Source organism: Strigops habroptila, chromosome 2 (assembly GCF_004027225.2).
Source record: "Strigops habroptila isolate Jane chromosome 2, bStrHab1.2.pri, whole genome shotgun sequence".
NCBI classification, from domain to species: domain Eukaryota; kingdom Metazoa; phylum Chordata; class Aves; order Psittaciformes; family Psittacidae; genus Strigops; species Strigops habroptila.
This window is the reverse complement of record NC_044278.2, coordinates 98,112,552-98,184,640: the sequence shown is the minus strand read 5'-3', so window position 1 is coordinate 98,184,640 and position 72,089 is coordinate 98,112,552. Positions and strand designations below refer to the sequence as shown.

The window sequence follows — 72,089 nt, the reverse complement described above, 5'->3', positions numbered from 1 at the left end:
ACAGAGAAGGTATGCAGTCCTAATAAGGCAAGCAAGCTGATAGAAAGCTTAATTTAAAATAATAACGAAGTCTTTCAATTCCTTTAGCATACAGTGAAAAAGCACAAAGTCTTTTCTTTTTTTTCTCATGTTTTTATGTGCTTTTCAGTTTAGTGCTAAGTTGGGTGTAAATTTATTTTGTGTTTCTCAGGCCAGTAAATTCATAATTGGGTACTACATTCGCTTTCTGTTCCTTCTCTTAGGAAATTTTCTCAGATGCTTGGAGGCTTTATGAGGCAACTGCAGCTCAGACTAATGAATATGAGAGGTTAGTCAATAGATGCAAGTGACTGAAAAAATGCTGAGAGTCATAGTGCTGTCTGAGAGAAGAAATGAAGTAAATCCATATAGTTTCAAGATGACGTCAGCTGACAGCAGTTTACTAAAGGAGCAACATCTTGCATAAGATGAAAACTACTAGAGGCTGTGTCTGTAGCGTGGCATTGGAGTCCAGTTCTTACTGTCTGTACAACCCAAGGGGCTGGATTAAGAATAATTTGATAAAAAAAATCCAAATTATTTTTAATCTGGGTCAGCTTCCCGGTCTGAGTCATTGTGCAGCTGCATAGAGAGTTGCAGCAATACAGGAGCAGCTATGGGGCAGACATGAGGGCAGGAAAGGAGGAAAGGGAGAAGCTGAGGTCAATAAAGCAGGCAACTGCTGCTGAGTGGGTTTGTTCTTTTGACTCTGGCCCTTAAGAGGGGAAAGGAATAGCTGTCTGAAGGTGCCTGTTGGGATACACTGCCACCTGACATGGCCTGGTGTAATGGATGGGAACCTAGCTGAGAGCTGATTGCCGCTCATGGCAGAGACATAGCAAAGTGTTTTCGTCAAAGTGTATTTGGTAAAGTATATACATTTATGTTCATTGTGGCTATTTGTTTTACTTTATTACTGATGTACTTTGAAATCTACTATGCACATAGTTCCTTTCATTAAATCAAGAAAATATAGAATGTTAAATATATAAAGGAATAGTGGCCAGATGACCAGAGCAATAGTCTGGAGCTACTAAATGGAAAACATTCTTATTAGATCAAGGCAAATACATACCTTCTAGGCACAGCCCTAAGTCAGGTATTTAGCCATAAAACATCTCCAAGCTCCCCAAAAGACAGGCAGGAAAGAATTCGTATAAACCTTATGAGCTAACACTTGTCTATGGTTGAGAGAGATGTTCCTTCCTCTCTCATTGCGGTAATATAAGGTACAGTACAATTGAGGAAGGTGGGGAACTAATATCTCTATAATTTGGCCTCAAATTCTCTGGCTTCCTCTTCTAATTTATTAGAAACCTTACATAAGGACAAGTTAGACAGATTTTTCATTTATCCCTTTTCCTCCTTCTGTCTTGATTATTTACTGGGTTTGATTATTTTGTTCTACACTTGCATTTGGCTCCCTTGGAGCTATATCAGCAATTTTGAGAAAGCAATGACATAGAAATAACCACTTCATGACATTATTGACTCTAGGTACATTTCATTTACATTGATACACATTTGATTTACATTAAAAACCTAATCTAAATCAAAGCCAAGTCCATATTAAAATATTTAAAACAGATTGTGTGCCTTGGTAAAAACTGGAATATTCAGATATCTTTTCCAACCCCTTTAGAAGTAGCTACTTTAAAATATTTTTCAAAACCACAAATTTTTTTGTGTACCATCTATTAACACAGGTTTATTTTACCACGAGTCACTAAAGAAAAATAATCAAAGACTGCCCTGCCCCACTTGTGAATTACTGAGGGCTGTTCACCCACTGTGTAATGCTTCATTGAAGAGAATGTCATGAGTAACTGAGGCAGCACAGGTTTATACCACTTTAATGATGTAACCGGTTATTTATATATGGTTGCTTTCAGTGAGATGATACATTTAAAATATTACTTCACAAATTAATTTTAAGTTGTAATTCTTGTTTGAGAAAATCAACATCATAGGTGATTCAGTTGTCTTTTGAAATCAACAATTCGTAACCCCCCAACAAACTGTCTATTTAGAAATGTAGATTAGCCTGTCTTCTCTGAAGGTGCACATAATTTCTTTTTCTCTCTTGTGAAGAGAGACATTACTTGTTTCCTCTCTCTTTTCTTCAGAGTTGTTTTTCAGTCCTCTGGACCCTGCACTATATCCTGGTGTTATTCTGCCCTAAAGACAGATTCTGCCTTGACTAAAGTTCAGGAGGTTTTATCATCTGTAAAGTTAACACTAGACTTATAATTATTTTACAGTAGGTATCTATTTATTAGAGGACTACAATTAGACTGTATGAACCTACTCTGAAGGCCATGTCTACACAGCAAATGAAATGTAGTTACAATTTGTGCAAGCTTCAGTCAAATAAGCCCAGGCAAAACATGGCAGTACAGGTTTCAGCACAGACTAGCATCCCAGTGGTCTTGGACTGACTGTGCAAAAATCCCTGGCAACAGGCTATATTAATTCAATCCACATCATCATCTCCATGCATGGTGCAAGGACATCCCTAGACTTGGAGTAATACTACTTGAATAAACTGAAAGAAATACTGTTTGTAGGGAGATGATGATAATTGGTATACACATATAATTTCTTCTAGCTCATTTCCATAGAAGTTTCTCAAAGCCTCACAGTACTGGATGAGACAAGTGATTGAAGCACATGTTAAAGAAAAAAGGAAATCACTTTTACAAATCTCTTTATCAATACTCTTGACTATTCAGTGATAGGCCACTTAAGCAAACTGGTGAATATGAGTTGGTACCTGCTTACTGCCATTAGATGGTTATTTTGTGATTCACCTTCCACCTTTTGAGCTTCAAGCCATTTGCTCCTTTTCACACACCTCAGGTGGAGGTTTCTGCCCCAATATTTAGAAGACAGATATAGAGAGTTCATTCACAGGCATGGTCTGGGAGAGGGTAGGCAGGAATGGACATAAATGGAAACCTCCTTCAGGCACTTCTAAAAACGGAAATATCTTCAGCAGGGGAAGGAAATCTCTCTTCCTCCTTGGCAGTTCATATCCACTCTCTTCTCCAGATGTTTATGTCCCTTGTGCTGAATATTGAACCTACAGTTTGTGAGACTGCACTCAAGAGTGAGCAGAAAAAACCCCAATCCAAACCCAAAAATCAGTTGGAAGAAAGGAAAATCAATCTTTGGTTGGTCTTACAATGAAAAGTAGCCTTGCTCTGAAATGTGGGGATTGAGTATTCTTTCCTGTGGTTATTCTCTGGAGTTTAGTACCTTTGCACCTTTTCACACACCTCAGGTGGAGGTTTCTGCCCCAATATTTAGAAGACAGAGATTTACAGTTCATTTACAGGCACGGTCTGGGAGAGAGTAGGCAGGAGTGGATCTGAATGTAAACCTCTTTCAGGCACTTCTAAAAAGGGAAACTTCTTCAGCAGGGGAAGAAATGCAATTGTGCAATTACCTTACCTAATCCCACCCAATTCTGATCTATTGTGGAAGGCATTTTTTGATTATCAGCTTGAAGATCAAGGGAGATTTGCATGTTACTTCTACGTTTAACATTTAATCAAATCAATGTCTCCATAATTATTTTTCATATAAATCTCCTAATTAAAAAGAACTAGGGCATGCATTTAGTTCATATATATCTAATTAATGTCATATACATTACTTTCACCATGCAAAATAGAAATGAAGTAATTCAATATTTTCCTCAGTGGGATTAATAATTCATTAGGCTACGAATTGAAAATTCTCATGAAGTTTCAGCACAGACAGTGATCAACACTGGCACTGAAAAAGATTTTCTGTTAGTTGTGTTTAAAGATTCAAACAAGAGGAAAAGCCATTGAGAACAATTAAATGAGACAAACTCAAAAGCTGGCATTGTGACAAAAGGCCACTAGCAGCCACACACGCTGGGCGAATTGAAGAGGGCTGGTGTAGAACTGCAACATCACTTCCATGTAAACTGAGTCTTGGTGCTGAATGATCAACTCTGCGGTTACATTCAAAAGGAACGGAAAGTCAGAAGGTAGTTTTACAACCCAGCTTAAACTACATTTCCTGATACTGACTTCATCTTATATGACAGGCTATTGTGGTCCCTGTGGTATAACTCTAGTCCCTTGAGAAAACTCATTGCTCTGGTGCTTTTGTCACCCAAAAGTCTTGCACATAAAGATGCACCAGGCAAAAGGGTGTCAAAGAGGGATAGTGAGGGGAAGAGTATGAGAAGCAGAAGCTTGTATGCTAATGGTATGGCTGAGACAGTAGCATAGTCCCCAGTCTTTGATAGGTAGGCATGGACAGAAAGTCTGATGCTACAATAACCACATATGATCCACGGGGTTTAGAACAATGGCAAATTCAAATTAAAGAATCCTCTTGGCACATCCAAAGCATATGTTTTTTAAAGTGTGTTATTAGCATATTTATCTCATACCTTTTGCTTTTAGGCTACAAAGTTGGAAAATAAAGGAGAAAACAAATCTGTAAATGGATTTGTCTCAGGTGTGCCTGTCATGTGCTAATTAAGAGCCAGGTAAGTCTTTGCTACCTGTCGGAGTGAAATGGATTCCATGATCTCTGCACATAGCCTGTTATAGGACTTTACCTCCCTGAGGATTACAAAGTAATTTCCTAAATCCAACCTATGTCCCTGATTGCCAGTAAACCTGGTTGTCATCTTCTTTTCAATACCATTATTATGTCTTTTCTTTCTCCTTCTCCTTCTAGCTGCCCCCTAGGTTGTCCTTTTCTCTACAGAGAACAAACCTAATTCCTTCTCGATTTTCTCATACATCATATGTAGTATTACTACTCCATACTTTTTAATGAGTCACAGAATTACATCTGCTTTTCTTTCCTAAATATCAGAATCATATTTGTTACTCATTTGTTTTTTAAACCTCAGTGACCTTCTGTATCCTAATCTGCCGCTCGTCTGCCTGGCCACGTATTTTAATTTCTTCAGTGTGTTTGCCAGCCTCCTGGCTTGGTGTAGCCCACCGACTTAATAGATGTATAAAGATTATATAGATATATAGAGATATATATTCTATTCTGTTCCTAGTATTTCAGGAAGGTATTAACCAAACCCAGCACAGATATTTATGGGATCCTAATAGAAATGTTCTGAATACTTCAGGAACAAATCATTGCTAATGGTGCTGAGAATCACTTTTCAAATACATGTGCACCTGGTGATGATTTCCTCTATCCCACATTTCCTTGGCTTGCATATGGAAATTTCACCAAAACAGTGTCAAAAGCCTTGAAGCAAACATTACCATATGTGTTGGCTTTCTGTTACAATCAGCCATGAGAGAGAGGAGAATTATTTCAGAGTGGTTGAAAAGCATAATAGAAAATATGGTAGCACAATGTAATAATTTACATAGCGCTCTTCATGTTTGGTTTTGCCCTGTTATTAGAGGTCTGGGGAAGGAGGTTGTTTGCGTTTCTTAGGCATATGGTTTTATTTAACTATGGTAAACTAGCAATTTCAGCTGGAAGAAATATCTTCCTAATGGAATATATTTACAGATATTACCCAGCATGAAGTAGTCTAATGCTATTTCCTAGCATGTAGGAGAAGTCTTTATTCAGCTAATTCTTGTGAATGGGGGACTGCATATGGTAGGATGTAATTTTGAATAACAAAACTTTTGCAAATGAAATCAGAAAAGGGTTTCCATGCCATGATTGCAAACCTAAGCAAAACTTCACCATGCAGATTACAGTAGGAGAACAACAGTAATGACAGAGCTTTATGAGAGGATGGGAAGGCTGCATTGTTTCATGGTTACATATGACAGCTAAGAAAGGTGGGCCTCCGAAGTGTTTGAAGCTACAGTACTTGTTTACCTAAAAGTAAATGAAAACAAACTAATGTCAAAATTCTATGATAGATAGCTTTTGTTGCCAGGTACTACTAATCTGATAATGATTCCTTCTATTTTCTCATTCATGTTTACAACAACAGTATCCTCTCTTGGCAGAAACCAGGATGTGCTGAAGGTTCTTATCACCAGGAAGACATTAATGCAAAGTACAGATTAGTCAAAAGGAGAGTCATCCTGTGAGGTGTGCAGGCTAAGACTCTCAAAAGGAGAGAGGAATTTTTAGCAACAAAATCTCTTTGCAAAGTATTCTTTCACATACCCATTTTGTAACCAAGTATATAACAGAACAACACAAGTGAAGTTTTCAAATATAAAACTTTGCGTAAGGAAGGGCTGCAGGCAAATTACTGGACTGCTGATTAGGTCCTGACCTGAGGTTAAACGAAATGAGCAAGATGGAGAGAAGTACTTGTCATGACATGAGATGCCTAATACAACAAATAAGAGTGCAAGAAGCAAACAAAAGTTACAGATAGCACCATGAAGGATAGGCAGCTCTCACAGGTGATTAAAGCGTAGTTATGTGAGAAACAACCAAACTCCACAGATAACTGGAGGAAAATATTGGGGACCTTCTGGGGAGTACAGTCTTGCAAGACCAGTAATACCTAGGTAGTACTTTCCACAACAACATACAAGGCTGAAATCACATAGTTCATAGTATGGGAACCACCAAATTCAGGTAAAGATGTAGAAAAACTTTATCCAATATAGAAAAAGTAATTAGAGGCTGTTTTTTTTTATTTGGGATAAGACTAGGATGGACAAAGTGAAGTAAAGGATGGCAAAAAGGATTGCAAAATGAGAAAAGTGATGATAAGGTGTGTAAATTGAGTAGCCCAGGCTCTTGAGGGGGTACCTGCTGGGAAGACCCACACTTGGTTGCTGCCCCTGCGGAGGGCCACAGGATAAACCCACTGTTCTGTCCATGGATTACAGATAGAAATAAATTATGGGTATTGAAAGTATTGGTATAAGAAGAAATTAAGCATTCAATAGTTTTTGTATACTCCATTCAGCATGTGAAATATCAGTATATTCACTTCTTCCAGACCAGTTAGATTTTTCTTAGTAATTTAGTTTTAATATGAACTTACATTTTTTCCATTCTTTTTATCAGTTTCAATGCTTGTCAGTGCAGTTTTACAAGCCTGACTAAAAAACCCCATTTTCAGTAAAAAAAAAAAAAATCATCTTGCTTCAGTAGCAGATGCTATTTTTGATTCCTCCAAATACCTTTCAATTCAGTTTTCCTTTCAAATACCGATTCAGTTTGCACTTTGCTTAGCTTTTCTCTCATCTCACTGTCTTCAACTGAAAAGCATGAAAAATCACAAATGCAAAAGTATTTCAGCAACCCCACAAGCTGGGGACCAACATCTGGTTATAAATTTCACAGTTGAGTGTTTGTTAGTTTACCCAAGTAAAATAACACCTCTTCCCTTATAATTCAAAATTAATTAACATCTGCTGAAAATCCTGTTCTTTGCAACTTTTATGTGTACACAGCCAATGCAGTGGTGTGTCCTACATTATGGAGAAGCTACATTATGGAGAAGACAGCAGATAATTTAATATATTTTAGCTCGTCCCATGACAAATATGACCTATTAAACTGAATTTGCATCCTTCCTTTCAAAAAGACAATCTTAAATTTTACAGACCATTGCTCTTGCTTTTATGGTGTTTTTTATCTACTGAGGCTTTCTGAAATGTATTTTTTATGGGTGTTGTCTGTAAATTGCTACTAATTATGAGAAATGTGTATCTTTTTCCTTATACTCTGAAGGAAAAATTTTCGTTTTGCTATCAAATATACACAGCATATGTTTGTGTCAAACATGCTTGTTCTTTGTCTCTTGGAACGTGCTGCTTGACGTCACTGTTTTCCAAGGCTTTCCTGATTATATGTTCTCAGGGTATGTCTACCATCCTTTTCAGGAAAAAAATTGCCTGCTGCAGACAGGGCCATTGCTGGATATGCTGTTGTTTTTTTCCCATTCAATTAGTTATCCATACAAAACAAGAAAGAAGAATTCCAAGGCTTTCAGTAACATCTTTGAACATAAGTTCATGTTTTCCCATAAGGCTGAAATTCAATCAAGGGATAATCCATCTTCCTGAAAAAAACCCTCCAACTCTAACAAACAAACCAGCAAATGAAAGATGTCTACAGATGTGTTTTTATTTTTGTTGTGATGGAAGGAGGCGTATCAGCACAAAACCTTATATTATTGACTGAGAATTAAGAGTATAGTGAGTCTAAATTGTTTATACCTCTTATAAACACTTATTAGGGGTAGCTATCTTGTTTGTATATTGACTTCAGTGATATTCCCAGACTAAAAAAGGGTTACTTGTGTGATGAAAGGATAGCAGAACCCTTGCTGACAAACCAAACCCTATGACTTTACTGTTCTTCTTTGGCCTGGAAAATAATCCTATTGTTAAAGGCCAAATTTAAATTTGCATAACCACATATGAGAAATTTTATCCTGTAACTCACTGATTGCAACTGACACTGAACCTCTATGTCCATTGTTAAAGGCTTCACAGGGTTAGGTTATAACAAAAAGGTGAAATTTCAGAATTTTTCAAGATATAAAACCTCCTACACCAGATGCCCAAGTGTATCCTTTACAATAAACTCCAGCAGGCAGAAAGCCAGAATATTATTCATGATGATCTAAAGAGATAAAGTGTGGTGGTCATTGGAAACAACATAAAAATTGAATCCAAGGTCACTGGCTAGTACATGGTTACCCCTGAAAATAGAAGGATATTCTCCTTTCTGAAAATTTCCTCACATTTGCAATACACTACATAAGCAACTCAAGAAAGAAATGTTCTCAAATATGGGTTCTGAATGATCAGTCACATAAGTTCATAAATTATCGTCAGCAAAATAAAAATCAAAACAGGTAATAGCTCAAAGCCAGCTCAAAGGAGGTCAGGAAACTCAAAATATTCAAAAATATAGCTGAATAAGATCACATCCGTGTATGAATATCTGTTACTAGTTCCAGAAGTACACTCATACACAGTGATGTATGACAAGATGCAAATTTGGAGGGGAATTTCAGCCTATAAATCACAATAATTCAGCAAAACAATGCTATTTAATCACTATGACTCAAAAATGATGCAAATATAAATGACAGATAGCATTATCATTATGAAAAGTAGCATCATGCTTTACAGGATTTTGCTATGGAGCATGAAATAGAAAACAGGTCTAGAGCAAATGCTCCAGGCGTTTGATCCTCTTCTTCTACATCCTTTGTCTGAGTGCAGGCAAAATGAAAGCCAGTCCTGCTCTGAAACCTGTACGGCATGCAGGGCTGTGGTTGAATCTGCCTTGTATACAAATAGCCACAACTGTGGATCCCACAGGCCACTTTTTTGTCTCAGTAGACACACTTTGAAATAGTTATACCAATAGAATTCAGAAAGCAAACACACTGCAGCTAGATATAAGACTACTAAAAAAATAACACCTGAATATGATTCAGTATCATATCAAGGCCATGAGCCATTCCATCCTTCTGCTTAATGTAAACTGTCTCGATAGTCCTGCGGGTCTTACCCAATTGCAGTGCTTATAGTGAAATAATTCTTCATGATTTTTTCATTTACTCTTAATAATCTTATGAAGAATATTATTCTGAAATGTAATTTCTCCAAGAAACATGCACAGTGTAAGTCTTCTATAAGTTCTTTCATGAGGTGGTTTGGTTTTTATTTTAAGAAAGTTGCTGCTATAAGCTTACTAAGAACAATTCTCTAGTGAAAATTAAGTTGAACATTTCTTAGACTGACTTTATTATGTACAACTTAAAAATTCCAGACTCCCAGACTGCCTCTGGTTTCCCACTGGTACATTGTCCCCAGAGCAATTTAAGTCTTCCAATAGAAAACAAAAAACCCCACAGCTTAACCCAAGTATAGTCTGCAATCAGGTTTGGTTTTTTTTGCTTTGCACAGCAAATATCATGTTTCATTGCATTTTTCTGTCCTTGATATATTCCACTAGTTTATTTGCTTTTAACTGTAACCACAAATTAGATTGTTGTTTCATGTATTTTTTTTACAAAAACATCTATCAGCAAACACACCATTAAAACCTGAGGGCTTCTTCATTTTTTTTCTGCAACTGTTTTTCACTTTTTAGAATCAACTTCTCTAACACTCATTAAAAATATTCAATAGCATTTCATTACCCTACTTTTTCCTAAGTCCTAGACAGTTACCAGGTCACTGTTTTCCATTCCTGTTGTTGGTTTTACTAGGCACTGTTTCAGATGCATTCACCTTTGTTCTCCAGGAGACCTATGAGGTTGATCTTTCTGAGTCTAAAACCAACTGTTTGCAGAGATGGATCCATTTTATATGCTTTTGTACAGTAATAATTTCAAACCTCTAAATGTCCATGTACTGCATCAATAGATTAGGCTGCTGGATGAAGGGAACTGTCATTCTGTATCATGTTCAACACAAGTTGAATTTTCTATCAGGGTTTTGCTTATCTTCCATTTAGCTTAACTGCAGTTAAGCAATGGTAGCGCAGTCTATTTTCTTGCTTGTGACACATAATTATCTAATTTTATTATTTATTAAATATTGTTAAGGATATTTATAGAACAGATTAGCCTACAAACTGTGACATACATCTAAAGAAGTGTGGCATACTTCTTTTTATGTTTTGGTAATCATCAAAGCTTCCATAGATTTGTAAAACCAATATCCTTGTGGGGTATTGTGAAGTGACTTGACATCTCCTAGAGGTTGGATAACATAGTGAAAAAAGCATGATGACAAAATGCTGGCAGGGAAACTGAAGGTGCTTGCCTTCAGCATCTCTGCCTTACAAAGTGCTGAATACCATCAGTTGCAGTGCTGAGAATTACTTACCTGGAGTACAGCAACTACTTTGGGGATCATGGGATAAGGGGGACACAACATACCTCTCTGCTCTGATGTATATGCAAGAAGAGCTGCTTAGCTTCTCTGCAATCTAAGCATGTCTGTTGCAATGGAGCCAGCTAGGCTGCTGAAGAATGGGAAAGCAACAAGGGCGCATTCCTACCACTGAATTCAATACCAGTAAAAGGGAAATCCCTGTGGGTGGGTATGAGAAAACCACATGGGATTAACGAAATTATCATGCTATCTGAATTTTGTATATAAAAGAAGCTGGTTTTCACGTACTTAATTTTTGAAGTTCATTATGTGTGTAACTTTTATATATGCATATTCTACTACCAACTTGGGATTCATGCAGTGGATTCCCAGACCCTTTTAAGTTCATAAATTAACTCACTGGACTGAGTCCAAGCACACGCTTTTTCTGAGTTCAAGCCCAGTGCCTTAGAGAGTACTCATTTGCTTTCTGGCAGGCGTATGTCTGGCCTTGCTACAGTGCTTCCAGGGGTCACCGCTGCAGGGCACATCATGCAAACACACAAACCCATGCTTAGCTTTCTAAGCAGAGGTCTTAAGCACCAGGGTACAGATTATTCTGTGCAATGGCTCATGATTCAGACACATCCCCCCTTCTTAAATCAATATTTGGCAGCAAAGTCTTGGGGAGCTGCTGTGCTAATAATAAGTTTGAGGAGAAGCAAGGCTGTGTAGATCGGCTCCACATTCAGCTGGGAAGACTTTATTTTGTTTAATATTTGCTGAATATATACGAAATACAGATAAAATGGCCTTGATAGCACGGACTGGTGTACAGGACTCCCCTCTTCCAGTGGGTGTTCCTCCCATTGATTGACCCAAGGTCCAATACCGTGTGTGCTTTACTCTGCAGGGGTAAAGCATCAAAAGGAGAAGTGCTTGAGTACCTCACTCTAGCATAGGAAGTCTCATAGTTGAACCTGTATAGAGCTGTTCAGAATGCGACAAAATCCAGGTCTCTCCTTGATGAGAGCAGGTTGCTAGGTAAGAAATGAATGCCACTGTGATAGACTTCTTCGCCTCCTTCTACACTTTTTTAAAGAAAAATGTCACTATTCCACCTTAACATGTTCTAGCCAAAACACACTCATACTTATTAGACCCAACAGTTAAGATCTGTCAGGCAGTTTAGGCAGATGAGCATGTGGATTTCAAATTAGTGATAAGGTAGGTGTCAGTTCACTTAGCTCCTAAGTGTTTCTGGGAATATGAACCCAGATACCTGGAGAACTTCAAAGTAAGAGTACATTACCTACAGAACCTGTATGCTTTTGGCTTTAGGTGATCTGATGGTTGAAATGGGGTTTTCTCAGTTACAGCTTAGGATTTATGAAGCTAAATTCCATTTAAGTGTCATGTCAGAGGCATAAGCCCTTTCCTGGATTTCAGCCAGCCTCCAGGCTAGGAAGCTATTTGGCCTAGTGGTTTAATAGGTATCTTACTGTGTGAAAGTTATCAGCACTCTGTAAAGCAGAATAAGTAAGCCAAGTTCTCTCAGTTCCACAGAAAACTCCCTTAACCTCCTGAAGCCCTTTTACATTTACACTGGTGTGTCTAGGATCAGATTTCCCCCCCAGTAGTTTCTTTTGGCAAGCTTATTTATGACATTTCTTTGGTAAATGTCAAGAGAAGAGCCAATTACTGTATGTTAATGGTGTATATTCATCATATTTAAAGAAAATGTTAGTATATTATATCTCGAGACTATAAAAAAGCTATGTTGGGGAGGAAAAAGGTAGATTGTTACTATCTAAAGGCAGTCTTAGCATGCTGTGTTTACATGGCCTGATGTATGTATATGCTAGTGATCTGCCAGGTACAAACTGTTACCTCTCTGAGTATGCTTTCAGTGATGTACTCCAAGAAATGGTAGCCCTGCACACAGCTTTGTATAGGAACTGCATTTAATTTATTTGATTTCTGAGAAAGCACAGAGCTCCCTTCTATGCAATAGGCTGTCTGGAGATTGTTCTAAAACAAATGCAAGCATGAAAAGCTTCTGACCTCATTCTTACATAGAGTTACAATTAGAACATCTCAAGCTTACTACAATGTAAGTGAAAGAGACCAAAAGTGAAAGGGGAGATCCCCAACTGGTGAATTTGTCAAATGTGACTGAGAGAATTATGGGCAATAGTCAGGAAAAAAGGTAAAAAGCTTGCTGTTTCATTAGCCTGCTGCTTTGCTAGACTTCTTGAAGATTAACAGTGCTTTTGTCTGATGGAAAGATTAAATTAATGTTTTTATCATTCATAAATTTATGCAGCAGTTTACAGTGAGTTACCTTGCCATGACTGAGTTATCTTTTGACCTATTCAGAATTTCACATGCTGTGGGAACCATCAATCTGTAAAGTAAAAAATTACTGTATAGCCTTCAATACTTAGCAGGATCTTAGGATGGAGGTAGGAATAATAACTCTGGATAATAACTGGAGGGCCTCCATAAGTGAACACTTATATAAAACTTGGTTGTTGATCAGGAGCTCAGATACTGCAAACTGTCAGCTCGCGTAGAGATTTCTGAGGTCCATTAATGTTTCAGAATATTAGAAGAAGTCTGGCCAACAATGCCAGTTAATGCAAATGTTGTTCATTACACTGTTACTAGTTTGTTCTCTTTTGCTGGTGTTTGGAAAAGGGTACATGCTATTTTTACCTCTCTTTAAACAGGAAAGGAATTGATTTCCTTTGTATTAAGACATGGGGAATGTCATACTATTTGTAAAAATACTATCTTATGAAAGGTTAGAGCATTTATCTACCCTTGTAACTTTGAATTTTTCCATGTAGACATAGAGTTTTAATTACAAATCTTGGTATATTGGGCTTCTGGAGAATTCAACCACATGACTTTATTAATCATTAGTTAAACATATTTTTGCAGATATAATTTCAAATGAAAAAGGATTATGTCCTTCTTTAGTGAAATGACAATGAAATATCATTATCTTTGCCAACTTTGTAAACTTGGTGAGATATTTAAAAGACATCTGAAACCTCTGGTGCTGAGCTGAGGCCAATGTACTTAAAATGTGTTTACACAGTTCTGTGGCCAAAAATTTGCTCACTCTGTAGGAGAAGTGTCCAATTAGGCTATGATGGGACCACCAATGAATTCTTGGTGTGTGAGTGATTGAGTGACTAAAATACATAAAGCTGTGCTTGCAGTCATTTTATAAGCTAATCTGATTTCCCCCCAAAAAAGTATTAAATAAACAATCATTATAATGTATTACAATAGCAGCCAGGTCCTCTATCAGTTTGTGTAACTGGGTGTCTTTTCACATGGTACTATGAAAATGCGGTTAGGGCTGTGCTAACGGTTAACTAATAAACTGTGCTGAAAAAATATTAATGAACCACTAAAAAATGAAGCTCTTCTTGTTTTCTTTGTCAAATGAAGAATTAAAAATATCATGATGAGGTTCATCAAAAAATATTTGATAAGAAATCATTTTGTTATTTTCAGCTGTTATTTGACCTGAATTTAATTTTAACACCCAAATGGAAAGGTATGAAAATACTGAAATAAACATTTCTTCCATTTTTAATCAAAATTATTGTGTGAGCTTGATATGGATTTGTATAATTTGTATATTTGGATTAATCCAAATAAAATTACAGGTTTCGGTTTACTGTAGTTGTTATTCATCTGAATACATTTCTCCTCCCCTTCACATTAAACACCATTTAGCTTCATTAATTTTGGTTCTTTGAAGTTTTAAGGTCAAATCAGTAATGCGCAGATTAGCTCCTTTGACTACAAATATATGGAGACAAGAGATCCCAAGGTTTGTGACGAATAGCAGCAGGACAAATGACTCATAAAGCTTTTCATATCTTAACACACTCTTGTATGGAATTAATGAGACAGAGCTATTGGTCTGCTGATTAAAATGTATCACCTGAGATTTTTGGTTCTGTTTTTTTAGAAGGAAACCAGCTTTTTCTCAAAGTACTTTTTGCATCCTTACTGCACTCTGTGCTTTCTTTATAATCGCTACGGTTTCAGTAAAGAAAGTTTAGCTTGACTGGCCCCACATGAGCTAGAAAATGTCCAAATTAGTAGCAAAGAAATTCAAGTTACAAATCTATTTGTTTTCTTGCTTTCATTTTCTTCAACAGCACAATCTGGGAGTGTATCACTTACTTAAACTTTATTCTATAATCTGGACATTTAAAACATTTCCCTCCTCTTCATCCAATGAATTATCAAGTGATATAAGAAATGCATTGGTAGATAAAACTGGACAAACTGCCGTTGTACTCAGTGCTGCAATACCTAGAAGTCTGGTTTGACTCTGGGATAAGAAGTTATGATGCTGTCCCCTGTGGGGGAAGACCCTGTCTGGACCAGGAGGATTCAGACTGGTTTCCTGTTTAGCCCATGAGAAACCTTACACAGAACTTGTGTTTTAAGCTGGAATCAGGTTTGCTGGGTGCTGAAACAGCAAGCTGTGCACTCTGGAAGACTTTGCTAGTCCAGTTTATGGATTGGTACCTCCAAAGTTATAAGGCTCAGTGGTAGCAAGCAGCTGAACAATGGAGGCTGGAGGGAGGACTCTGCTGAAGTACTCACCTGCCCTTTATTCACCAAGTCTCATCTGGCTCTGCAAGCTGAAATCTCTTCCTAGTATATGAGAAAATCCAGGCTCTTTGAATGATTTATGGGATTATGTGAAGCTATAAATCTTCTGCTACAGCTAAATGCAACAGTGATACTGTTTGTATAACAATTTGCGTCAGCTTTGCTTGATCACATCTATGTCAATGCTGAATTGCTGAACAACTGAGTAACGGCTGTACTGAGAGCGTGACTAAAATAACACCAGGGTCCCTGGCCACAGAAGGGAACTGACGTAGCTTCAGCTGGTTCCCGAGGAATTACCAGGATTCGTATAAACAGAGAGATGAGAATAAAAGTAAAAGTGCCTGAAAACATGTAAGAAATATTCTACTCAGTAAAATTTACAATCTACTTCTGTAAACTAATATAATATTTGGATGAGCTTTTGTTTTAGAATAAAATATTTGGCCTGTACTAAAGATGTGTATGAACTAATGGGCATGTGCTAAGACTAGCCTTTGACAAAAGGAATATATTTTCAAATGGTCCATAAACTGCCCATAGAATACCTAATTACAGAAGCAAAATAGTAAGTCTCAGGCTGAATCAGTGCAGGTTATTTCAAAGGCATGTCAATAGAAGCTTTTCCTGTGTTTTTTGTACACTACGTATGTAACATAGACAAACAGTTTTAGGAATATTTAGAGAGCTTACAAGACACTAGTGACAATGCTATTTTCAATGTGGTCCTCTCCTTGAATCCAGAAAGTCTGTTACCTAGAAGAAAACTACACTTTTTTTTAACACGAGTTGTAATGGACTGTGCTCTCGGCAATGGTTCTCTTTGTTAATTACTATCTGCTAAAAGATTGCTTCCTCCAGAAATTTTCCAGGATTAAAGTTCTTTTCCAGGATTGGACTGAATTCTATCCAATCAATAAGACTGAAAATTCATATTTTCTGTTTTCTTCCTTTTTAGAAACATATCCTCCCGTGTTCTGGTACTTCATCCTTCTCCAAAAACTCCTCAAGATTCTTTGGCTTCTGAGGTTATGTCTACTTCTTTCATTTCCTAGAGTGAAATCCACCAAGTCCAACAAATTTGAAGACATTAAATTCTCAAAGTATTTCTTTTCATTCCACTCTAGAGAAAGACCTCTACTCTTTGTGGCTGGAGTTAATTTAGACAGCAACTAGTCTGACTTACAAAGGGAGCACTATTGAAAAGGATTACAAAAAGCATCAAGTTGGCTGTCAGTTTTCCCTTTCAATGTGACTGTGGATCAACACTATGTTTGCTGCTTAGGAACTCAGAAATTAATCCTAGTACTTTCATGGTTTAACTCTAATTCGTTTTATTGCATTGTTTTTTCTATATTCACTCTGCATTGTTGGGTTGATTTTCAGTCCTTCTCAGCAGTTTCATCTTGTTTCTACTATCTGTGTGTTAACATCTTGTGCTGAAGTTTTTTTCTTTTTTCTTTTTTCTTTTTTTTTTTTTGAAGCTTAGGCTTAATTTTTACTTGTGTTGTTCCCTTTTTTCCCTCTATGGAATTGCCAGCTCCTTTATCCTATTTTTTCATACTTTTTTATTTCCATTTCTCAGTACTGTAAGTTGTCACGCTCCAAATGATGAAACAAAGACATTTCTGTCCAGTTATTAAACTTAGACCTGAAGTTCACAGGGGCTATTGAAATAAAGTGGATTTTGTCATTGCTTAATTTAAGAAGAGAATAGAAATTCAAGGGGTAAAACAGTGAAAATGAAATTCCTAAACAGGGAGGGATTTTATTGGTATGAAATAAGACATGGCATCCAACAGAGAAAATGAGATGAAATGCAAATAATGGATATTAAAAAAACCCCAACCAAACCAAAATAAACTTTCATCAGTAAGCAATAGTTATGATTTAGTGAATCGTACAACCCAAAATAGGCAGAACAAATACAACAAAGCATTAAATCACACTGTTATTATCTATTATAAGATACTCAGGCCATATCTTTAAACCAGCAAACATACCCACACTGTAAATCTAAAACTGCTGAAAACTGCCAGATTTGGCTGCTCAAGATGCTGAAAGATGATGCTGAAAGTATATGAAGTAATGAGAGATTTTTAAATGACCTGGATGGTGTTTCAATAGCAGCTGAAGGTACCCGTTACACAGCACAGCAGAAGCCTGTGCTTCTGACAAAGATGTGTGCAGATGTGATATATCACTTAGTCCAAAAGTTAAATGTAGAGGTGAAAAAACAGTACCGTGATTGTAACACTTCTCAGTTCTGATGCCTGTGGCTTTCTCCCATGTTCTTTTTATCTATCTGTGTAATGAAGTATTTGAGGAAACACACTGTTTTAGGCCTGCCTGGAGAAGTAAACTGGTTATTTTTAATCATACACTTTTATGGTTAAAATAGTTAAGACACGTTCTCCTGTCACTGAGCTCATATGGTGAGAAGTCTGTCTGAGGAAGACTTAAAGCAAAAGTAAAATCAGAAAACAAGGTTATCAATTTTTCAAAAGTCCCTAGAGGTATTACACAGAGAAGTTCTATCAAAGTGGATGAGTAAAACTGAAAAAGTAAAAATATAGAGTTTCAGTTTCTTTTAGGGAAAAATGGAATAATTCTGCACAAGCACGAAATACGTTGGCTGAGAAACTCCCATGGTGATCTCCCCTGGAAACTGAGCATAGGTACCTCACATGATGGTCCTCCTGAGCCAAAGTGAGGAACATTGCCTCATACTAACCATGAAGCATTGAAGCAAAATCCCTTTCTAGCAGCAATTATTGACCACTGTTTGGTGACTCTTTTACTGTGCAATTTGGTGTTATAGGGAGACTGTGTATAGTCATCTATAATTAATGATTCTGCCTACTGTAGTATTTACTGTCTTCTGCACTGACAAGGAAAAACAACCTTGGAGGACCACCATTTTTCCATCTGGCTGTTATCTTCTCTAAGAGTTTTAAAAATTATTGTTCAGTTTTATTTTGTGATTTTGTAAAGAAATCTTAATTTTGTTATGCTAAATATTTATAGTTTATGAAAGGAAAAAATAATTCAAGAGAACTGATCTCTTCATCATAAATAAACATGTTTAAAGGATATGTTCTGATAAACGAGGTAAAAAATAGCTTGCTTTTTATGTAAACATGATAAGAACTTTCTTGGATGAGAGTAAATACAGGTCCTTTTCCATTACAAAACACTATTTAGGCATTGCAAAATCGCAAAGAGGCCAATTAAGTTTAAAGAGGTGTTTTCTCAGGACAAAGAGGATGGGTGACTATAAATGAGAACTATAAAAGTTAAATGCACAATAGAGGCTAAAGAGCAGACTATTAATATTAAAATATAGGCACAACACTCGTTCAGCACAATTGTGCTGTGTCTTGGAGAAATGACTTCAATGTCATGCAGGAAATGAAATCAGATTTCAACAAAAGCTGCACTTCAAAAAAAAAAAAAAAGAGTATATGGCTGAAGGTGAAAATGTAAGAAAGGGTCACCAGTTATTTAAATGAATAAAACACTTAGCTGAAGCAGAATTTAAAATAACAGCCCTTGTGAAACAAAAACTATCAGACTTATTCTATGAACATATCAGCTTTAATATCCTTATATCTAGTTTTAGTCCAAATGCTTAGAACTTCTACCTGAAGAAAATTTGATACTGATATTTTTATCTTAACTAAATTTAAGCTTGTGTTTTACAGTCAAAATTTCAGAATCTTCCTTTTATATTGACTGCAATCCTGTGATCATGAGGATAATTTAAGAATTATGTTATGAATAGATTTTCCCTCTTTGAAAAATGCAGATATCCATCAACCAAAAAGTACTAATATGGCACATTTCCTAAACTGGTCCATTATGATATCTGCTTTAGACTAAAGTTTCTATATAGAGTCTTGTTTGGTTTTTTTACCCCACATCTTTGTAGAAAATAACATTCCCTATGGCATAGCTTCCAATTAAAAAAAAATAAAAACTTCCTGACCACTCTCTCCAGAGCAACAGAGATATTCCAACCTCCCTTTCTCCTTGCATGTGCCATATACTCTCTTACTCAATACAAAGACCACATAAGTTGTGAAGGATTCAGCACTTCCTTTAACTAAGGAAGCAGAATCTTTTATAGTTTTCTCCTTCAACAAGATAGGATGAGGCATGAATCAGACATGGCCATAATTTTTATACATGTAATGTGTATATAAAGTAGTTGTATCAGTGACCTCTAAATATTTTCTGAGGCAATGAGGCTTTATGATTATTGTTACACTGAAGACAATACTCTTTACCAGAAACAACAGAAACAATGCTTCTTTATTATTGATTATGTGTATAGGATTTGTTGTCTACCTCTCTTCATACAATTCTAAATTATAAACACTCCTTCAAACATTTTTACATTTTTACAGCTAGTTAAAAATTGAGAATGCCTAAATGTTTTGGCAATGATGTCTAAATACGAAAGATTGATTCTGACACTGGATACCTTAAAAGACTTTAGTGAAGATAGCTGAATATTGTGCACTCTGTGCATCAGGCTTATGCTCATTACAATGTCTCTTCCTTTTTTGGGTTTGTTTCACTCACTCAGGCCAAGTGAAACAAAGCAAATTCCCAATTTAGAAACATGAAGTATCGCCTGGGTAGCTCAAGTGTTTTTGTTACTTACGGAAAAGGAGATTGAATTCACTACAAAGAGCTTCACTCTTGAGCAGATCTACGCACAGCAGAAAGCCTTCTTCCCAAAGGTTAGTGTGCCAAAGGCTTTCTTGTTGTCCAGGCTGTCTGTATCTGCAGGCAGAGCACACACAGGGTGATCACACCAGCAGCTGCACTTCCACTGGCTTGTGGAAATAGTCAGAAAGTTTTGGAGGATGCTTACATGAACACATTCATGCTGATCTGCAAATCACTCAAACCAGCCATTTCAGCTAGCACCATGTATGGTGCAAGCTGAGACCAACTTCTGCATTGAGTTTAACCTAACCACTAACAAAAAGATAATGATACAAGCAATCTGACAATATTGGGTTTGAGCTGGATTAGAGGGAACAGAAATCTTTCTCAAGTATAGCTTGGGGAACGAGATACAAGTTTAGTTATGGGGTGACATCTCATAATATAACCTGCCATGAGGGATGGGATCAGGGCCATGGTTTCTGCCTCCTTCTCTTTTTCTGCAGTGTTAAAAATCTATCCTGGGAAAAACTGCTAGGGCAAAATGCTATCCCAGAGTTTTCTGTCAGTATGTTTGAACTACCCCTGCAATTGAAGATTGTACTGGATAATCTGGGATCTTTGGTCTCTGCTACAAAGGTCTTTCTGCCTCAAAGTATGCCTGTAATCAAGCGAGCATCATGTCTTAGAATCATACAATCATAGAATCAACGATGTTGGAAAAGACCTTTAAGATCATCAAGTCCAACCATTACCACAGCACTGTCAAGCTTCTGATAGCTCCTCATCACCCATAAATGAATAAAAAGCCTTTAGGAATAGAAGTCGTATAAAATGTCTGGTTTGCATCTTCAACATTTCTTACTCCTTATGTGGTTATTTTCATCTGCAAAAATATTTTTAATAGCATTCACACAGAAACCACAAAGAGTTAAATGATAAACTCACAATTTGATTAGATGATAGTGTGGAAGCTTGGATAGGGAGAAAACAAAACATCCAAATAAGCTGGGTCTAGGACCTTCGTACTGAAGGTGTCATCATTGTCAGTGGAGTGCGTTTTAATGATTAAAACAGAATCCACCATTGAACTGTCCTTAAGCAGAAGGAGGACAGTTCATGATTAATGGCTTGATTGGGTTCTCTAACATTTCTAAGCCATAGGCACATAGGTAGCATCTGACTCTGGCTGCTTACATGAAATGTAGAGAGGGGTGTTTTTCACTTAGCACTTCAGAGTGGCTGGTTGCTGTCCTAAACTCATTTAAGTCATACTGTAGAACTGGGCTGCAATTTTTGACATTTGCAGTTGCATCCAGTTACAAAATGCACAAAACTATCATGGTATCTTCATGGTGACTGTGTTCACGGTCTTTACGGATAGATGCAGCAGACACAATCTAAAGATTCCCAGTGAACAAAGTGCAGATGCATGTACTTTGCACGTATGGCTTATTTTCTCTCTGTGATCAGCTAATACAGCATGATTTTGTCTTTTTATTTCAGTCAGCTGTGCTCCTACTCACAGGCAATTCTGGCTGTGAACCCAGAAGCCTAGGGTTTTCTGCACTTTGAATCTCAGGGTCTAGATGCCAGGAGCCAAATTGAAATGGTTCGAAATGGTTTTCTGCTGCCTGATTCTTGGGGGCAGTCCTGGTATCTTGGTTGCCAGGAGAAGACTTTCATACCAGTAAGATTTTCAGTGATGAAATTGAAAAGAATCCTGAATTTTATAGTGATTTGCTCTCATACTTCTACTGACATAAATCTACTTGATTCATGAGGAGTGCCAAAAATTACGTGAAACAGTTTATCGTTGCACTGGTGTTAGAAAAATTTGGTTTTGGGACAGCAAGGGAAATACATAGGGGCATTTCCAGCTCAAAAGAAAATTTTCACAAATGCAACTGAGTCTTTTAGTATTTTTTAGAACTCTAGTTGACCCCACTGGAGAAGGGTATTTGGACCAGATGACCTCCAGAGATCCCTTCCAACCTTAAACATTCCATGACTCCGTGATTTCATAAACCACATATCCTGAATTAATATGGCATCATTAAGAAGGAAAAAAATAAAAAAATAAAAAAGTTGGCAGCCTTATGAAGCCATCCACGAAGTAAATCAATGTCAATAGTTTGTTCAAGACCAAAATAGATCTCCAATTGTACAGCTATTTCAAGAAAGTATGAGCTAGTTCATTTCTGTCACGCTGACAGGGTTGTTCATCTTTATAGCTAAACCAGCTGTCTTTTCTGCTGAAGCGCTTGACGGAACATGTCTGTCTAGCCTGATGGCAGCTGAAGCAGAAAGAGGGACAAGATATGGGAAAGCGGCTCTGAGGAGGGTGTGAGAGAATGACGGTTGGAAGGTACCACTTGACTGGGCAAAGCATTATGGACTGTAACAGTGGGGAACAATCCAGCCTTGGCAAGGAGAGTGATAACATGATCTAGTAAGACTTTTCCATCTGTAATGTCTCTGATCTGCAGCTGCAGAAATAATAAGTACACATTTGATGTGCAGCTGGTTTGTTCCAGACTCACTTCTGTTTGGATTGTGACATGACTTCTCCCTGGCATTAGGGCATATTTGGGACACACATGGAGATCCACTATCTTGGAAACACTCCTGAGGCTTCTGCAGACTTGTACAGGACGTGTGTGACTTGCAGTGATCATACGTGCTTTTGCAAAGGTCCTAGCACTATAGAATAATCCTTTCCAAAGACAACTGCATCCATATCCTATTTCATATGAAAATGTAAAAGAAAAAGAAAATAACTATATACATCTTATTTTAAAAAGCTCGTTGCCAGGATTCCTCTTTAAAAATTGTTCTTACATTATTCCCTGTCTCTGATCAACTGGGATCCAGAAATGAGTTATCCTTCTGCCCTCCCTGTAAAGAACAGTCTTTACCAATGAAATCATAGCTGCTTTTTTTTTTTTTTCTGGAGATGGAAAAAGGAGGCTCAGCAGTCTCACCACTCCATCTATATCTCCCACTGCTGAGGGGCACTTTGTAATGAAGGTCTTAGTAAAAGACAGAAACAAGTCCTGCTAAGTCCTCCAGACAAATGGTGTGTAGACAGATGGATCTGTACTTGCCGCTGAGAACTGCCAGGGCCTGGATTTGCTATAGATCATGGCAACTGACTGACTGATGGGCAGGCACCCGAGCTCTGTGAGATTGCAACGGACACTGATGACCTTAAGTGGTTTCTGAGACCTCATTTGCAGTACAGTCAATAGCCTGAAGAGCCTAGGGTAAACTGCAAATCACACCTCAAGTCACTTTTTTCTATGCCACTGAAAATGTTCCTGTCTCTTGCCAGTTGTTTTTGCATTAATATGTTTTTCTCAATTAATAAACATGCTGTTTTAATTCCATTTAATATCGCATTCACATCACATGGCTTCAATGTGGCCCTGACTCAGTCCACATGTTCCATTATAGGAAATACAGCTGTGAAAAAACTTCTAAATATTTTCCTGAGAAAAAAATTAAAAGAGAAGTGGACTAGCAATTAGAGACATAAATGCCTCTGATTCAACACAGACGTGATTAAAACAACTCTAAAAAGTATCAACAGGAATTATAATGTAATGATTGATTTTAAAGCAGGCATGCGGTAAGCAGCACTCCTCATAGCTTAAACATCCAACACACCATGACCAGCAGCATCTTTCATTTCATAATTTTATATCCCAGAGGTTCAGTGCTGGGCCTGCTATTGTAGTATTGTTTAACATCTGTGACAGTGACTTGGGCAATGGGGAGAGCGTACCCACAGCAATTTTGCAGAGACTACAAAATGAGGAGGAGTGATTGATATACCAGAAGGCTGTTCTGCCATTCAGAAGGCAGGCTAGAGAAATTCTCTGACAGGGATCTTGTGAAGTTCAACAAAGGGAAAAGACAAGTCGCTGGAAAGGAATAATCCCGAAAACCAGTACAGGCTATAGGCTAACTGGCTGGAAGGCAGCTCTGCAGTGGAGGATATTTGGTCCTGTTAGACAACACTGATTTTCCTACAAATAACCTAAACAATGTAGTTTGTAGATAAATATGATCAGCTCACATAGGTGAAAGTCACACATTTGTTACGAGAGATAAATTAATTACTGGAAATTAAAAACAAAGGCATCAGGGCAGTCCGTAAAAGAATGTCTGAAACTTGTAATGTTTTATTTTTTATTCCCCCCCACATTTAAGTATGCTAGACCTATGCATATATTACAGCATCTAATTTACACCAGCTCAGATGAAGTTACATGAAGTATAGCATATAAAAAGAGGGAATTCTAACTATCCTAATCCATAGTTATATAGATCCATAGCTACATATACAATAAATAGTATATGGAAATGAGATGAAGCACTGGACACAGTATTCTGCTATGCCCTCCATAGCATGGTTTTGGCCCGTGCCAGCTTGCAGTTTTTGAGACAACCTCATGCATTGATTTGTGAACAACAAATTCCAGGAAGTGTTCCAACAGGCAGCATAGACAAGGCTGCACAGATTTTGCTTTCTCTCTTCTTCCAACTCTGCCCCAGTAGGCAGTTAACTCCTGTACACTTTACCACAGTGCATATATTGCAAAACTTCTGTGTCATGTTAAAACAGCATCCTTAAAAGCACCACATTATTTCACATACACTTTAAAGCAGCGAGAGGAAAAAAAAAGCATTCCTACCAAGCCCCTGCCAAGAAAATTGAACCATATGGGCACCAGCTGGTAAAAGAAGCTGAGGACAAAGTGCTGAGTAGTGTGGATGCAGACTGCATGTGCCACTGGATCTAAATACATGAGCAAAGTCTCCAGTTCTGCTTTATTTAGCAGTATAGATATGGGAATTAGAAGACAAGAAATCTGAGCAGGAAAGAGATGCATCAGATCGGTATGTGAAGCAAGAATGCAAAACCCAGCACATGAGAATGGGTGCGCTTTATGATCCAAAGTATAATTGCTGATTCCATTCCTCTGAGTTGCAAGTTCCATCAAAGAAGTTACTTCTGTTCAACAAGGAAGAAATCTGTAGAAGCAAGCTTGAGCTCTGCGGTGTTTAAAATATGACAGTTAAAGCAGCAAGAAAAGGAGCATTTTAATCTAGTATGACATTAGGAATAAATTTTTTTGGCTGTAAAGGAGACTGAAAAAGTCTTCTGAATAGAAAGTACTGCTACTTTTCAATAAATAATGTGCTGGGCTCCTGATGACATAGTGTCATTCTGAGTTTTTTACTAATTAGTTGTACCAGAAGGAATTATTCTCCTCCCTCTGCAGAATCTGCAGATGGTATTTTCTTTTCTGTGCTAGCAGTTGAACACAAAACTCATATATCACTGAATTTTTAATGTTGGTTAAAAAAAAAGGTAATCTGTTACTGTGAAAATTTTTGTGTATATCAAAGATAGATTATTGCTATACTGAAAAAATCAACTTTTGGCAAATGCTGGCAAGTGTTTATACTTTCATACTTCCATTTTCTTGAAATGCTGTAAAAATACATTTGGAGAAAGGTGACACAAAGGAGAAGGTGAGCTTTTAAAATCTTCATGCTTGTGGTTTATGCAGAAGAGATGCAGAGGAAAACTCTCCTTTAATAATTGAACATGAAGCCGTGTGCCATCATGAATTTCAAAAAAAGACTCTGCATCATACAAGGCCCGATTACAAAGAGGACACCCTATGCATCTCCTGGATCTCATACCAGGAACTTTCTGTAGCTCAGTATTCAAAGGAATTGGGTCTTCTTCTATTTGATCAGTGCCTAGACTGTTATCCCTACTTATATCCTCCGTCTGGGACTGACATTAAGCAATTCTGAGATTCAGATACTAAAACAACAAATCACAATCACATTATTATCTTCACCTTTAAGCGAAAGAATAAACAGAGTTTTGTTTTGGAGAAGTTGATTTTAGTTGTTTTGTCTTTTTCTTTATTGCAGGCAAATTTGGGAATTAGGCTTTATATGTATTAAACTAAGCAGAGTTAACATGACTGCAAAGCTCAGAGGACCAGTTTAGGAATATTTTGACCATATAGATCCATGCCAAAGAAGTGTTCAGGCATCCTTGCTGGTCACTTCATACTGGAGATAAGAGAAAGAGGAAGAGAGGACTGAAGTGACCATTTTATATCCAAAAAGAGCATATTCAGTGATCTAGAATAAATTCTAATTCTGCTATTGCTAGTTCAGGTATTTGCCCACCACCACCTTAAGTCTCCTCCAACAGTAATTATGGTTGTAAGATGCTTCTTAAGTTTTCAGTCTTCTCCTCTGACATATTTTTGTATATGCATTGGTCTGCACCTCAGATTTAACTTTATCTGAAAATATTTCTCTGTTGAAACCTTCACTCATTAATCTCAACCCTGACAATATTTTATTTTTATTTTTTTTAACTCTTTAGTAGTTGCTTTCCACTTATAGTTTTGTGGTTGAATTATTTCAGTGACATTTAAAAAGAGTTTATTGCTGTGACAATTTCAAGTTCCTTTTCCATCAACCCAGCGGATGCTACTATGATTATATCCATTGGCCATAATATCTCCACCTTGCGGCTTCCACTTTTATTCATCTTATCTAATTAATATATGAAAAACATTCACTATAGTCTCCTCTGTTCAATGCTTGTCAAATTGTGATTATTTATGAATATTCACCCTCTTTCAAAGAAAAGCATGTAGATACAATTCCTAGTTTCCAGAAAATCACAAGGTAACGATTAAATGTGTAATCCTAAAATATCCTTATTTTTAGAGAAAACATTAATATTTAGTGGTCTCATAGATCATTCATGTGCCACCTACTGCTGGCAAAACTGACAGATTTGTTTGTTAGCATTTCCAGTTAAATATTCTTTGGCATCAGTTTTTCATACAGGATACCAAAGGATGCAGATAAAGCCCTTTGAGAATTCCATCACCAACTCAGCTGGGCATTCCTACTTATAAATGCACAAGAGATTACAAGGAAACATCAAAAAGAAAAGTGAGCTCTCTATTATTAGTAAGCATTCTGACTTGGTAGTATGCTAATCCTTGTTTAATCACATGACATTAGTTTAAATTACTATGAGGTGTGGAGAAATAGATAATGGGGTAGAAGGAGTCATAGTCGCTCTTTGGTGAAAGACTGTGCTGAGACAGAAATTGCTAACTATATGAAAAGCAATTGAAAGAACATGTTGATTTTCTTTCTACATTGAGTTGTGGAAGGATTCTTGTTCAGATAAACAGAAAAAGTCACACCATCAGTGATGGAGATGTCAGTGTACAGTGCAGCTGGGTGGACACCTTCTGTGGCCAAGGAAGGACTCAGGGGACAGAGTGTATTAGGGAAACAAGTACTGATGGAGGAGTTGTGTTTCGCTTGGATTATATTAATGAAGGGTGAAGTACAGAAAGGTATTTGAGTGACTCAGAGAGGCTCTAAAATATTATCAAATCAGAAAATATGACTAAATTAGTATCTACATATTTACTCCCACTTGAAAAGTTAAAAATGTCCTACCACAAGACAGGTTTTGATCCATCTTCTTGACGCCTTCTGATTCCTCCCCAGTTCCTGTACATACTTAATCTGTCACTTGCACTTCATTTTCTTTCCCATCTCCTATTTATTTTTGGGAGAAGAAAGCACAGGCACATTCTTCGCTGAAGATAATTAAAATCTTACTTGACTGACAGCTCACAGTGGCACAACAGCAAAGAAAGCAGATTAAAGTAAATGATTTAATGACAGTCAAAGGTCCCCAGGGGAAGATGACAGCTTTAGTTTATCCTCTAGGCAGACTTAACAGTTCTCATTCTCACCTAAAAGCTATCTAGCTCTTAACCAGGGTTAAAAGCTCTCTTTCCAACAAAGCACGATGATAGTAGATACTGAGGTCACCTTACTGAGAGAGTCTGACAGCCCAGTAAGACCGTGCAACATATCAATCCAGTGCTCAGATAGCTTTACCATTCAGGGAGTAGTGCTCGTGGTGTGTGATTGTGGAATTAAGGAAGGTTTTTAGTTGTGTTTAAAGAAAGTAATACAGTTTAAGTACATTAGCATGTGCTAGGTGAGAAAGGGAAGCATCAGTTTGCTTCTGTGAAAACATATTTTTTAACTAAAACCACACTAAAAGCTTAAAAATATTTAGAATTTGCCTTACAATTAAAAAAATATATTTACAAAAGAAAGCAAGCATAGTTCAGCCAAATTCTTTATTGAGTATTTGTTTGAAACCAGAAGTATAAAAGCACATTAGATAACTTGTCTGAAACTTTGGTCTGCAGAATTAAGGCACTTTGAACACATTTTTTCTACTCCATGAGTAATTGGTTTCCAACTTTTGTTAATAAAGGCAAACAAGTTTTATGAGTACAAAACTAGAGGTATAAAATTGACATAATTTACAGAAAACTCCACATTAGTACCAGACATTAGCAAAGCATGTTTTGATATAAAAGCTTTCAAGACATAGCCTCATTGTTGTAAAATCTTTTTCCATGCTGAGTTAACTGTTTGCATGCATTTTATTTATCCCTTTTATAATTCACTTTAATAATCAAAATTTATTTAGGGAAAAGTGGGAAAATGCTTAAGAATCTCAGTATATGTATTGATATAGGGAAAGATTTTTCTTAAAGAAGTCAACAGGATCTAAATTACATTTCAAGAAGCTCATAATATTTGCTTTTCTTCTTTTTAAGAGCTTCCGTTATCCATGTTACTAAAAGGCATTTGGATATGCAATGCAGAACAAAAAGAAAAGGATACATTTAATATAAGACATATTGGTTTGTTTAGAAATGGTAACATTACTGGTGTCATTATGACATTAAACACATGATGAAGTTTGACTTAGAAAAAGCATACAATACTACTGAACCAAAAGTGCTATTGTAACACCTCATATTTCCTTAGATTACTCCAGAAGTCACCCGAAGTGATCTTTTTTCTAGAAAAGATCTAATTTCATTTATATTTCTTATTTAGAAGAAATAGCATTAAAAAATAGTATTAAAAAAAAAAAAAGAAAAAAATACATTCCGTATTGTTCCCTGCTCTTTTTGAATTCAATCCTGCAAACACTTAGTAGCCAGCATAAGAAGGAATCCTGGTTCTCCAGGATTCTCTAGAAGTGCCAGGATCTCACCCTGAATAGTGCTTACTATCAAGAGCAGTTAAAGCACCAACCAATGGACTACTCCTTGTAAGCACTGTGCTAGCAAGGAGCATCTGCAGCTTCACATCTTTTTGTGGATTCATGGTTCAGGTTACATTGTTATCAAAACAATGTCATTTTCTAAGGATCTTGTTTGTTTGTTTGTTTTTTGTTTGTTTGGTTTTGTTTTGGGGTTTTTTGGGGTTTTTTTCTTTTTTTTTTTTTTTTTTTTTAACAGTTTGTCTTCCGCTCAAAGACCGTGCTGTTAATTTGTAATTTTGTGGATTCTATCTTGGAAAGCTTTTAGTGATTCGCTAGTCTTGTCCTCCTTCTTGCCGTTCCCCCTGGGAAAAATGGAAAAAAACTGGTAAGTATTACCTATAATTATATATAATATAGTTACACTGTATACTGTATTTACTTGTGAAACAGACATGTGAAGATGAAAGATGAATCTCTATGTTCAAATTTCTTTATTAAAAAAGCATAAATACAACTCTGTCCTTTTGAGCTGTTTTCTTAAGAGTATTTTTTTTTTCCTCCTGACCTTTTAATATAACTGAGAATAATTTTTGATTCACGTTAATATGTTTAAATATATGTTTTGCTTTTACCTTGTGTCCTCCTGGTTGGTTGTGCTTTCCGTACAGGTGCTTCTACAAAACAGAAATGTTGCAGTCAGAAATTATTTGTAAGAGCATTTGAATTAAAACTCATTAGAAATGTTGGAAACCCATTGCTGACTTGCGAAGTTTGTTCTTTTAGGTTTTCAGTAAATTAAGAATTTCATCCCATTAGCATGTTGACCTGATGACCTGAAATATGAATGCTTATAATACAATTCACACGTTTCTGTCATGTGACACTATTGTTGCTACAATTCTGTCATTTCTGTCATGCATCAAATCTTAGCAACATTTCAGAAGTATTTTTACATTTTAATATTATGAATTAATCCATTATTCACACCACTGATCTACAGATGGTTACATGATGTAGGCAGGTGCCAGGATGTTTTGCCCATGCTCTTCATTCAGCAAACACCATCTAACGCTGTCAGCAACGTACAAGCTCAGTTCAATGTACAGCCCAGGACTCAGTTGCAGCTTTTGGCAGAGAATGCCCAGGTCTGCTGTAGAGACATTACTTCAGGAATTATTTATGCTTGACACTCAACCCTCACAAGGTGGTGGCCACATTTCCAGCTGTGTTCGGGTCTTGATGTGTATCTGCATTTTGAGTCCACGTTTAGAGTTCAGTTTATTTTCTCAGAGACTTCTGTTTTAAAAGGTAGAGTTGAATACATACCACTCTCATTAGCAGATATATGTGTTTTACAAAATACTGATTCAATGAAACTATGGGCACTTTTTCCTCTTTCTTATCAAAACTTGAGACACTTTTTAAACCAGATGCCTCCTCACTGAGAGGAAAAATATTTCACAAGCATAAGAGAGAATTTTTCTGTAACTGTCACAGAAATGTTACTGCAGTATTTTTAATTCTTTACAACCATTAAGTATTGCATCTTTGCTTAGCCAGCTGCAGTCAGTAGGCTTTTCATCCTGAAGCACAGGGTATATAAATGCATAATCCTGAAATACTGGCTTCACCTCATTACAGCTAAGGCTAAATACTGGGTATCTGCACCAACACGATAAAACTATTCAAGCTCTGCACTGCCCTGACAAGAACAGAACATGGTCCATCCAAAGTATGATTTTCCTACTTATATGCTGTCCCTACAATTATGCTTTCACATAAACTTCATGGTTGAAGATCACGCCTGCCTGTTATTTTCTGGCAACAGTCGACTTCACTGTATGCTTTGTACTACTCATCATTGAAGTCATACAAACATTATGGTGTAACTTCAGTATTTAGCATAGACATCAAAATTATGAAATATATTTATTTAACTTCATTCTGCACACTGTGTTCAGCTCTGGGGCCCCCAACAAAACAGGACATGGACCTGCTGGAGTGTCCAGAAGAAGGCCATGAAGACGATCAGAAGGCTGGAGCACCTTCCTTACTAAGACAGGCTGAGAGAACTGGGGTTGTTCAGCCTGGAGAAGAGAAGGCTCTGAGAAGACCTTATAACAGGCTTCCAGTACCTAAAGGGGTTCTACAGGAAATTTGGAGAAGGACTTTTTGCAAGGGCATGTAGGGATAGGACAAGGGGAATGGCTTTAAGCTGAAAGGGGATAGATTTAGATTGGATATAAGGAAGAAGTTCTTTTCTGTGAGGGTTGTGAGGCACTGGCACAGGTTGCCCAGAGAAGCTGTGGCAGCCCCATCCCTGGCAGTGTTCAAGGCCAACCTGGTCTAGTGGAAGGTGTCCCCAGCCCATGGCAGGATGGTTGGAACTAGCTGATCTTTAAGGTCCCTTCCAACCCAAACCATTCTATGATTTAGTTCAAAGGCTGACAGCATAATTTATTCTGCCTTATTAGAATCAGAGTTGGAAAAAGACATGCATACAAATATGAAAGGAACCCTAAAGAAGCTACTTTTTAACTTTGAATGAAGATCTTAAAAATACAATTGTCAAACTTGAAGAACAAATTCCTGGTATAAAATCAGGATGAATTGTATTTGGTGCCTTTAAGAGATTCATTGACACCATTCAGCTTTTTCAAACCCAAGAGCTTCTCTTATTTAATGACAGGATAAAGGCAGAGAAATTCCAAGATCCTGTGAGATATTTACTCAACTCTAGAGGTTACATTCCCTCCACCCTACACCCCATTCACCAGGTTGAGAACCCCTCACATGAACAGATCACATTAACTGACAAGAAATAACTCAAGTTAAAAACAACTCACGTGGTCTTCTTCTGGATGTGCTGCTTAGAGAAAAGGCAATTCTTATGGTGTTTGTTCCTTCAAATGTTTTACCTAAGCTTTGTAGTTAGACACTTCCTTTTGTCTACTACACTTGCCAAATGTTTTAGTTACTTTTAGCCACAAGATAAGCCTCAACATTTTTCTCTGCAACATCAGTGAAAGAATTCTTTTCCAAAACAATCATAAAACTCTTCTTGCTAAACTACTGGCTTCAGACCTAAGTAATTTTTATGAATAGATATTATAAAACCCCACCTGGAATGATCACTTCAGACAAAGCAGGTCTTGGTGATACTGTATTTTTAGACAAACTAACCTTCCAGATGGACTTTCTTGATTTCTCTCTCGATAATCTGTGGCTCTCTCTCAATTACTTTAGTAACCTTGGTGTACTCAGTTCCAGCTATGGTAAGCATCAAAAACAAATGAGTTAAATCTGACATAGCATTTTCCATATGCAAGGAGCCTTCAGTGGAAACAGTGTTACTTTGGGGGTGTAGGAGTATGCAGGCCACTATGTTATTCAATTGTAAGGAACCTCTCATTTGCTTGGCCCTGCCACATGTGGTTCCTTCAATAGGGCTGAGTGTCATCCATTGCAATCTTGGCTTGAAGCTTTGTTTCAGCAAAGACTGCCGATTGTAATAAGCAGTGCTGGATATTGTATAAGTAGTGTTACAGCCCATATGAAATCATTCTTTTACTTTAGACAGCAGCAATACATTTTTTTGTGACTGGAGTCAGATTTAAACGCTTAGGGCATTTTCAGTAAAACAGAAGTATTTTGGTGTAGACAAGAGGTCCATAAAGCGTTATCACCAACAGCCATAAAGCAGCATGTGTATCTGCTTTTATTGGCTAAAAGTATGGTAAGGTATTATCATGGCAGCCAAGTGTAGCTGATTGAATAAATAATGGAAAAGATAGAGAAAAATCAAATTAAAACAAGAGACAAATCTGCGTATTTGGTCCATTTTATAAAGCAGGACGCTTATGCAAACTAACATATAATAGCAAGGAAAAATAGTAAGAATTCAAGAGACAATATTGTCTTTTCCAAATTTTCTACGAAGAAACTACTTATCTCTTTTCTATACACCTATAGGATCCCTGTAAGATGTGTTTCTACAGATTATGTCTATTTAGTTGTGTATCTCTCTAATTGGAGATGTTTACAATTACAATTAGAATCATTAGATTCTAACATAAGATCTGTTAGGAGAATTTTGAACAGTTCTACAGATAACGTTTGATCCTGCTCTTCATTGGTTGGTTGACATTTATAGAACATGGTCTGCTATATGGAGGATTTTCTTGCTATAATTTCTTTCATTTTCAACTTTCCTTTTAATTAGTGAACACTTAAAATAAGCGTGTCCAGAGAGTAGCTCTTTTCACATAGCTGGAAAACTTAAGATAGGATAAAATAAAACCCCCTCTGGAAGTTCCTATTTCTCTCCAACAATTATAGGCAAATCCTAGCTTACTAAGGCAAATTATAGGCAAATTTGTAAAACTAAGGTTTAGATGTTTAAAACAAAAGAAAGAAATAGAGTCAACAATATTCATAGCAGTATCTTGGCTTTTGTCTAAGACTAGCTCTATTACCAACTAGCATGGATTTTTTTTTTGGTGGAGAGCTGATCAGTTGTTCAGCATCACTGTATTTTTTATCTAACTGAAGACATCTATAAAATAGTGCTTTTGAAGGACTACATGATCTAGTTCATTGAACACATAGCTGGCTGTGAACTATTTCACTAGTAGTCAAGTTTGTAACTTACTAAAAATTGAACATAAAATGAAATGGGTTCAATTCATTTATGCCAAGAGAAACATCCATACATATTTTTGAGCTTCTGGCTCAGGTTTACACTAACATTTACTAAAAACACATCACTTGAATTCTCTTTTTTCATTCCCCATTGCTATTATATACAGTTTTTCTAACCTACATTAAGCAAAGAACATTCCAAATTCATAGATAAAGATTAATTCCATAAGCACAAGTTCTTTTACTAGTTTTCTACAGCTATTGGTTATGTATTGCCAAAACTGTTAGAAGAGAGCAAGAAGGAAAAAAAAAACATTCCTTGGAATGCTATATGTGAAGAGAATTATAGTTAATGCCTTGATATTCATCACCTGTAAGCATTGAAAGAAGGATGTTAAACATGCCTTGAATTATTAACTTGAGGGCAATGAATATTCATTTCTGAAGAACTGATAAATAAGATGAATTTGGCCTATTACAATACTTTCCACTTCATAAGTGCTTTTCACAGATTTAAATTTGTTGGGACAAAAAAAAAAAAAAAAAAAAAAAAAAAAAAGGGGAAGAGTTCACAGTTAGAGGAATAAATCTTCATTGCTCCCCTGAGTTTTAATTAGATAACTTTTTAAAGACTGAAAATCACCAAATATATTTTTTTCATGATCAATATAATAAAAAGAAAAATTAATCAAATTTTGGTACTTATTTCCATTTCACAGACATCTGACACTTCATATATGCCATTCTATTTTTTATGCCATTAAAATTACACTTCCACTAGGTCAGTCTTTAAAATGTTGAGATCATATATCTGAGAGGCATTTCAGTTATCATAACCTGTTGCAAAAAGGTTAGTTATAATACACTGAATTACCTCCCTGCAGAAGTCTTTTGATTTCTTCATCTTCAAGTAAATGACCATCACCTTCAATAAATTTGGTCACCTTGGTAACCTCTGATAGGATACAGGTTATGGCAAGAAGTTGATTTACAGAAAACATTTGACAATTCTGTAACAGCATATTACTGAATTGGTCCTGTCATAGATTTTGCTGAATTACAAAATTAATCTATTATGATATTAAATTCCATATAAACACTAAACCCACCATATTTTATGAGAAACATAGCATGCTGCTGTGCTATGACACAGGCAGCCTCAACTCTGGAGATGACTGAAATGTGAAGATCAGAGACTCAAACCAGAACACTAGGTTTTGACATTTCTCAGGTTCTGAGGTTTAATCTCTGGGTATGATTTTGCAGTATGAGCACCTTTGCTGAAAACATGAAGCATCTATTCAGTAATTACTTAAGTAATATAATTTTTAATATTGATTTTTTAAAGGAAGGGAAGAAAATAAGGATACTAACCTTCTTCAAGCAATTTCTTTAACTTTTCTTCATTGTCTGAACCACCTGCAGTAATTCTGGTATATTTTATTTCAGGACCTGAAGAAAAGATATGTGAGACAATTCTTTTTTCCGATGTAATAGGGTTGCCTTTTAAGTTCATTTTTCCTATTTAACACTTAGGATGGTTCTATGGTTAAGATTCTTTAATCTGCTTTTATATCATTTACTTTCCAAATCAAAGTGCAAGACGGTTACTAATAGTATTTAGAACTATTCATGAAAGTACTTAGACAAATTTAACATACTTACAATCAATATCTTCTCTCATACTTAAGACACAGTTTTAAACATTTTGTTGCATTAGGTCCTAGATCACACATTTCTTCAGTGCAAAAAGTGTCTGGATCCACTGTTGTAAATAGATGTTTGTCGTGGTTTAAGCCCAGCCAGTAACTCAGAACCAGGCAGCCACCCGCCCACTCCGCCCACCACTACTTCTTCCTCCCTCCGCTCCTGGAGGGATGGGGAGGAGAATCGAAAGAATGTAACTCTCACGGGATAAGAACAGTCCGGTAACTAAGGTATAATACAAAACCACTACTGCTACCACTAATAATAATAATGATAAGGGAAATAACAAGGGGAGACAATACAATTGCTTGCCACCCACCAACCGATACCCAGCCCAACCTGAGCAGTGATCTGGGCCTTCTGGGTAACTTGCCCCAGTTTATATAGTGGGCATGACGTGCTATGGTATGGAATACCCCTTCGGCTAGTTTGGGTGAGGTGTCTTGTCTCTGCTTCCTCCCGGCTTCCCCTCCTCCCTGGCAGAGCATGAGACTGAGAAAGTCCTTGATCAGGGTAAACATTACTTAGCAACAACTAAAAACATCGGTGTGTTATCAGCGTTGTTCCCAGGCTGAAAGTCAAAAACACAGCACTGCACCAGCTACTAAGAGGGAGAAAAAAAATGACTGCTGCTGCTGAACCCAGGACAATGTTGTTGCTTTTATTACTGCTATGAATAATTTCAAATCATAATATTTGAGATTCTTTATCAGTTTCTAGTACAGAGGGAAGAAAGGAAAATATTAGGTCCTAAACACTGGCATTTTACATTTTATGACCATTTTATGCAGAATAGTAGTGAAAATTGACTTTGATAAATGAGAAAACAGCATTCTATTTTCTTCCCCAGAAACTTTGTGCTGAAAAATAGACCTACATTTACTCAGAAACCACCAATGTTTTTCATTCAGTTATTTTCATTGTAGTAAAGAGTTGTATGAGAATAACTTTAGTCTTGTTCTTTATTTCTCTCTTGCTTGAATGACTTCCTGCTAAGTCAATATGTCCCTTTAACACTGTCTTTCCTTTACAGCTGCTCCAGCAGACAGAATTGTAATGGCAGCATTCAGACCCTAACCAAGGAGATCAAAATGTGTTAGCAAAGAACTTGTGACTGTTAAAATATGCCCCACTCCACTTTTCAATTTCTGTGACGTTTCTAGGATTCTTAAAGAAATCTGTATTAGGTCAAATATAGTTGAAATTGGCCAAAGAGTTTGAAAGTTAGTGTGGGAGAAGATCAAGGCATACACATACACATTAATTTTATCTTATATTAGCTAAATACAAATGTCTCAAATGCCAATGGAGGCCACTCCTTACAAAAAAACAGAGAAGTTGGTTTTCGGAAGTGACTGTCAAGGAAGCCTGGGATGACACAGAAGTAGGTATCTACACACTGAAGGTCTACCTTTGGTCAAATGAAACCTACCTGGAGATATACAACCCCAAAAATTCACTCACACACAGAAAAAAAGCCTTCTTTCCAAAGAAAGCCAGACTAAACAAATGCAATAAAAGCAGTCTCACCTCAGACATTCAGCAAAGACACAAAAAAAAAAAAAAAGACAATTTTTTATTGTTTTACATTCTGTTAAAATATTGTTGCCATTTCTGTATATGCGCATGTAGCACACACAGCCAGAATACGGCTGTACACAGGCAGTGGGAAGCATTAGGGAAAACTAATCTCTTCAGGAAATGCAGTTTAGGCATTAGGACCAAATTTAATTTATGTTACTTTTGTATGTAATGGTGAACTTTAGTAAGTTAGAATAGCTTGGCATAATTTACCTTGAATAATTCTTTCTTCTGTGACTTTTTTCTCTGTCACTTCCACAGGTCGCCCATCAATGATTTTGGTGTATGTTTTAATGATTGGTTCTATAAGGATTTTTAAATTGAAGACATTAAGCAAGCAATGAACAGTGTTACAAGTGCTGTTTTTGAGATGCTGTAACTTGCTGAAGCACAAAAGGAAAAGCCATAGCATATTTTACAAAAGATAAAAACGTTCAGAGAAGACCAGGAACTAAGTTTTCTCAAAATTTAGGATGGCCACATGCTGTTTTCCTTTAAAAAGAACCCCAGATGTAAACTTCTCAATGCCTCTAGCAAAGCAGAAGGCAAAGTTTACCTCTGTATCTGATAAGAATTGCCTTTCTATCACAGAATCACATACTACACTTTTGATTGCAGGATAAAACCAAGCAAATAATTCTCAAGTGAGACAGATGTCACGTCAGCATGCAGAATATTTGTAACGTCTTGACTGTAGCTATGGGACACAGCTAGGCAAAAAAAACCCCAATTTTTAAAATGCACAAGAAGTGACAATGAAATGGTCCAATAACATTACAAAGCTTCAAGAATGTTTTGTTAAAACCAGAACAATTTTCTAACATAACATCACCTACATAAATTAGAAACTGGCTGGGAATAATGATTCAGATTTTAACTAATACAAATTGAGTTGCTGAAAGCATACCGACCTCCATGAATCACTTTAGTTACTGTCTCCCCTTCCCTGACTATTTTGAACTCAGGTTCCCCTTCAATTAATTTAGTGAGCTGTGTGACGGATGGGTCTGTGACATAGGAAAAAAACAACATGTTACATAGTCATAAAAATATTTATGGTATTCCACGGAGCTGAAATGAAGCTAGTGTTATTCCCCCTACCCTAAATAAACCAGATGATTGTTATGAAGGACTTTTAATATCTGAAAAACCATTTGCATCAATGCTGTCAATCATGCACTTCCTCCCATGCAATCTTAAATTCAGATCCTATTGCATACTATTTACAATTTTATTACTTTTATGTATCTGATTATTTTTAACATCTGTTGACAAGTCTCAGGTGAAAAACAGATCCTCAGAAGCTGAAAGGAAGTCTTCCTTTACGTATATTTGATAAGAAGGCTACTCTGCAGCATTGCTGGGATCTTACAGCTATTGCTCCACAAGTGATCAGCATGCAAACTACTGTGTGAAAGCTTAGAAAAGAACTAGAGAGAGAAATGTTTCTCATGTTATTTGCAACTAACTGTACAGATATCCAAGACGAAACTGTCTTTTAATCAGAATTCCCTTATGGCTAATTTATATATGTATTTATTATTTGTTAGTTTGGGGGGGTTTAGGTTTTAGCTTGTTTTAGGAGGGTTTTTAATTAGTTGTTTGAAGGGGTTTCGACTTGGGGTTTTGGGTTTTTTTTTTTTCTTCTTTTTTTTTTTTTTTTTTTTTTTTTAAGATATTAAGACTTGGCCAGTGGTCACCCAGCTTATAGAAATAAAAATAAACTTCAGAGATCAACTGGAACAGCTGTAAGGATATCTATCAGCATTAATGTCTGACATTTTTTGAGTTTCATGGGAGAGGTCATCTTGACTTCAATAACCAAAACAAGCCTCTAATCTCGTGCAGTCCCTATAGACCACACTGATCCAAATGTATCTCTGTCTGACAGGCTGGAGCAGCAGGTAAGAAATAAATTAGGAACATATCATTGATGCAGTCATTTTAGAGGAATAACACAATTCTGTAATGAGTGTTACAGCAGCACTTCTACGTAAGAACTTGCTGTAGCAGACAGTTCCTTTATTCACTCTTTAGACTTAGAAACTTAACACAGCCCATCTCTTTCACTTTCCTTAAAAACCTTTCTTTATATTAATTTATGCACAAGTCAATACTACATAGATTTATTTGTTTTTTAATTACTGACCAGGATCTAACAGTAGCTTTTAATACATGTGCCTGGTGTTAATTGTTGAAAACAGCACAATTCAGGCTAACTAGCGTCCTTCAATAGTAACAAATCTACGCACATATTTTTGTTTGCTTTTGCAGCAGATGATTGTATAAGTTAGAATTTAGAGCTAAATAATTCATTTCTTTGCTGCAGATGAAATTATATGACAGGGTCATAATGATGCCTAGTTATTATAGAACTCTATGCATCTATTCTGCATTTTAAATACCTGAACAGCCTATTGCTTTTTCTATTAATTTCTAACAAGTCTGGCTGAAAAACATTCTTAATATTTTAAAAAATAATCTTACAATATTAATTTGCTTGCTTCTGTTCTAAATTTAGAGGTATTTTTGCATATTTAGAATCCATTAAATATTAATATACATCGATACAAATATTGAATAGTAATGAAGACATGTCAAATGTATATTAATGAATGTTCATAAATACTTTTTTTTTTTTAGATTTCTAAATTACTGTACCTTCCTATGTGATTGATACAGCAAATGTATGCAAAACAAAAGGTAAACCCCTAGTTTGCTATAATGTCTACTCTAGGATCAATCCTTTGAACATTTAATACATAAAGATTTGGGTTTCAATCAGATTTAACTCTTTAGATCCCTTTAACTTGCCTATGTATGGACAACGGAAGCAAAACTCAAGTAGGAAACACTGAGATAGGAAAGGGCAGACATCACCCTCTAAACTTGGTGTTGGTGGTTTTTCTTTTTTTACTGAAATCTTCTTTCCATCCTGATCTGCTAGAACTTCCTAACACGTTACACAAATTAACATGCAACTTTGCCAGCTTTTTTCTACAGAAAACATGAGCTTATGTGGTTTCGATGTGAGCTGCCACTCACTATTGTTACTACTAGTAGGCTCAGAAGGGCCAGAATTGACTTTATTGGGTCTCTTTCTGAATCATCAGCAGAAAGGCTGTATTGGCCAGAGATCACTCCCTGGAGCGTGTCCCAAAGCAGAAGCACTGTCCTAGCAGTGGAAAGGATAACTCTTCAATACTCACTAACATTAAAGTTACTTTTCTCTCTTTCTGGTGAATAACATTTGACTACAGAAGTGCTCAGACATGCAATTTTTTGTTTCAACTTCTAAACATCATGTAAATCAGCTAAACTATATGCCCTGTCTCTGGTTTTAACATGGAACAGATACGTTCAGAGTGATTCACCTTTACCATAGGAAGATTTCTAAAATATCTTGGTTGAATTGCCTATCTATTTATATAGATCATCTATCTATTTATCTATTTATATCATCTATCATCTATCTATTTATAGAATAGATATCTATCTATTTATATTGCTCATCTATCTATTTATATTGCTCTGTGGATCTGATTTAATGATGGAGACTAGGCAACAAAGATCAGCATATATGCAAGATGGTGTCTAATCTTAAGTGAGATGAAGCACAGACAAGCTGCTGAAAAAGCAAGATCATGTAATTTCTGCTGGGAGTCTTCCCAGAAACAATGATTAAACAGTCTGGATAAAATTTTTGCAAGACATTTTTAACTGCTGTTGTCTTCAGTTAAGCTCAACCAGATTTCCTTTGAGCATTTTTATTTCAATGCAGAAATGGAGCTTATTAGCTGTGTACCTGATCTAGTGAACAAATGGGTGTTTTAGTTAAGTTAAGAATCATGAGTGGTTTTGGCAGTACCAGCTCCACTTTCTGTTCTCTTCAGTCCCATCACTAATCTTTAAGTCATGCTTTTGTCTTAGAAATTGAAAAACAAAAGTTTGGCTAACTGTCCTTTCCAGGCATCTGGCAGATATTGGTATTTAGAACCGATTGAAAACTGTAGAGAAAGGAACAGATATTGTTTTTCCTTCAAAGTACAAGAAACAAATCTAATTAATTTTTTTAAATACCTGTTTTAATTAAAAAAGTTTCAGTTAAAAGGGATTTTAGAATGTCTTAATAAAAAATTAATATAAAAAAGACATGTTTTTACTGAAAGTATGCTAAGATTTCAGGCATATAAAGAAATGTTTCAAAAAAAGATTATTTAAAAAATATTTTTTTAAATGCCCATGGAAAAAGAAGAAAATCCATTTGGGAGAACAATTGTGGTAAATATTTTCATACAAAATATTTCAGCCAGTTCTAATTGCAATATTTGTATCTTTGCTTTTCTAGCAAAGTGCTCAATGCCCTGGAGTTGTTAAGTACAAAATACGTCCTATAAAAGAAATATATGCAATATATATTCTCTATATGTATTTGAACATATACAGAAATATATATACTAAGGGCCTCATTTACCTTCCTTTCTGATGATGGGCTGGACGTTGCTTTCAATTATGTTAATTTCTGAAAGTATAGAAAATGGAATATAAAGCACCTTCCATTCTTACAGTTTCTTTAAGATTATCAGTTACATTTCGTCTGGTCAAAAAGATGTGGATAAAATCATAGATATTAATGGATGGAAAAGTAACTCAAAAGGATCTAGAGAATGGATCTCAGTTCTAGTTATTAAATGGTGGTGTACACAAGTCAGACAGAGTCTGCTGGTATGCTATTTGTCTTATGAAACCCACTAGCCATGAAACCCATGATAATAAGGTACATAATAATAATGGCTCATATAATTCCCTTCATAAAAATTTGTACAGTTCCCAGACATATCTTAAACTAAAATCTTGCTCTTTTTATCAGGGAGCTGACCTGGTAAACAGAAGAAACCCTGTGACATTCAGAATTATTCTTACACTTGATAGAACGTCATGGAAAGCACAGTGGTATCCTTGAGAGATCAAGTTCACCCTCCACACCTAAGACAGACTCAAATATTCATTGAATAGCTCTGATAGATTGTTATTTGACTTGTATCCATTCATTGCTAGAGAAGCTTTTGCTGGTAGAGAGGTTCCAGTCTTTCCATTCCTGCATTTAACTCAATCAACATTTAAAACATTCTTGATGTCTGGCATTGACCTCCCTTGCTTCACAGGCGTTGCTTCTTGTGCTACTCTCACTTGCCATAGGAGAGAGAATCATAGAGTATCTCAAGTTGGAAGGGACCCATAAGGATCTTTAAGTCCAACTCCCTGCTCCCCATAGGACTACTTAAAGCTAAATGATATGACTAAGAGCATCATCCAGACACTCCTGAACTCTCACATGCTTGGTACCGTGATAATTTCCCTGAAAGAGCCTGTTCTAGTGGCTGACCACCCTCTCAGTGAAGACTCTTCTCCTAATGACCAGTCTGAATTTCCCATGATGCAGCTTCATTCCAGTTCCTCATGTCCTACCACTGGTCACTCCAAGCTGAACAACTCAAGTGATCTCAGCTCCTCCTCAAAAGTCTTGCCCTTGAGACCTTTCACCCTCTTGCTCTTATATTGAGGCACCCCAAATTGCACATAGTACTCGACATGGGGCTGCATCAGCGCAGTGCAGAGTGAGACAATCACCTGCCACAACTGGCTGGTTATGCTGTTGCTGGATGCTCCCAGGACATGGCTTGCCCTTTTGACTGTCAGGGCACACTGCTGACTCATATTCAATTTGCTGTCAAGATAGATAATTTTTTTGTTGTTGTTGTTCCAAGAGTCTTTTAAATTCAGTGTGTCCATTCTCAATTTTCAAAAGCCCCATGTGATGGTCTCCATTTCTATTGAGAAATGTGTGTAGAATCCTGTAGAAATTTCATCATCCGCCTAAATTCACATTTCCTCACAAGCCAAAGCTTCAGCAGGACCTTTGTCTTCTAATGGTTTGCTTCAATGGGTTCTATTTTATGTGTAGAAACTAAAGGCAAACCCTGAGAAAGGCTGCAAGAGAGCAAAAATGGTTCCTTTTTTACATTTACTCCCTTAAAGAGAAAATGGTGAGAACAACCACCTCTCATACAAGCGTCATATTTGCACGGATGGGAGACAGGTGAAATAGGTACATTCCGGCCCTCTGGAAGCATTTATGAAAAAGAAAACGTCTCAGTGCAGAGTTTGGTCAATGCTACATCTTGGACAGTCAGTACGGTACAATGTTACGTCTTAGAGAGAGAGGCAGTACAACTCTACTATGCACCAAACATTGAACCTTGGCTGAAAACTGAAAAAACCCAATCTTTTCCATATGTATCTTGCCTACTCCAAAGAATTTGAACAGCTTACTTCAGGGTTATTTTCCTGTCACACATCTGGAAAGGGAAAAAATACGTACAGTAGCACAGCTGCCAGAAATATTCTACTTTGAGTCTTTCACTTCCTGTGCTTCATTGGCACATCTTACTTTCCCAGAAATCGCTTTCTTTTTGATTGAAAAGAAATAAGATCTGCAATTCAAGATTGGAATTGGCAACATTTAAAAAGCAATCTCATAACCATCTGGTAATATTTAAAATGAACTTACTGTAAAACGTCAGTGGAATCTCTTTGAAGGTACTGTCACGAACAAACTAGAAATACAGAAAAGTAATTTTAAAAATTAAAAGAAAGAGCACTTGCCTTCTGGTTTCCTAATGAGTGTTAATAGGACTCAGTGCTTCCTTGATCTAGAGGTTTGTTCAGGTACTTTCACCTATTGTTGAGGGCAAATGTAATCTCAAAAGGATAGCTGAGATACATAGATAAAGTTGCCTGTTTTTCTCCACAAGCTATTGAGGCTGGTGGTTTTAATGACATAGCAATTTAGCCACTGAGCATTTCTGTCAAAGACGGATTGCCTCAAGAATTTAGAAGTGATTTATTTTGCTGGAGTGATAAAGTATACCTGAAGCAAAGAACAGATTCAGGCCAGTTCACATTGGAGTTATCCGAATGCAAATATTCTACAAGTATTTGGTGTTGAAAAACATAAATTCTGACTACTAAGTGCAAAGTATGATTCATGAGTATATTTGGGTAACTGAAAAATATTGAATGTGTTGTCTGCTGAAGAAACAGAAGGACCAGAAAATCACTTATGAATTATAATGTACACAGTTTCACATATCCTGCCAAAAGGACAAAGGGATCATTATTTAAAGAGTACCTTAATTTGAATGTACTTAATCAACTTCTTCAGGATTGTGAGCAACTGATCACTTCCAACAGGCAGATCTGACAAAAGAAATAGGCATGTAAGAGAAAATATACATCTGTGTTCATTTTGCTTTTATTTACAGTGATCAGGACATGTAATCACTCTCAAACACTCACACAAGTGTGTACTTGTACATACACGTTCTTCCATATTAGTGGAAAAGATAGCCTACAGCATCTTGTCTACCATCTAATTGACTTTCACAGAATTTCGAAGAGTTGCCATTGTTTTAACCAAGGTTCTTCCACAAAATGAGTAGTGAGGTAAATTTTCTGTTTCTTATTCCATATAGAAATGGTCTTTTTAAAGGAATTAATCTTTTTTGAGTTATTTCACTTACATAACATTTAAACAGATTCAGAACAATGTGTATAAGTTCAATGAACTAATACTAACCTGCTGGATATAGGAGTTTATCAATAACATGAATGACACCGTTGGTTGCCATGAGATCAGATTCTGTTGATTTGAGTTCATTAACCAGAAGGGTATCATTCACCTGGTAAAGGATGAAAAGAGAACACAAGTTATTAGGAATATTAAAAAATAACCCCAAACCCTAATATAATGTTCAGAGAAATGCGTCCCATTCTGTAATGTGGATAGCCATGGAATGTTAAATCCCTGTTACAAGGCTGTACCAGGGAGACTTCTTTTTCAATACTTAACTGTTTTCAAGTAGAGTTTCCCTCCTTGGATGGTTTTAAGAATGTTTGTCACACCAGGTTCAAAGCCACTTCCAATGAAAACTCCTTGTGTCAAGTGGTAAAGAAGAATATTTCTGAGAGCATTTTTGTCTCCTATTTAAAAAGAAAAGTAGGAGTAATAATTAAATGATAGTGGATAGTTCTTTCTTTCTGGGAATTCATGGATTCACACAGACTTGAGATGAAATTAAGCCCAGCATAAATGAATCTACCATGAACACATACAATTTAAAACTGTTAAAATGATGACAGAGGGAAAAAATCCAACCATATGACAAAAAAAGGTACTCAGAACATAATCATAAAGGTACTATGGGAACTCCTATACAAAATAATGGAAAAACGGCCATTGTTTTCCTGTTTTGTTTTTTCTGTATTATTTCCTCTTATTTCCTTGCACCTCTACTCAGAATTTGTTGCCTTTTTCTTAAATATGTTCCAGAAATCATTTGCAAACACAATCATTTCAGTACCACTAAGCAGTTGGCAATATCAAATTTCACCAAGCTACTAGATAAATTCCAGTTTTAACACTGTTGCAATCAAAGGGAAACATATCTAAAAATTAATATAATTATTCTGTTATGGCAGCATGCTTCTGAGATAGCTGGGGATAACTCACAATTCTTTATATACACATCTTTTCCAATCTGGGGCAGGTGAAAGTTGCTATTTACTTTACGCAGAAAAGGAGTCATTTGGATTGATGGTTTTGTCTGTTCTCACAGAGAACAGACACAGCTTAAAGAAGTTAGGAAACGGGGAAAATCACCCTATTATAAGAATAATTTCTGTATTTCAAAGTTTGACATTCCTATTTGGGAAGAAAAGAAAATGAAAGCAGACATTTTCGAGACTGTCTTAAGAAGGAAATGGATTCTGGAGCTGAAATTATTGTCCTCACAGGGCTCTCTGGTGCTCTGGGTCCATGTAGTTTCAGAGTCATAGGATGGGCTGCAGGAATACCCACAACTCTCACAGGAGAACAGGTACCAAGCAGAGCAGTTCTAAAACACATCTGCTTGGCATTACATGTAATATTGACCATGCTATTACAAGTTTCATACTAACATTACACGCTGATATTGATTGTTATTAGGAGTTTCAGCCTTGATGAAACAGCAATGGAAAAATGTGGGTTAGAATTTTTTCCTGACGTCTCTTTCAGACAAAATTTTCTTACTCTGCTTTTTGTTTTGATCATTGATATTACTGCAATTCGCTTTACTACTGAAATGCAATTAAATGCTCTTCTGCTTACTAAAATTAACACTGAGATTTTCTGACTGGACCATTCATAAATAGCGTCAAGTTACATGTAAAGCCTAAACATGGCCATTCAAAAGTTGATTTCACCAACTATCAGATTAGCTTTGTTCTATGCCACAATAGTTACTGGTTAAAATAATTTTTGTTTTGTGTCTTTCTTACAGATTAAAAATCTGGTTTTATATTCCTTAAAAAGCAACATAATGTCTTCAAAAAAGCCAAGACAGACAGAATTCCAGAATGTAATCTGACACAAAAAATGGACATTCTGCTGAAAAAAAAAAAAGACAAAAAGAAAAAAAAGGAAAAAAGGAAAAAAGAGGGTAAATTAAAATCTCATCTGCCAAGGAAAGGAAGTAGAAACTGAGTAACAATGACAGGAAAAGATAGTACATAAAGCCTTTGAAAAGCAGAATATAATTGTATCTTTAATTATAGAAATAATCCAAAATGGAATGGGCCTTGCGGACAACATCAAGTTGTTAATTAAGACAAAAATAATAGACCTGATAAATTCAATCTTAGTTAATAACTATATCACAGAATGTAGTCGAATAAAAACAGAACAATGTCATTTATCCAGTCACTTCAGTTCGCAGCCTTGGAACAATCTTCATTTCATTTTATAGCTAGCTAATGTTAGCCATTTAAGCTGTTCGTTCACTGTTAGCTACTAGAGACACACCGCACTAGAAGGTAATTTAGACCACTATCATGACTTTAAATGGATGAAGAGATAGATAATTCAAATTCACAGTGTCTCATCAATGATTTAAAGGCTGTGGAGAGCTGGGTTGCTGCTTATCAATGCTCTGAGCTGCATTCTTTGAAGGCATTAAGGATTCATGGGATTTGGTTTCATGCCTCTGAACTTTGGCCTAAAAAGTATGGTAATGGAAAATCTGACTGACCTTCTGGATGTGGGATTCAAGACAATCACTCCTCCTGTACTTGTGCACAGGCTAAATTCACATTACTCTCAAATAAACTAAAAATAGTTGTAGTGCTATGGCCCCAGTCTAACTCTTTAGCGGGAAATTTTGCAGGAGATATGAAGTATTCACCGTGCATTTCTTCTCTTGCAGTAATAAAGAATGACATTAAAGAAACTACTTCTAAATCTTGTGAAAAATCTATAGAACTCTGGAGTTTAAATTATGAGATGAAAAGAAATTACATCAAATTGAATTTAACAGTCCATATTAAATATTTAACTTGTAGAGCACAAGTGATATTAGAGATCACTGGGCAGAGAAGAGAAAGGAGATAAGAAAGTCAGTACTACATATCTTTTAATGCAATGCTGACAACAAAAAAAAGAAAGAGGATAGAAGGGACTTTCAGCTGAAAAAAATTATAGCAAGGTTGAATAATGAGAAGTTAAAGCTAATTAAACGAATACAGATTTTTACTTTGACGGTAATTATATCTTGGAATAATACTATATCAAGGGTTGAAGTTTAAATTTAAATTCAGGTTGGCTGGGGTTTTTTTCCAAAAAGATATTTTCTCTATTATCCAAGAAGGAATGAATTTAAGGATGGCCTATGACCTTAGTCAAAAGTAAACTGTTTTATCAGATAGCTTTTGTGTACAAAAAGCACTAGCCACCTTTCCGTTCAATTTTACTTTTGCTTATATTGCTATTTTTCTTATGTTACTTACTTATCAATATATCCTTATCGTCATCAGTTAAACCTTTAAAGGCATCATTAGTAGGAACAAATAGAGTCCATTCTCCAGGTCGTGACAGAACATCATCTAAATCTGCAGCTTTCACCAGACTGAGGAAAACACTGTTTACAACAGAGAAACAAACCAAAAATACATTCTATTGAAGTATTTATGAGGCATTTAGTTTCCTCATTTTTTGATAATGCAACGATCTCACTATTTCCCAGAAATAGTGGAGGAGGAACATGAGAAGAAAGGACAGTCTTAAGAGTAGCAAACTGAGGAAAAAGGATATGAGGGAGGAAAAAGGATATGAGGGAGGAAAAAGGATATGAGGGAGGAAAAAGAGAAGTTGTCAGACTGTATCAGAGCAGAATTCATCAAATTAAATTCCCACAAATCAAAGAGATGAAGGGAGGATGACAAGGGTAGTTGTTCTCTCCAGAAGTATTGAGATATTTGCAGGAAGGAGACAGAAATATGTACTGGAAGGGCACAAAACCATGCTGCACCCATATGGAATTGTACTACTCATTAACTAAACTACCAGACACTGCTGTATTTATAGTTCTGGAGGTATCATCTAATTTTGACTTTTTACTCCTCTCACTCTGGTGTCTTATTGATGCCTATGTACCTAAACAACCATTGTAACAGTAAGTCTGAGAGCCCTTTCAGCATATAGCTAGAGAACACATTTTGTTCCACAAGCTCCCATTTTACCTTTTTCTATTTCTTTTTTTTTTTTTTTTTTTTTTGAGGAGGCAATAACCCCTTCCCTGCCCTCCATGCCCCTCAAAATCCAACAACCCACAGTCCACAATTATTTCTCAGACCAGCTGTGCTGTATATCCTAGAGTTGTTACCTCTAGGAAAATCTCAGTGCTGTCAAAACCACTACTCACCTAAAACGCTTATCATTCCTCAGCATTTCATGCAACGTCATTTCTGCTGGATTGATGATCTGTCTGAAGATGTGAATAAAACCATTCCTTCCTTCTTTACTTCCTCTCACCATGCATGAATTTTCAACACATACAGCCTGATTAAAAGAGAAACAAGTGTAGCTATTCACACAATGATACACATTTAAACATATCTGATAAAATGAGATGGATACCTACTTCCCAACAGGTTTCTAAATTTTAAAAAAAGTTTCGTATGTATTTCCTACAGACAAATTTTGTGTTCTTGCCAGGAAATCTGGTATTGCTTGAGAAAGCAAAAGTAGCAAAATCTGGAGTAAGTTAATATGGTGTAAATATTTCCAAACTTGATTTTTTAGTTTCCCTTGAGAATTCTCTTAACTAGTTCTAAACAAACAAACAAACAAATATTAAAAATTAACTAATGGAGTGCCAAATATGGAATTCTACTTTGTTTTCCCAAAGAGTATTCCATGCAAACAAAGTTCCTGTTGATAAAGATTAGATTTTCACACTTTCTTAGCCTAAAATCTTGACATTTATTGCTAGATAATCATGCTGGTAAATGTTGGAGGTTTTATTCAGCTTTGTCTTTTAGGCTTTCATGATTCTTCACTTTCATAGTTGGGATACATAGTGTTAGAAAGCCCCATTCACTTACTGTGCGATACACAAAGACTCTAAGCAATTTTCCTCCAATTGTCTCCAGCTCTTGTCCGTTGTATAGTTCATTGAGCCCAACTTTCACTTTTATAATGTGATTCTGCAGGATTGTTTTAAGAAGGCGTTGATCCATCCTTAAGGTGTCATCTATAAAAATATGTAGATATTAATATGTAGCATATATTCTTATTTATTTTGACATTCAGAGCATAATCTTTTAAGGCTACTAACCTGAAAAAGCACCATTCAGAGGTGCCAGAAGAGTGTATTGGCCTTCTGGTCTTAGAGAAGATGCGAGTCCTAGCTGTGCCACCAGGTCTGTAAAAGTAGTCTGCTGGGCACCACCAAGCTCAATGACTTGCTTGGCTACAAATAAAATAAGAAAAAAACATTTTAACACACAGTTTATTCCTGTTCCTGATTTGGATTCTCCATGCTTATCCATAACAACATAACTGAGGGAACATAGGTAAGATTGCAGAAAACATCTTCAGTGTAAGAAGCTTTTCATACACATCACTGACCAGAATCAGGAATTAAGACTTCATCAATGAGATGGATGACGCCATTGCTTGTCACAATATCTTTGCGTTTTACCATCTTCACTCCATTCACAGTCAAACTTTCACCATCACAACCAACTTCAACTGTGTTTCCTTCCAAGGTTTCATAGACAGCTCCACCTGTGATGGCTTCAGAGCACTGGAGAGTATTTAAAATATGGAACTTCACTAGAGCTGTGGAGAAAAGATCAGGACATTAATATATAGGTATTTAGACACATATATTTGTATATATATACACACATATATATACATAAAATACACGTATAGGCGGGGGATAAAATATCTATGCCATTTTTAATAGTTTACTAGCTTATCTAGCACATTTATTTGCACTCAGATTTTTTATTGAAAGTTATTTATTTGAGAATTGATCCTACAGACCTCTAAACAACATCTATGGTCAAAAATCTTTGGCATCCCTGGTATTATGAAAACTATACAGTTTATGCGGCAACCTACATGTAACAGAGTATATAACTCAGTGACTGAAGATGATATGCTCCAGATAGAGCTCTAAGTACACAACTTTATAGGCTATGCAAAGCCGGCCTGGATTTGTATTTTATTATATCTTACTATATTAACTGAGATTCAGTGTGCTATCCTCTGTAAGTACAAAAAGAATCAGTCAAAAATTCCTGAAAATAAACCGAAAAAAGTTAATCAAAATGCACATCAAAAGAGCTGTGTTATTTCAGGGTTCCATTTCTAGTCATTGTCTCACATTAAAATTGGCCCAGATCCCTCTTTTCACCATTCTTCATTGAGATACTGCACAGTGGCTTAATCAGGCTAAAATGAAATGATGGAGAACTTTTTTAGTGCAGTGGAGCTCATAAAAGAGATAGAAATGCAGGTTTCCATTTCTTAGTTGTCCACCACATTACTGTTCACCAAACAGCCTGATTCAGCTATTATTTGGATTTACTGTAGTTCTCTAAAAGTGTGCTGACTGCTATAGTTTGTCAGAATATATAGTACAAATTCAGTTCAACTCGCAGGGCCAAACTTACCTTTTACAAGAACATTTCCTTTTTGTATGAAAAAGCTGTTGATGAGAAAGCTATGAGAGAATCCCACATTCTAATAGCCCTGCATTTCCAGAGGCAGTAATCTCTATCTTAACTGTGCAGCTGAACTATCAGAAACATCAATGTTTTGGAAAAGTTTTCAGTGACTTCTAATCTCTAGGTAATTGGAAAAATCAGAGATGGAAGAAATAACTCCTCCCATATGTATGACAGTGAAGAAGCTTAATTTCAGAGCTAGTAGGATAACATAGTTTCTGCCTCCTGATTTGGTCACCTGTATTTCTCATTTGAAACAAAAAGGTTACATACCTTCAGAAGCCACCTTATCACCCATAATCCTCTCCAGGACTCCCCTTGGAAGTCTCTCAAAAGCTTCATTAGTAGGAGCAAAGAGTGTGTAATGACCAGGCCTTCCAAGAGTATCCAAGACATCTGATGTGATGGCAGCAGCCTAGAAGATAAATTTATTTTTAATGCTGCTTATTTAAAATATTACCAAACCCCATTATTTTTCTAGTTTCACCTAGCGCCCACAGGTACTTTAACACTAGACTGAGATCTGTGCTGTAGAATGACAAAACTGACAATAAGGAATAGAAAACTATTTTTGTGGGGAAAATGTGTCTTGATATACTGAGTTACCTCTTTAACGCAGCACAGAGTAATCAATAAATTCTGACAGTGGTGACAACAGGGCAAAATTTGGAATTATTTCAGCCTGAATTTTTAAATGAAAAATGTGAACATACAGGTTTTGACAAATCAGATGAAAGCTAATAATTTGCCCCTTAAATAATAAAAAGTGTATTACAGGTGTATGACTAATTTGATTAAACACAAGGAAGAAGTTCTGAATCACCACAGGAAGCTGAGGAGCAACCTGCTTACTCTCTACAGCTTCCTGAGGAGAGTAAGTGGAGAGGCAGGTGCTGATCTCCCTGGTATTCAGTGATAGGATGCATGGCAATTGTTCAATTGTTGGGTCAGGAGAGGATTAGACTGGACATTAAGAAGCATTTATTTACTGAGAGGGTGGTCAAACACTGGAACAGGCTTGAAGGAAGCATTTGTTTACTGAGAGGTGGCCAATGCCCCACGCCTGTCGATGTTTGGACAATGCCCTTAATAATACGCTTTAACTTTTGGTGAGCCCTGAAGTGATCACGCTAGATGATCGTTGATCAAATTCCAACTGAAATATTCTATTTTATCCCATCTCAGGCTTTGAGGCTAGGAAAAATTATCTCTGGGTTTTGCAAACTGGTCTAGTGGAAGGTGCCCCTGCCCATGGCAGGAGATTTGAACTGGATGATCTTTAAGGTCCCCTTCAACCCAAACTATTCTATGATTATATCATTCTATAATTATAAATGTTACTCAGCTTTGGACATTCAAGAAGTAATTGTGAGAATATATGATGGATTAAAAGGGTACTATGATAGAGTATGCCAGTATGAATTATTAGCAGATTTTCTTGAAAAAGAACATATGTAAAATTGAACACATCTGGGCTTGAGTAAAGAATTTGCTCAGTTAAAGATGAAATAGCATTAGTTCAAACTAAGATAGAAAGATAAAGTGCATATGAAACTGGTGAATTGGAAGATGGGAATAACCATCCTAAAAGAAATGCCATATTAGAGTCTCAGGGTTGATTTTGTTGTGAATGGTTTCATTAGCACAGTTGCTTTTGGAGCCAAAGTCATTAAAGCAGCATTAAGAGCAAGGGCACGCACACAGGAACTGGCAAGTGTATGTGCTATAAACAGGGACTTCATCCTTTGAACAGTCAGAAAGACAGAGTTTAATGTGATGTAACTGAAAGAAAAACAAGCGTGATCCTAGCAGCTAGGAAGTGTTGGCTTGTACATTCAGTTTTTTAAAGAGATTAAATGATGTGGTTGCCTGTAACAGTCATGGACTAGATTTGAGCGATTCAGAGGGTCTTTTCCAGATTTATGCCTCTGCTTTTTTTTTTTTTTTTTTTTTTTTTTTTTAGGATATAGAGGAGGGAAACAGACAACAGCTACTTGTGAAGCCATGGCATATTCTTTTAAACGTGTACAGCAGGAAATCCCATTACACTAAGCAGACTCATCTCCCAGAAGAAAGAGGAACTAGAAACTTGGGCAGAAAAAACCTGCTTCCTCTTTGCAAGAAAAATCTTTCCTACATGTATCTACTGATGTTCCGAAACTTGCTATTAGTTAGGTTCTGGAATTTATTGGGGTTTTTTTTTATCATTTTCTATCATCCATTTTGAACTTATTCTTATTTATCTAGCAGCAACAGATGGCAATTTATGATCACGTGTTTAATTACCTCAGTGCTTGAAGAGAAGACACACTTTTTATGTATAGGGACACATTATGTCCTATTGATGTGGTCATTTGATCCGCAAAAGCGAATAAACAGATTATGTAAAATATACTTTGCCTTTTTATATAGCCAGATTTGCAATATTAGCTGAAGCTTATAATTTAATTTATTTCTCTCTCTTTCTGAACTAACCCTTCTTACTTAAAACTATCACACACAAATAAAAAAGAAAGAAAAAACCCCTACAAGACCAGAGAAGTGTTTCTATTTTTGTCCACTTACTCTAAGAGATGAAAGATCATCTTCGACTTCAATGAAATCTTGAATGGTATTTCCAACAGCAGTCAGGACACGATCAATGACATGAACAACACCATTGGTAGCAATCTGGTTGCCATGGATGATCCTGGCACAGTTAACAGTAACAACCTATATTTGGACAATCAAGCAGAACATTAAGCATTAGTTTGATCATATACTTGCAAAATCTAATTCTTACGGATCAGCAATGTATATACTGTACTTTCCATATTCATTGTTGTTCTTTCAGTTTTTATTTTAAATTTTGAGTAAAAACTTGTAATATTTAAAAGGCTGACTAAGCTTCTGGGAATCTAGCAGTAGATTTATTCAGGCAACATTTATTTCACATTCATGTTTCATTTCTTAATGCAATTACTCACTTTTGGTTTCTGTATCTGGTTAATACAGTGATTGTATTGGTTTTTACTAATGTAAATTGTAGTCTAACATGTAAGGTTCAATGCCTTTACGGCAACAAAGATGAGTGAATTAACTGGGAGATTTCTAGCATTTATAAATGTTATTTTGTTTCCAGCCAAATAAAGGAAGTGTGTCCCCTATGATCTTAAATGCTTCTACCGTGCACTCCAATTCAAATGAAAGATCTGATTTAAAGTTATTTTGTAAACCTATGAAAATTACTAGTGGATTTTCTCCTCAATTTATTATGATCATATATTTTGGACACAAAAGGCTTTGTCTTTCAGGAAGAATGTTCATTTTCATTTGAACTTTGTTTTCTAAACAGCAAAAAGCACATTCATTCTTAGTGATTAGTCTATGCAGCAGACAAAATTTTTTCAAGAGAAAGTTTATTTATTTTTGTCACTGGCAACTGATTTGCTAGATGCTAAACTTTCTATAACCAGTTTTCTTAGCTATAGAAAGAAATAAAGGAAAAAGTAATGGCTATAGCCAAATAATTTTCTTTCTTATGGGGTAAAAAAGAAAAAGAGAGAGTAGACTTACCCCATTAGGATAATGGTTAATAAGCAATTTCTGATCATTATACATAGACACCAGAGTCATGCCATTCTTAAGATCTTTTGTTAACATACGCCTGTTCACCATGTGGTGGTGGAGAGCATTATACAGTTCAATATTTACATTGTCAACCAAATTCCTGTGAATTTCCTGAAGATGAAAGGAATTTAATTAATTAGAAGTTTCAAAATATTCTTCTAGTCAGAAAGATGTACATATATTTACCTTAACATATGCTTTCAATACATACTGCAATGGATATTTCCTGTTAGGATACATGACTTTGATACCAGTCAATCTGGCTCTGCTTAAATGATACTTTAGTCTGATTTGCTCAGAAATGAAAGACAGGAGTCCTCATTACAGACAGGTCATTGAAGGAACGTTGATTCAATATTTATTTATCTAAATATATTACTAAAAGGACACCTGAATCACTGACAAAGTACAGTTATACTCTACATCATGCAATTGCTGGAATTCCTGTGAATTTACCCCAAACTGTGCTAATAGCAATAACAATATAAATATTTTTCATGGAAGCATTTAAGGAAGAAACACAGTTGCTTAGTACTCCTGAAAACAAATTCAGACCCTCTAGATTCAACAATGCACGTTAAACATGCAAATTATTTTTCTATAACTTGGGCAATGTCCTTTTATATCTAAAATATCAACATTCTTTCTGGTCTACCTTATCATAGACTAGCTGTTGCAGCTAAAACAACATTAACTGAAAGAGAAATACAGTTTAACACATATATGCGTGCATGAGCACACACATACTTACTGAATTTAATTGCTCCCAGGCTTCATTGCTTGGTGCAAAGAAAGTGAATGATCCTCGTCCTTCAATCTCTTCTCTCAGCTTTGATATGTCAGAATACTGCTGCGTGGAAGTAGCTCCCACAATACCAAGTGTGCCATATACATGATCAATAGGAGCAACTAAAATAAACATAAGAATACTGTAAACTCTTCAGTCATCCACTTTTTCAAAATCAAATGTAGTCTGTTTCTTTTAGTTGGACAATAGTACTGCCTTTCTGAAACTGTTTAAACCAATATTAAAACAATGTGCTTGGATTAAAATTCTATTGTCAAAATACTCAAAAACCATCCAAACACATCTGCTTGTTATTTATTTTTTCAGTTTGCTTAATGAAAAATTAGATCAAACAAAACTGAATATTGTAATGTTTTCTTTAGAAGAGCTGTTTTGTTTTGTGCCAACCCAACCTGAAATGGGTGCCTATCCATTAAGGACAGGAGAAAATTCCATCTATAATCACAAAAATTTCTATGGAGTGGGTCTCATTTGGTCATGGTGGACCAGAATTGTTCTTGTGAGGCCTCTCGCTCTTCCAGTGTGTGCTTTATGCATATATTGATTCATCCAGAGAGTAAGAATGTCCATAGTCTCACAGTTAAAACAATGCTACCTGAGACCTGAATTCAGCTTTCCTACTTCTAGGCATCTAGAAGCAAGACATCTATATGTGAGCTAGTTGTTCTTGGCTCTTTTTCAGGTCATGGAGAGTAACAGGCAATTCTAAAGTATGACTGGCCTCATTCTAATGTAAACATCTAAAGCAAAATTAATTCATCTAAACAAACTCTGCCTTAGGTATGCCTAACTCTATTACTGAATGCAAAAGGCATAGTTCAGATATAAGGATCTGAAGTTATGAAATATATTTCTTCTCAGATACTTTTCCCTACTTTGATTAATTTTATTTATGCAGAACAGAGTAGCAGAAATAAGGAAAATAAAGAATTTGGTTAATTGAATCTTAATTTTCACTCCTTAGTTTATTTAAAGTTTATAACACTCTTCTAGTAAATAAGATTCAAGTCTTCTAGGGAAAAAGGAATAAACAGAAGCTAGATATGCCACACCTCATGTCCTAGGTTTCTAACCTCACTGGTATGCTTTTAGGTTATTCTAGGTGTAGTGGAAATAAGAATAAAAGTTCTTTGTCAGCTTTGAGAACTATCATTCCTCTCAACTGCAAGGATCTGGGAAATTCAATTTAAACTAAATGATCAAATTCAGTGCTGGCTGATTTCTAACTGTGTGGGCTGTATGCAAATGAAGCTGTGTATTCTTAGGAGCAATTCTTAAAAAGAGGCAATAATTTCTCAAGGTAATCGTCTTTGAAAGTCTCCTGTGCTGTAATGCTTCTTATACTGACTCATCCATATGAAAATAAGCTTGTACCTGCAGGACATCCTCTTGTACCATCCATTTTCATATAGCCAGGACAACATTCATATAAGACAGTTCTGTGGGATACAAACAAAAGCACAATCAAAAAATGTACAGGACAAGTGTATGCTAATTTTAGCTAAGCCTAATTTTTAATTAATTTTTCATTGCTGAGTACATACTCTCCAGTTCTTCATCCCTTTTTATCATTTAACCTTTTCTGTATAGACTACAAATTGGTTGTATTTTAATAAATGTAAGGCTTGAGAACTTACTGAACAACTGCCACCATTAAGTTTAAGTGCTAGGAAGGAAAATGGGAGGGGATGTTGAACTTGTATAGAGTTATTAAAAGGTGAAGCGACTAGAACAGCAGCTGAAGAAAATTAATTGAACTGGTCTGTTTTGAAAAGATTAGATGGGATTGAAGAAAGGGAAAAATAAAGTGAAGACATTGACAGAAATTGGTGGCATCAGGGTTGTAAAGGAAAAAGAAAACAAATGAACAGAACAGAAATTAAAATGACAAATCTACATGAGGCCATGTACATACTGGCTATAGGAACCAACAAGTATTTAGAAGAAAGTCCTATGCATTGTATGGTCATAGAAAGTGGGATGATAGAGCCTCAGTTTTTCAAGGAAGACTGAAGAAGCTCAGGAATGAGGCAGAGAACTAATTAAGAACAGACGTAAAGCAAGCTACAGAGAAGGAAGTCACTAGGGACTGGATGGATGGACATAAGGGAAAGTTCACTGGTAAATTATAGTGAGGATGAAAACCAGACAACAAGAAATCAAAAACAGAGCTAAAGGAGTATACCAACACAGCATACACAGAATTTAGCAATTCCTGAGATCAGGAATATATAATATATTTATGTATATAAATATACTATATTTATTGTATATTATATTATATATATTATATATAAAATATATTAAATATATTATATATGATATACTATGTAAACATATATGTTTACATAAATATGTATTATATATTTTTATATATTCATATATATTTATGTAAACATTTACGTAAATATTATATAAATATAATATATATGTAAACAAAATATTCTTATTCTTGAATATGTATAAGCTGCATATAAGAGCAAACTAGGGCTAAATGACAATTCTATACTGTAACAGTCAGTTTACTATTGATGCTCCTGTAAGATATAAGGTCTTTTTAATTAAGCTGACTGAAATAAAAGCTTTACTACCATACATCTGCTTGACAATTTCTTTTCTTTACACAAAAGTGCAAATTCACAAAAGTTATCACAGTGTTGATTTTGGCTCCTTTAGAGAGGGAATGTTGACAAATTATACAATCTTATGAAAGTTTAAAACATAAATTTTAAGACAATAGACTTCAGATATTACCTTCAAATCATGGTACACTGTAAATGACAAAGAAAAATTCTCATCACAGTTTTGCATAATATATATATTTTTATAGGTCTGGCTGACGTTGGCAGTGATAGAGTTCTGAATACTAACTCCTGGAAAATTTTGCTGAGTCTTTACCACTACATTCCAGCTTTATATTTGTAGACACTTTGGTGGCAGCTGAGTACACTTCTCTCATTTTTTCACAGACTGAAGCTGACAAAACATTAACCACAAGCACATTCAAATGAACAGCTTATTCAAAGGAAAAGTTGATCTTAAGACCCTCAACATCAAAACTCCTTGAAGAGATTAAAAAATGAAAGCAGACTGGAAGACCAATAGTATTACAAAGCATGATTTTAAAAGTGAGGAGTAGAATTCTGTAATTGCCAGCAATGTGAAAGAGCTGGTAAAGATTAAAGAATTTTTTTTAAAAACAGTCTGTCATTCCACGTGCATCTTTTCAACTGAGAAACCATATATTTAAAGTATTTGTATAGTTCTTTTTAATACATATTTTTCTTTAAAACAATTCACTGAATGTTTTTTTTTTCTTGGGAATGCAAGAATAGCATACAATTTCGGCTAAAGGTTTTCTAACTAGTAAGGAAATTAACTTCATATTTTTGCTTCTAGTTGCATCCCTTCCAGAAGCTAATAAAAAACCCTGAACAACCGATTATAGAAAACTGTGTAGTAGGATAGGAGTCATAATGTTCTCCCAACTGTGTGAACTGCTTTGTCATGAGAAAATAATGTTTCCTTCCATGGAACAGAAAATCTTTCCCCACCACCCCATGAATAGCTATGAAAGATTGCAGTTTGCAGTTTTAATTAGCTTTTGGAAAAGGAAAGAGGAAACTGAGTTATCAGCATACAATGAGACATGGCAAGTTTAGTCTTCTTACCATATCCAACAATGACACAATTAATGAAAGGCAGAAAATTGGCTGAAGAACATAGTTAAGAAAGAAAATGCTTCTTCAGCCAAGCATTACAAGATCAGTGACTTTTTTACGATGTAATTTGTTATGTACAGCCCAGGATTTTTTTCAGTCATTAAGGGTTACTGTAAGCTTTTACTTCCAGTGTTGCTGTTCCCTTACAGTTAACTACTGTCCATATATCAGCTGTGCTCAAAATGTAATGAGGAATATGTAATGGGAGAAAAGAGTTTTGTACAGAGGATGTCACAATAAGGTTAAAACCAGATAAAACTCAGTACAGGATGCAGTTCCTCAGTACCACTCATGTGACACAGTACACAGGGGAAGTACCATCCTACACCATAAGTTGTATTCATCTCTATCTCCCTACTAGTTCAATATAAGATGGTGCCCAAGTGAAGAAAGCACTTACTCAGATAACAAACAATGCTGCATTCTTGAGACTTTGGAGGTTTTGTTTTTTCTTTTTGGAGGTGGGCTTGTTTGTTTGTTTGTTAGGGTTTTTTTCAATGCAAATTTGTTCTGATCTCAGCCAAAGGAGTGTATTCCAAAGGAAAAAGGGGGAGATCAACATTAAATCCTTGTTATTCTTGGCTACCAGAGCCAGTTTTCAGTTTATCCAGATCAGCTCTTTTACTCGTCTGTTTCTGCTCTTTGCTGGCGTAGAGAAAAAATACTGCAGAGAAACAGTGGAAAGACTTTTGGTCCAATCAACTATGATTTTAGCATCCCAATTGGATCTAATCTACAGCATTGGATAGGAAGTGTAAATAATAAAAGCATTCTTAAATTAACATTTTATAGATCACATATGCAAGTTAAGGAGGACTTTGTAACATGGAGATATTAACATGAGAAGAGCCATTGTACTTTGCATTAGCATTCTTATTATAGTAACCTCTTTAGTCATGTCTGCATTTCTGTTTTGGATACAGAGAGTATAAAACTTCCATTGACAGCTAAGACTAAGTTATAAGAGATGCTCTATTACAGTCACAAAAACCCCCTCAGGAGTTCTATAACTGAACTTAGAATCATAGACTCATAGAATGGTTAGTGTTGAAGGGGACCTTAAAGATCATCTAGTTCCAACTGCCTGCCATGGGCAGGGACACCTTCCACTAGACCACGTTGCTCAAAGCCCCATCCAGCCTGGCCTTAAGCACTTCCAGGGATGCGGCGGCCACAATTTCTCTGGGCAACCTGTGCCAGTGTCTCACAACCGTAAAGAATTTCTTCCTAATGTCTAACCTAAATCTCCCCTCTGTCAGCTTAAAGCCATTCCCCCTTGAACTGTCACTACATGCCCTTGTAAAATGTCCCTTTCCAGAATTCTTGTAGGCCCTCTTCAGATACTGGAAGTTGCTTCAGGCTAAACAAGCTCAACTCTCTCAGCCTGTCTTCATAGAAAGTTGCTCCAGTCCTCTGACCATCTTCATGGCCCTCCTCTGGACACGCTCCAACAGGTCCCTATCCCTCTTGTGTTACTGTCATACGCACGGTTTTCCCCCTCTAGCCTTGCCCCTGTGCATGCTTGTACGAGTGTAGTTTTGTGTAGACTCACATGCCCAAATCTGCTGAGTCCCACCGCTCAGTCTTCCTCTGGTAGACCATAGAAGGCTTCTTGCTTAGGGCCTTATATAGGCTCTGCAAAATTATTTACAGTTTACATTCCTCTAAATACTAGTCAGCGAAGAGAACAAAGTCATCACCTGGCTTTAGTTCAATGAGTCCAAACTGCCTATTGCATCAATTTTTCCTCACACATGAAGGTATCTATCACTGCATAACTCATTTTACTTCTGAAGCTCAGCAAAGTCATGAATTCTGTGACAGATTTGTACTGAGACCATATTTTCTCTCATGGGAAGACATGACATCTATCTAGGAATAAAACCACAGGAGTAGGTTGTTTTCCAATATTGACTTCAAGAATATCCAAGTTTCAGTCTAAGTCATTTTCAGGAAATACCCTTCTTCTCAATCGTCTGCAGCGGAATAATATGTAGTGCCAAAGAAGTCAGTGGTATGGCAGACTTCACTCTAAAGGTGAAGTGTTTTGGATGACTTGCAGCATGGTCACTGAAGGAAAAGGGAAGTCAGTATTATAATGCCACTTGGAGGAGAAGAAAGATTCTGAAAAAAACTATAAACCTATGGGTCCTGAAAAAATTGAAGGTAGAGTTGGGCAAATGAACCCAGAGTCTATTTTGATTGGAAATTGATCATTATTACCATCATCAAATGCACATAAATTTGCAATTTCTATGAAAAATTAGTTTTAACCTGTCTGGATTTGCTTATAAAATCAAGGCCAAAATAAAAATGGGAGAGACTAGTTAGAATTCCAGACAGTCAATTATGTTCCAGAAAAACTTCTGGGGATTTAGAATAATCAGATTTCTTCTCTGGGTAAGATGTTCATTATGATTTGCTCTACATCTACTGTAACTTACTGCTGTTACTGTCTTCCACCTCTTTAAGTAAGTAATTAGTAACCAATAAAGTTTACAATAGCAGAAAGCTTAGGGTGACAGCTTGGCCCATGAATGTCAGGTCTTTTCCTTGGCTTTGGTGGTGCCATGGTATCATCCGTGTGTCTAGACTTTAGCATTAAAACTTCAAAGCCATGGCAATGTTTGAAAGGCAACACTGTGTATTGGAATCAGTATCTCACTGTATCGGAAGTACAAGTCAGTTCCATTAATTTCTGGTATGCTGTCAGAGCACTGAAAACACTTTCTCAGTAAGAAAACAGAAGAAAGCTTCTTCCTACTGTATCCTCCCTCAGTCTTTTTCCTATGGATCCTTTCCAACACTGGGTTATGACATGTAGTATCTTTCAGGAAACTCAAAAAATGCAAAGCCTCTGACACTCAACAGAAACCACAATCCAAGCCCATTTGTGGTCCTTGCCTGACTACTATCTGATTTACACATCTGATCTTACAGTTTACAATGATTTAAATTGGATTTTAATCTGATTTAATCTGATTTTACAGATTACAGAGCAGAAATCAATACTGGAGGCATTTTTCTCACATAAATAATAATTTGTGAGTCTTAATCAGTTTTACATTATTAAGTATAGGGGTCGTGCTCCAGAAGAACTATGAATATAATTGTTTTTCAGCCAGCACATCTGAACTAGCCAAAAAAATGGAAGCAAACCATAAAGCTTGCTTTGGGGGGGGGGGGGGGGGGGGGGGGGGGAAAGAAAAGAAAGGGGGAGGAAAGAAGAAAGGGAAAACAAAGGGAAAACAAAGGGAAAACAAAGGGAAAACAAAGGGAAAACAAAGGGAAAACAAAGGGAAAACAAAGGGAAAACAAAGGGAAAACAGGCGATGAAAAGGGGACAAAAAGTTACACCCTTTTTTTAAAGAAAGTGCCACATATGTAGATGCACTGGAGAGCATGAGAGACTGTAGCCATATCAGCACTGCTAGTGATCCAAGCACACTCTGCATAATTTTTTGTGCCACCCCATTCCCTAGCACTCGCCTAGATTGTGTCTGGATCTAATTCTTTGTCAACATAGAATTCTTTGACTTTCTGTAAAGAACTATTCAATGAATTTCATACAGGTTTTAAAAGTCTTGTAGTTGCACTTTTTACTTAAAAAACTTTCTGTTTGTAAAAGCTCACTTGGATTCAATGTAAGCTATATGTAATTGTTTAAATCCAAATATATCTCTTCCCTCCCTCCCCCTGAATTTATAATTTTTTCTGTATTTTAGAAACACTTTTAAAAACTTGAAGAATGGACTCAAAAATGTGGGTCCTATTTACTCATGACTTTGACAATCAAGAGAACAAAAATATGACTAACTAATTGCAAATTATCAGTTACTTCTTGATCACATTCTCCTTTCTGTTGATCCAAAATTATTCTCAAGACAATTTAAGAGCTTGTTTACAAAGGGAGTCATCCTTGACTGGCTTATTTTGCTGACACTTTGGGTATTTCTCTTCCATATTAACCACACTTAAGGAAACCTTTGGCACAGAAACAAAAAAATCTCTATTCCATGTTACATTAACAGCTAAAACAGTGGCTGATGTTCATTAGGAAAGTTTTAAATATAAATCTTACTTTAAATGAAGTTCCTCATACATATAATTTGCACCATATATCAATACAACTTAACATCTCCATGTCTTAAGGCATACAATCTCTCAGTTGCTATTCAAATTGCGTACTTCAATATTACTTGGGAATTTGGAAGAGTTTTATAGGCTTTTGCTAAGAGACTCCTAATAGTCTAAGGCAGTTGCAATTGAAGCCTTGACCCCTGTTCACTTAAGCCTTTCTGAAAATGTCACCCCAGACCTATTTGGACTCTGTAAGAGAATAATGGAAAAATAAAAAATATTTCCTGTGAGAACTGCTGAGAAATTTATCCAAGTAATTGCATAACATCAAGAGAAAATGCAGTACACAAGAAAAACATTTGTTTAGTGTATTGGATAAACAAAGTCAACCACTGTTAAATTACTTAAATTCTAAGTGAGACAAGTGAGGCAGACCAAGCTCAGGACTGGGGGGTTTGTATGTGTTCACACTCTGAAGCTGCTCTATGGCTGACAAAGTAGTAGTGACTTTGACATTTTGTCACAGAGAAGGCAATGACTTGCATTCTGAGAAGGCATAATAATTTAAAGACACATACAAATTCCAAAAGAATGTCAGACTCACCCAGATTTAACCTGAATCCACAAACATATTTTGATTTGGTTTTTTTGTTTGTAGAGAGAGGTGATCTGAGCACATGGCTCTGCTGGGTAGTGCCGAGGTCTTGTCACAACTGGCCTATTAGGTCCCTCTGTGGTTTTGGGTAAGTCACTTAACTGCATATCTGTGTTTAAAACAGAGCTATGAATACTTAACTCAGAAGTATTAGCTGAATCTAATTCTCTAAAGCCTCTTAAACTTAAAAAAGACTATATACTATGCTGTCATTTCCAGACTTTCCACTCTTTTTGTGATATTTTGGCAATAATCATTGGATCAGTTATCCAGGTGGTTTTAGAAACAGCTAAAGAGAAGCTTTAACCCAGTAAAATTATGAAACAAATTCTTCCCGTATCTGCATGAAACAGTTGGTCTTGGAGAATATGAGAGTTTCCTTACCATACATGATATCATTTCAGTGAATGGGGAATAGTTTTGAAACACAGCATACTTACGCTTTCTTTCCACAGATGGCTCCCTGGTACCAGTTTCTGCAAGTGCTGAAGTATTTCTTTTTTGTTCCCATAACTTGCTGAAGGGCACAGACATTGGGGCTATGGGTGGGAGTGAGAAACATTTTAAAAAGAAGTTTCGTACATCTTTGGAAAAGTTCTATGTAAAATGTGGCAAATACTGTTTCTGTTGAGCAAGAGTAAAAAAATTAACATCTGACTTTGGTTCCCAGGGCAGGTGTGTTTTCAAGCCACCACAATGCAAGCCCCTGGGACTTCCCAGCTGGGTTTCGTTGGCAAGCCCACCCTCCCAGCAGAGACAGAATATTCCCCTCCATTATGGTTTGACCCTCTGTCTCTGATGGGTAGTGATCACCAGCTGTGCCTAGACAAGTCTCAATGTGCCTTACATTACTCCCTTCCCCCTGCAAAGTGAATTAATTACCAGCCACCAGGGATGGAGTTGTGAATACTATCAGGCTTTTTCCATTAAAGTTTTTGTCTTGCACACATCCGTGCAGCTGAAGGTCATGGGGAGATGGGGAAGAAAAGTGCCTTGTTCTTTATGTAGAAGGAAACCTTGTCTTCTGTAAATCAATCAGCTATTTTGATTACCAACCATTTAGAGTACCACAGGCACCTAAGTAAATATTCTGGGAATTACTGGGGAGCAAAGGGTAAATTGGCATGTAAATAAAAGGAGTCACAGTTTTCAAATGAGGAATACTTGTACCTTAGCATGTAGTGTACAGAAAAGGAATTTCTTAAGGGCAAATTCCATGGAGCAAAGGCATTTTGCCACTAATAAAAAAAAGTCAGCTGAAAAGTTAGAACATATATTTTACTTCAGTGGGAAGCCGGTGAAATTTTTTATTTGAAAAGCTTAGAGCGAGTGAGTGAGTTTAGCAGGCTGAGGGAATTCAACAAAGGAAGACAGGATGGCAAAAAATTCTTATTCACAGAATGTTTTTTACTTAAGAAGACTGCAGGAAAATATGTTTAGACACATGTGTCTCCCTAACACCAGCTGTTCAAATTATTTCCATGTTTCTAAGCAGCCTAGCTTGGGAGCATTGTCCTTTGCATATCCTGCTGAGCAGCTTGCTGCATTGCTCTAGTGGGAGCAGAAGTTTTACAAAGGACTCGCAGTATATATTCCCATGTTATAAGGCATTTAAATAGAGTTCATGGTTTTCATTAGAATGGAATAAAGAGAGCAAATACTGTGGGATAGGTGCCAACTCTATTCAAACATTTAAAAATATATATTAAATATATCTGGTGTCCCATTACGTTAATAGTGAACTGTAATTTATTTTAGTGATTCTAAAATGCATGTATTTTATTCATTGAGAAGTGTTGATTTTAGATTTTTCCATATTTTATGAAGTTTAACAATATTCTGTCTCCTTCTGAAACTCGCCAGAAAGCTTTTTATTTAAGAACAATTCCTGTAAAAATTAACTGAGAAAGTTCTACTTGATTGATAGTAAAAATCCATTAATACAAATTACATTTAATAAAAAAAAAATTACATTTAATACAATATGAGAAGGAAGGGGAGAGTAAATATTAACAAGATCCCTTTTAAAATAGAAATAAAACCCAGTTACTTACCCTTGGTCGCGTGCCCTTATTCGACTATGAGTTAAAATCTTGTCATAGTGAGCAGAAGCAGCTGCTTGTTCAAAAGCAGAAAACAAAAAAGTGGAAAAGGTGAATAAGAAAAAGATCTTCATCTTTAGTCCTCTGTTGCTTCTGGCAAGTCTGGAAGAGAGAATCAGCAAAGGGTCTGGAGAGCTGACAACTTATATACATGTTGGAAGGTGGTGGGAGGGATCCACATGATAACCTGAAACTTCGTACCACCCTCCTTAGAATAGCAGCTTTTGCTGCCAGATTCAGTAACCTAAATTAGTACCATACATTAACATACAAAACATTTTTTTAATCCCTGGTCGTCTAATTTCTTCCTTATTACAGAAGGCGTAGCATTTTATTCTGCTGAGACAACAGCAGAGAAAGCTTGAGAAGTTTAGACTTTGACTTATGTTTTTGTATTTATAGCACTGAAGCATTCAGAAGTCATGATCATCACGTGTGGTTTTGTTCAAACCCAGAACAAGATGTTGTCTCTTCCCATAAGAACTCCACTGCTTTGCTTTCCATGTCCTCACAGCTATCAGCTATAAGCTGTTTAACTAGTGAAGCTAGTGAAAGTTCCAAACAATGCTGCTGTTAATAACCTGGAATAGCATTTTTGTCTTGAGGAAAAAAGCTGTATTAACACACATTCTCATTGTGAAGTAGTTACATAATCAAATGCAGCATTAGCTTAAAGATTCACTTTAATTCTAATAACAGTTGTTATTACATAACACTTATTCAGAGCTTTATGTAATCACATAAAAATCACTGAGTATCTGAAAATTTGAATATGTACTATTCTATACTTACTAGTTAGTCCTTGGGAGCCTCTTGTGACGTAAATGGAAAATCTAAGTCCAAGATGTAAATGAGGGAACCGAGGCAGAAGGGTAAAGTGACTGGCTCATGCCCACAGTGAACTGACAGTCATAAGTCTACAGCAACAGTTGGTGCTTGGACTGCAATCCAGGAGTTTGTAATTTTCATGTAAAGGGAAAAATTCTGCCATTTACATAGAAGTGTTTGCATATGAATACAATTTCAAGGTATAGTCTATAGATGATTTCAGATCTTTATAAAAGTAAGGTGAGTTCTAATGGCAGTACTTTGCTGAAGTTTCCTCCTCCAAACCAAAGTGACTAACTGGAACCAGAAGTGTATAACTAGAAATTGATGCAGTATTGGACTGACACACCTGGGACCATTGTCTCATTATAGAACAGACTCAAATGGGGTAAAAAGCAGCAGACAATGACTATTTCCTACATCTCATCATAGGTAAAGGTTGTAACTAGGCATAGGTATATGGACATTTTATGGTTAAGGTCATGCCTTACATAACCATAGCACTTCATAGTTTTGAAGGTTAAGAGCAGGGACATCTGGTTAAACACTAGATGGACTTCTTTTCTACTGTGACCTATACACATCCTATCTGCAAAAGACTCAAGATAGCTCCAGGAAGTACCAGCATCTCTAGACTCACTGTATGTGAGCTCAATAAAACTGCATGCCTGAAACCCTCACTACCAGATCAGCTGATGGAGGTGATGGGTCAACTCTGTGATTTAATATTACAATTTTTGGGAAAATGTCAGTGCAGCATTCCTTCTGTTCCTCTCAGAGCTTTTTATCTCTTTCTGGTCTTTGCAGCAAGAAACAAAGCTACACCTTTTAAATGTATAGCTATGACATTTCAAGCTGCTAATTGGCCTCAGCTGATTACCATTTGCAGTTCTCAGTCTACAGATGAAAAAAATTAGAAGATACACTGTTAAAGTAACTTGACAAACTTCAGAAAGTCCCAAAACTGTCCCAGAATGCAGAAACCTGTATTGTCAGGAGTGCCTCCCTCCTGTGTCTTTCAACTCTCAGCATAGCTCATTTTCTACACTCAGTTCACATTCCACACTTACTACGTAGGATCAAAAAACGAGTAGAAATTAATGCTGCTACCTGCACTGAGCTCCTGTTTTTTCCAGAGCTATCCACAAGGTAAAGAAAGAGCAGTCTGAGCAGGGCAAGTATTCTTATTTCCATATCTTTTCAGCTTTCTGATTAGTGATTCAACCTCAAATCACAGAGAACCCCATTTGTTTTCTGCATATAGTAGGCTATAATTCTTGAACTGGTAGTTCTTATTAATAATACCTTGCTCTCCTCTGTTTCCACTGGTTTTTGATTATGATAGGAACTGGACATAAAAGGAGCAAATAGTGATGATAAGACCATTCAGCTTCCAGCTTCTATGCATTAATGTTATAAAACTCCTTTTCCACTTCAGAGACATAGAAGAAAAGAACTGAAGGATTGATAAATGTCAAACTTAACATCAAACATGGTGGTAGAAGTAATAGGGCAGCACGGAAACTGGTAATGAAGACATATGCAAATATAAAGTGCTATTAATCAACCAAATTAAAGGATAATCAACATTAAACCTTATAGCAACCCTGGTGACATCATTATATTAAAGAAGAAAATCAAGAAGATAAAACAGTCCAACTACATGAAACCTATTCCTCATTTAAGTTTATGTTTAGCCTGGATATAAGAACAAACAATGAAGCCAGGCTCTGTTTTGCCTGTGATATAATGGTGTGTTGAACAGCACACCAGATTAATCATTTCATAATTTGCCAACTAAAGAACTGTTCTGATTAATCAACACTTTATTCACTTGTGCTTACTGCTACTTAATTTATTTTAAATTGTTCTTCATTTAGCAATGGTGGCTACCCCAGCAAGTAGGTACCTTAGGTTTTTTCTTCCTTTGGCTAAATGCTTTGTGCAATACTATTCTTCCTGATGTTGAAATTCTAATTATAAATGTTGAAACTGTAATTACAAAATACTTAAAAACACCTCATGGATGTGAATTATTATTATAGTAATAGGATTTTTTATTATTCATAGCAGAAGAAACATATACAAAGAAGTGGAACAAGAATAGAACATGTGCTGATCTTCACCTTCCACAAAATGTAAATCGTGTGAAGAAGAAAAGTCTAAGGTATCAGCTGTTCTGAATTTTCTCACATTTCTCTAGAGACCTCTAGTGGAGAGAATGCTGTAAAAGTCGTTTTCTCAAAGCTGCGTTAAGTGTTTACACCAAGAATTTATTGTATGATAAAGCAATTTGTTTTATTATTCCTAAAGAGGATTCGTTTAAATATATGATGCAAGAATCCTTGTATTCAAATATTTAGGGGTTTGAATAAGTGCCTTTATATCAAATAGAAGTAACAGAAGCATCTATCTATTAGTCACTTGTGGCTAATTCTACTGATAATGTGCAGAAATCTAGCAAATAAGAATGAAGGAAATTAAGGGCTTTTCAAATATTCTCTTTCCAGTTAGAACCTGTAGATGTTTCAAATCATTAATAATGTGTGTCATGTTACACATATTGTGCTTTATTTTACAACTGCTTAGTTTACTTTTTGTTATGTGAGTATGTCTATATTAAGTGGAAAGAGTAAATGAGCAAAAAATTCTTAAGATGAAAAGAGAAGCTCCCTCTATCCTGTAGTCGTTGCTTGAATCCTTAAGTTTCCTTGGAAACCATGATTCCACAAAATTGGGATTTTTGACTTCAGATCAGCAATTTGCATCTGGAGTAGGTTTCAATGTCTCCTTAAAAACTAGTTTGTTTTTAAGAATGCCATCAATATGTACTAGAATCATAGAACCATAAAATCAGCTAGGTTGGAAAAGACCTTTAAGATCACCAAGTCCAACCATTGCTCCAGGACTGCCAGCCCACCACTAAACCATGTCATTGAGGGCCTCATCTACACATTTTTTTGAACACTTCCAGGGATGGTGATTCCATCATTGCCCTGGGCAGCCTGTTCCAATGCCTGATCACCCTCTCTGTGAAGAAATTTTTCCTAATATCCAATCTAAACCTCTTCTTGTGCAGCTTGAAGCTGTCATCTTTTGTCCTATCACTTGTTACTTGGGAGAAGAGACCTACCCCCACCTCACTACAACCTCCTTTCAGGTAGTTGTAGCGAGCGATAAGGTCTCTCCCGAGCCTTCTCCAGACTAAATCCCCCCAGTTCCCTCAGCCGTTCCTCATTGGACTTGTCCTCCAGACCCTAAATTTAGCCATCTTAATGGCAAAGCTAGTCATATCAGCTCCTCTTTTATCCCAGATGGAGAGAAGGTAATTCAGATTTTAGGTGAGGATGATTTGTCTTCTATAAGTGCCTCTCTCCTTTAACAGCAGAGCAGATGGGGTGACCAGGTTGAACTAGCCTCCTAATGTTTAGACAGCCCGATGTCACATGAGAAGAATCCCATCCTTTGCATCCATTCTTGGGTGGTTTGTTTTTCAGAAAATAGATGCTTAGAAATATACTATGTTGAATAAGATTACTTTACAACACCATATGTTTTCTGGTGATCAGCTGGGTTATTACCTTTTTCCTCTGTTATTTCCCAACCTAATGACTAGATCCAAAGGGCCTCTTGCCAATATTCTGCCTAAATTTTCACTTTTATTAAGGTCATCCTATTAACCATAACTATACCACACCTGCAGGAGCTAATTAATTCTCCTACTGTTAGGTTTATTTACTCAAGTGCTTTAGACTCTTCTCATAACTCTCATTAGAGTTTTCATTGCCAATTTATACAATTAGAACCTTCTAATATTTCCCCATTACCTAATTCTTCCAATCATTATGTTGCTTTTTCTGAACGTAGCCTCCCTTGTTAAAAATCTCTCAGCCAACAAGAGATACAAAAGTGAAAGCAAACCTCAGCATGATCGTATTACGTTTCAAAAGAAGCCAGTACTAATTCTGGATTAATTTCTCTCTGGTCATTTATTGCAGGACTTAGACGAAGGACTCTGCTCCTTACTATCAATTACTTTTTTTTTTTTTTTTTATTTCAATTTCATTTGTCACACCTCTGCAAATGGTTTTTCTCCTCATATTTCCTCAGTTTTTTATTTTTTTTATTCTATACATTACTATGTATTCACAAGCTTATCAATGTTTTAAGTAAGATGTTTAGCAAAGTAATTTCCTATTATTCTTCCCCGTGACATGCCCCAGTGAATGCATGACATAACGTGTGGATGTATATGGGGATTGAATCACAGAAAGCATTGCTAGATGGAGCAGAATGACAGCTCTAAGCCATCTGAATTTGGGAAAGAAGGGAAGGAGAAAAGAAGAATTAAAAATATTAGTTTTGTGATTCGGAGTTGGAGATACCAATCAACATTTCGGTTCTGTGATATCCATCCTTGGGTATTCTTGGAAGCTATAGGTGTCTAAATTTTAGGCAAATCAAAAGAAGTTGTAAAATAAATCACATCCTTTAGAAAGTATATTTTATAGTCATATTCTGATGGGAGAAGAGATATTGTTAAATTTTAAAGTATCATGGCACATACTACAGTTTTGTTTATTAAAAATCATCCTATAATGTTTATGAATAATGATTAAATTTAAAATTATTAATAAATAAATAATAAAGAGATCCCAACACACTTACTGATATTTACTGACACACTTATGTGCATATGGCAATATTTTATAAAAAAATTACGGTTATACGGTTTAATTCCTTAATCCTGATCTGCAAATTCAGATCATTTACCCTGAAAAATAAAATAAGCATTAGGCAAACGTCTCAGGAAATGGGAATGTTAATTCCTAATCCAACAGCAGGTGATGCTGTTCCCATAGGCAAACAGTTCTCCCTTAGTAAAGGGACATATCATCTGATAATGCAGCCTGAGGTAAGATCCACAATATTACTGGGTTTTTGTGCTTATA

At 36.2% G+C, this 72,089-nt stretch overlaps 1 protein-coding gene across 6 annotated transcripts; it reads right to left on the bottom strand.

The window, feature by feature from the left end:
• Positions 1-28,346: 28,346 nt before the first annotated feature.
• POSTN (periostin) lies at positions 28,347-66,423 on the bottom strand. Of its 6 annotated transcripts, XM_030476707.1 has the most exons (24): positions 66,262-66,423; positions 64,648-64,746; positions 57,125-57,189; positions 55,694-55,851; positions 54,889-55,053; positions 53,899-54,045; positions 51,607-51,748; positions 50,225-50,437; positions 49,932-50,066; positions 49,699-49,847; positions 49,017-49,153; positions 48,103-48,233; positions 45,131-45,261; positions 44,858-44,960; positions 44,411-44,478; positions 43,790-43,835; positions 41,693-41,740; positions 38,130-38,225; positions 37,432-37,521; positions 35,305-35,382; positions 34,805-34,885; positions 32,473-32,559; positions 29,922-29,963; positions 28,347-29,651 (listed from the first exon to the last, which is right to left on the bottom strand). In XM_030476707.1, exons 1-24 carry the CDS (start codon positions 66,381-66,383, stop codon positions 29,611-29,613), a joined length of 2,574 nt encoding a protein of 857 aa, XP_030332567.1. In that variant the 5' UTR covers positions 66,384-66,423; the 3' UTR covers positions 28,347-29,610. The 6 variants fall into 6 exon arrangements, with proteins under 6 accessions (XP_030332567.1, XP_030332569.1, XP_030332568.1 ...); XM_030476709.1 differs by lacking the exon at positions 32,473-32,559; XM_030476708.1 differs by lacking the exon at positions 41,693-41,740.
• Positions 66,424-72,089: the final 5,666 nt, after the last annotated feature.

What these genes read in the sequence shown, in the direction of transcription:
- POSTN (XM_030476707.1), bottom strand. Translation starts at nt 66,383, where the DNA reads ATGAAGATCTTTTTCTTATTCACCTTTTCCACTTTTTTGTTTTCTGCT. An exon ending in ATAAGGGCACGCGACCAAGG is followed by an intron (nt 64,747 to 66,261) that starts GTAAGTAACTGG and finishes TCCCACCCATAG; the next exon opens with CCCCAATGTCTGTGCCCTTC. An exon ending in GCCCATCATCAGAAAGGAAG is followed by an intron (nt 38,226 to 41,692) that starts GTAAATGAGGCC and finishes CCTATGTCACAG; the next exon opens with ACCCATCCGTCACACAGCTC.